We start from the raw sequence: 72089 nt of genomic DNA on the forward strand, positions 1-72089 counted from the left end.
GAGCATTAACTTTGCAAATATTATTCCTAGTTTTAAAGGAATATACTATTGTAGCAACCTGAAATGCCTACTTTTGCAGATTTTACACAGGTACATGTACAGAAAACAGTGATTATACTGTAATATACCCCAAAATAGTCACCTATAATTTATACTCATTACACAGTTTTGTCACATCATACGTGAATATGCACTTATTCCTGAATTGTGATTATTTCATTCAAACGTGAACATGAATAAATCTTTTTTTCTATGGAAATACAGTTTGTTTTTTCCCCTCACAGCTTAAACAAGTGAAGGACGAGATCTAGGAAGGACTGGGGGCCCTGTGATTCACTTACTTACCCAGTCTTTTTATCTTGATGCCTGCAGAACTTCAAGTAACAATTTAATATAACGCATTTAGCAGATTATCAGCCGAACGAGAGCATGCATCCACCCTTTCAGTTGAGCACCAGTCTTAAACCACAATGATGGGACTTGAAACCATCACTGACAAGTTAAAAGGAACTTGTGTTGGCATAGGGGAAAAATACACAATTTAATACACTAAAACAATGGCTAATCATTTTTAATAGATCAAAGGTAAGCTCTATAGTGTTGTTTATTCTCCTAAATCTGCCCTTACATTGCCAATTAGTGTATTCTGTTGAACTCCTAATTTGGGAATAACTAGGGAGGAACTGAGTAATTAGTTTATATAAACAAGGGGTTTTTCTCAAACACCAGGGAAAGACAAGTGAAAGTAAAATGTTGACCTGAGGGGGAAATTATTAAACACTCCAATTATAATGAGATGCACACTCAAACTGCCAACACTGCAGATGTTTGACCAATTTAAAACATTAGAGTGGTTAAGGTAAATTATGGGGTTAGAAATGGGTATTACTTATTTGGTTAATGTTATGTAATATGGTAGGGTTAGACTTTGGGGTTTTATGAGTTAGGGATTAAGGTTATGTTTAATGTTTGCAAGTTTTAGAGATGTTTAGGTTGCAAACTGTTATATTTACGCATGAAGTTATAAATGTTAAAGGTATGTTAAAGGCTGTACGGTTAGAAATTATAACATTTAGACTAAATATTCATATCTTTAGATCTAAAGCATTTGAAAATTTGGTTTGAAAAATTTAATATTTCTCCATAACATTAAATATTTGTTACTAAATAAGCAACAATTAAAGTTAGCAGGAAAACATGTTGCTACTACTGAAAGTTTAACAAAGAGTTGTCACACTCCACTTATCTGCTTCATCAGGACTGTTTGGGTGCTTTGATTAGATTTGATTGACCCCAACATTATGTAGTGAAAGAAATCAATAATAACAGAAACCCTGAAGATGTGTTCAAATGAAAAAGAACACATCAAATGTTAACAGCCAAATGTACTTTTTGATTTCATTAATGAGTAATACAAATAAGGGGTTTGAATTTGCACGTTTAGATTTCTGAATGTGGTAGCCTATTAAAAGAAACAAATATTTTTTTTTTTACTAGTTATGGATATCTTTCCACTGAGAGTGAACAAGTGAAACAAAAGTAAGAAGTGAAACAAAACCAGAATTGTTCTAACTTGGGTGTGTGATCGCGTTTAACATGGTGTATTGGATTTTCAGTGGAAGTGCTCATACTGTAGCTTACTATTATTTCAAGTAAGTGGGGGAAGTATATTGTCATAAGACCAGAACCATTTCCGTAAACTTTTAAAATTTTCAAAGATTCTAGATCAGGGGTCCGCAACCTTTTTGATATGAAGTGCCCTTTTCAAAATTTCTTGTTTATTAGTGTGCCATGTTAACATTACGTTTTATTATGACATCACATCAAAATGTAATATCCAGGGAATCTGCAATTTTATTCCATAGTAACATTTGATAACATTTATTTCTCATAATCAGGACCTTGTAATTATTATTATTATTGTATATTATTATTATGATTATGGAAACATGGTTTTAGTATGCAGTCCTGATTGGTGGAAAATGGGCTGACAAAAATATCACTGTCAATGAGCCTGAAGCGAAAAGTTGTGGAAAAGCCCAGCTTTAATAATGAATGGACTAATAATGAAACGATGCTGTGGCAAAATAATTATAACACAACCAGCATCATTATCGAGAATGAAGAACACGAACATAATGATTGCGTCATTCACGTGCATATTAAGTAGCCACATGTATTTGTTTTGGTCTTAAAATGCATCCATATTTACCGCTCCAGCGGAGAGGATGGTTTCTTCAGACAGCTTAAGTTTATAAGAATTTGTCCAAATTTCAAGATTCCCTGCAAACTAAGAAACAGACTACAAACCGACAGCTTTTGTTTTAGCTTGTTTTGTAAAAATGTGCTATTTGCAGAGTATAGAGCTGTGTTTGCGTAAAACAGCGCGGTGGACTGAGCAGACAGAGCAGATTGAAATATCGCTTTCTACATGTTTATGCCGGTCTACACAGGTGAGTGCATTGATAAGTATTGGCTTTTAACTCACGAAGGTTTAATTGTAGCAGCGGCCGTTGGTAATCCTCTTTGTATTGTTCCCGGTCAGAGATATGAGTCAATCAAACTACCGTAAATAACAGGTCGCGCACAGGCGGCGATTGATGTTTTGCTCCGTGGGTGCTCACACGCGCACACCCTTTCAAAAAAAAAAAGTTGTCAAAAATGTTTGCATTTCAGAACCTTAGGAAATGGACAGCGGCCGACACGAACGCACACGCCATACTAAAGCCGTAAACTCAGGACAGCGCCAATTCTCACAGATACAGATAGGATTGGAGATGAGAAGTTTAATCAGCTTCGTGGGAAATTATAAATCAATGCCACCGCCATGACCAATCACACTATGACAGATGCTCCACTTAGCACCACCTGCAATGTTTAATATTAAATTAATGTAAAAATGAACTGGCAGTCTGGCACACCTGGGTGCTCAGTATTTTCCATGGGTGCTCAAGCTCCGGAGCACCCACGGTATCGGCACCTATGAGGTCGCGCAACTGTGAACGTTGTAATTTGGCATGCGGATGAGAGAGTGCTTCAGCATTTCAACCATGATTTCAACACACCAATAACTCTCTTGCACACATATTGCCAGTGTGCCATTGGTTAAGGTCCCGCGTGCCCATGGTGGCACGCGTGCCTAAGGTTGCCGACCCCTGTTCTAGATTCTTGTAATGGTTGGAGTGAAATAAACTGTGTCTGTATACTATGTTGTCATATTAGAATCCTTTAAAAAAAACTGAATCTGATCGAGAAATAGTTTTTCAGGGGCTATGAAGTACAGAGAGACGAATGTAGGCTACTGTAGTTACATGGTGTTTAGGTGTAGTAGGTCCTCAGCATCGTTTGGTGGCAGCACTGAGGCAACAGTTTGTCTCCGCCCCATACAAACAATTCGACGAAGAAGAAACCATTCACAAGATTATGCGAAACTTGTTGTGGACTGTCACTTCGATACTATCGTTTCAGTAAGAGGGATGGGAGTCCTACCAGGGAGAAGCCTTTTATGCATACTTTTTTTAATTATAATCATCTCAGAGGGACATTTTCGATGGGTAAGTGTAACCTAACGCCCGTTTTCTGGTAACTAAAACATGACTCAGCTCGGTGTGCCGTTGCTAGTGTGATGTTTATTTGAGGCGGCGGCTAGATTCAGGGTTGACGTAGCTTAGCTAAAAAAATAAAAATAAATAGCGTCAGCCAGTAATTGGCTTAACAGTGGCTCAAACATAATAGCTAACATTAATGTTCGTTGAAAACTGCACCAGCCTTGTAACGTTAGCGAAACCCAAAAAGGTATGACGTAAGATGTTAGCTTTGACATTCCACAGATGCGTAAAGGTTGTGTACCCATGTCATGTGTATATTATTGTATCCAGCTCAACTCCGAGCCGGTGGCGAAACAAGTTTCATGCTGTCATGTCTTGACAGATCAAAAACACCACCCTATTTCAACAAGTATTAAAATAAAACTTAGGTCAATTTGTTCCAGTTAATGTTGTGATTACAACAAACACTAAATGTGCAACGTTAGCAAGTTATTCAGAACGCAGACGTTAGATGGCTAGCTAGGTAACTTAGCTTGCTAAATTAGTTGGATGATCAGTGTTTGAGTATGTAATGACTCTTTTATGTGTTCAATTCTCTTTTTTATTTCGATTTACCAACTGTACAGATAATGTAGCTAGTTATTGGGACTAAAACAGAAGACTTGACGGTCTATGCTTTTTTTTAATTTATTTTTTTACAACAACTGTGTTAAAGGATAAAATAGTAATAATACATGAACAAGTTAATGTTAGTACATAGACATTTCAGGAGAAAAGACAACTCAATCTTTGGGGTGTACCTTGAAGCTATTGATGTTAACAAAAAAAGATTAATTTTAAACGAATGATGGACATAAAGGTGTAATATACAAGGTCTACCTTTTTCCCATATTACAAATGTGTCCTGTTGTAGTTTTGTGGAGATGTTTTATATTAGAACACCATGCATGTATGTAAATCCAGTCAATTTAGGGTATTTCTTGTGAAGATGACATTTCAAAACCGACCTATATAGATATAAACCTGTGTCCCTGATCTATCAATTTGATTTGATTTAATCGGATGAAGTTAATCACTCACTCGCTTGTCATCAGTAGTTTCTCTACTCCTTTGACTTCATTGTTTGCACTCCTATTCACAAAGTGATTAGGTCAGCCCACTGCAAAGCATAGAACTACTTCAAAACTATGCTAAAACATGAATCTGATCAATCAGTACTATTTCAAGATAATATATCAGCATCCTTGTTAAAACAACAAGGATGTTGCATGAGTAAAAATATTCATTATTTGGAGACTGCAGTGGATAAGCAGAAAGGATTTTGCAGAAACGTGTGTTTGGAAGTTGTTTTTTGTGGAGTTGGAAACATCAGGTTTCTGTTATGTTTATGAACCACTTTAAACAAACCTTGCAGAGTTCTGGTTCTTACTCAATATAAACAAGTACCTTACAACTAGTTTGGAGTCTTGCAAGTTTACTTTGGACAAATACTGTAGTTGGTATAGTTAGAGTACTGGCCTAGTCTGCAGCTGCATAAAACTCCAACTGAGCCAATAACGACATACCAGTGCTGCCCTTGAACTCAGTCAATCCCCACAAGGCACAAGTAGGACAGAGTGTAACACTGTGCTTACTCATAAAACAGTTTGTAGAGTAAGTGAATTAACTTCCCTAACTCCCGATCCCAACAAAGAACACGAGAACTCTGATGCTGAATAGACGGATAACCGAAAACTTTGACTGCAGAAGGCTATACATAGTTTAAAAATGTATTCTACATTTAATTGTGATAGTATTTTTCTGTATTATCTCTAAGATATCAGTTATAGCAACAACAGTTGATTGTTATGTTGCCGTAGAAATCTGACTACAGTTCTCCTTTCTCTGGCCTAATGTCGGGTTAGTCAAACTGACTCTCTGCCTGTAGTACAAGGCTTACCCTTCAAATGCATGCTCGCAACTAAAAAAATTTGCAGAAGTGAAATCTTTTATTTTCAGACATGAAAAGCACGAGATATTAGAAACACAGGAAATTAGGCAAAATGTAAAACCTCAAGGTAAATAGGTACAGCTTAAGGTCAGATCAGAGTTGTCTAGGGCTTCTGAGCAGCCCAAACTTTTGTTGTTGTCGTCACTACATAAAAATAGAAGTAGGCTTTTATCAGTAAAAAGCTACGTAAGATTAAACAGACTGCAAAAAAGAAATGTACTGAACGCATACCAACATACTGAAACAAATGAACAGCACTGCAAAAATGATCACTGTGTTTTTCTTGTCTTTCTGTCAGGTTGAGGCCCAGCACTGTGTGTGGTATGGTGAGTGTGGGGAATCCGTAAAGGTGCCTGGAAAAAAGTACAACTGCAACTACACAGGTCCTCCCCGCCCCCTAGACGCTAAGGGCTATGACCTTCTCACGGTACATGGCGAAATATATAAATATGCAGTATCTTGATGCTATTGTCCTGTTTTCACTGACTTTTGATGCTTAAACTAATCTTTTGTAACATACTTCTGCTTTCCAGCTGTGCTGTGCTTTGTTTTGCTCTGTTGCTGTCTACAAAAGTGTTTCAAAGTGAAGTCATTCTTTTTGTGTTTACATACAGGAGCTTTGTCCTGGATATGACTATGGAAGCAAAAGCCTCTGCTGTGACGTTAACCAGTTGCAAACACTCAAAGGGAGTCTCCAGCTGCCCCTACAGTTCCTGTCTCGGTATGACTGCAATTATAACATTAACTAATGAAGCACATGACGTTCTTAAAAGGGCATTATTATTCCCTTTCTGAATTTCTGAGCACAAAGAGTAGGAGGATCTGGCCTTTTGCATCTGTCCGTATATGTGCTGCTCAAATGTTATGTTGTTGTTTAAACATGCAAGCCTTGGCTTGTTCGTGTTCCAAATAAAGGGTTAGAGACAGACTGGCTCACAGGCTAAATGACATGGCATCTTTTCTTATTTTATTAGGTTTTATTTACTTCATTGTATTTGTTATTGCCTTGTTTTTCCATGCAACTGTTATACACTCTTAAACTTTAACTTATTTTATTATTCTGTAAGTTATGTAATGACCTCTTTCTTTCTTTCTTTCTTTCTTTCTTTCTTTCTTTCTTTCTTTCTTTCTTTCTTTGAATTCTGCCTCTCACACTCACTACGTCTGTCTGCAGGTGTCCTGCCTGTTTCTTCAACTTGATGAACCTGTTCTGTGAGCTTACATGCAGCCCTCACCAGAGTCAGTTCATGAATGCCACGAAGATCGACAAGACCAATGTAGTGGAAGTCCAGTACTATATTGGACAGACATTTGCTAATGGTGAGTTCACAGCCAGATGTTGATTTAAACATGAAAAAATGGCTTCACCCTCGTTATTTGCATGGCATGTCACATCGGCTGAGTAAACGTCATTAGTTCCCTACTTAAACATGAAGTCATGCTCTCGGTTATGTAATTCTGTGATTGAGTAACAGTCATAACTGTTATTTTTGCTCAAATGAAATCGGGGATGGGCAATTTGGCTTCATGAAAATCTTGAGTTTTGCACTAAAGAAATCAAATTTGGCTTTTTCAGCCATGTACAATGCCTGTAAGGACGTCCAGGCACCATCCAGCAACGTAAAGGCCTTATCACTGCTGTGTGGGAAGGATGCAAAGGACTGCAATGCTACCAACTGGATCCAGTATATGTTTGATATTAACAATGGACAGACTCCCTTTCCTATCATCCCAATATTCTCAGGTAAATCATTAGGTCATGATCCTGCTGCAGAAAAATATCCCTACTGCTTCCTTTATGCAAGTTAAATAGACGTTCACCTGTTGCTCTTTTGTATCATTAATTCACCATGTTTTATGCTGTTTCTTTGCTCTAGATGTCCCAGTGTCTGGTTACACTCCCATGAACAACAAAACATATGCCTGTACAGAGGGCCTGGAGGACGGTTCAGGTCCCTGCTCCTGTCAGGACTGCACAAAGGCCTGTGGCCCCAAACCTGTGCCCCCCCCTGTCCCCCCTCCCTGGACAATCCTTGGTATCGATGCCATGACTCTCATCATGTGGATCTCTTACATGGCCTTCCTGCTTATCTTTATTGGAGCTGTACTGGGAGCTTGGTGTTACAGGTAAAACTGATTCCTTGTGAGGTATCCTGCTAGGATTCATGTGTTATACCTGCAATCCCTTAAAAAACATGTTGGTTCTGATTCTTGCTTTAAAATTTAATATAAATTGGTGTGTGTGGTTCTTTGTTCATACAGGAAAAGGACCATCATGTCTGAGTATGGCCCCATATTGGACAGCAATAACCCACTGTCTCTCAACAGTGATAATCCTGACCAAGGTATTGCAATGCATGAAACAAGTGAAATTGTTTGTCTACTTTCTGTAATTTGTTTGTTGGGTCACTAATTGCATTGCTCTTTAGGTGTAATGCATGTAATAACATTATTGTATCATTGCTGCATGAAGTAAGCTAACTCCCAGTCTTTTTCTCCTCTTAGTAAATGCATCATGCTGTGAAACATTGGGTGAGCGATTCGAGAATGCTCTGCGGACCCTCTTCAGCTCCTGGGGTTCCTTCTGTGTGCGGCATCCTTCTGTGGTCATACTGGGCAGCCTGATACTGGTGGTCTCCGCCTCTGGGGGCCTGGTCTATATGCGCATCACCACAGACCCTGTTGAGCTGTGGTCATCTCCCACTAGCCAGGCTCGTCAAGAGAAGGACTACTTTGACAGCCACTTTGGACCCTTCTTTAGAACTGCGCAGCTCATCATAACCACTCCACTCAATGGAAGTTTCACCTACTCCCCATACTTTGGAGGATCAGATGTCCCATTTGGAGCCATCCTGGACAAAGATATCCTGCACCAGGTTGGTTAGTGGGAGAGGTCAATTTGGAAGTCAGAGCCACTATGTGTTTTGTAAAAAGAAGTGTTGTTTCTGTCACCAGATTAGACAGAAAAGTTGCATGTGAAGAGCAGCTGCATCTCTGAAACTGTGGTTTATTGGTTCTCCTTTCCTTTTTCTCCTTTCTTTTTTTTTTAACCTTAACGAACCAGGTGCTGGATCTGCAGCTTGACATTGAAGGCATTGTAGCCACATATGAGGGCCAAACCGTCACCCTTAATGACATCTGCTTGGCTCCGCTGGCCCCGTACAATAACAACTGTACCATCTTGAGTGTCCTCAACTACTTTCAGAACAGCCATGCTGTGCTGGACCACACCATAGGAGACGATTTCTTTGTGTATGCTGACTTTCACAGCCACTTCCTCTACTGTGTCAGGTGACTTTTATTTTATTTTAAATGTAAACCAATAAGATGGCACTAATATGGTCTTATACTTGGCATTTCCTTGTAAACTTAACGTCTTAATTGCCAGCAGAAATCTGTTGTAGGTTTAGAAAATGTTGATATAGAAAATACATCAGTGTCGAAAATAAACACCTGAAGCTCACAAGATTCTATTTTCTCCAGACACTGGTATCTGCATTTTCTAAGAACTGTTGTGGGGGAAAGATATTCTTTCCTAAAATAGCACTATCAGACTTCCTCATTGGGTGTCTCACACTGGTTCTTTATCTGTTTTTCTAAACTGCGCTACAATAAGGTCAGGTAATGGCAAAACCTGTACGGATGATGACTGGGCTAATCTAATCTAATGACTGTGATTTTTCAGGTCATTAACTCTGTTGGTCTTTTCTTCCATAGTGCACCAGCATCCCTAAATGACACCACCCTCCTCCATGACCCCTGTTTAGGCACTTTTGGCGGCCCCGTCTTCCCTTGGCTGGCCCTCGGGGGTTACGATGGTGAGCTGGATGAGCACCTATAGTGGGCAGAGAAAGAGAAAGCAGTGGTAGCTTTTTACCATTTACAGCAGTTAAATAATCTGTTAACAACCTCTCTGTAGATTCTTATATTGCACTAAGAAATAAAACTAATAATTAACAAGCCCGGCCCGCGTCCGACAGAGCAGTAACCGAACCCGACCCAAGCCCGACAGGCATTAAGATATTTATGTCCGACACATGTAATGACACATGTAGGCTACATTTGTTTGTGTGGAAAGTCCGCTTTTATTAAGCAACTGTAGGAAGGCATTCGGAAATGTCAACAGATGAGCGCATCAGCGCACATGGGGCAACAAGCGCACGTTATAGGCTGTTTAATTTAAAATATTCAATGTGTTAACCTTTCCTGATTGCTTCGTTTCCACCGTGGTCAAAAGGGGAGACTCGTTACCTCCAGGGCTGACGTTATAAAATGAATAAGGTTGGGGTTAAAATCCTGTTTCTGGTGAGCAAATGAATGAACTTGGCTTTCAATCTGGGGTTTAATTCGGACACCGCACACACTGTGTACAAAACATAAACTTATTCCACCAACTCTGCTTCTACATGGTCGCATCTACATGTCTGCTTCCTCTTTCTTTATCTCTCTTCTGCCCACTTTCCACACACACACACACACACACACACACACACACACACACACACACACACACACACACACACACGCGCGCACTGAGCTCTCTTAAAGGAGCCGCAGCACCATTTTACAACAAATGCCTTATCGCGCTGATGTGACCGAGCCCGACCCGAACCCGAACATAATTACTAAATATCTTTCCGAAACCGGCCCGGCCCATTGGGTCCCGTCGGCCTCAGGTCGGGTATCACCACTCTAATGTGGAAATGTTAATCCAAAGTTGTATCAGTAACACTTTACATTGTGCTCTTCTTCCTAACGGTGCAGTGTTAGCGACGAGGTGGAGCCAGTTTTCTTTTGGCGTAACCTTAGTATTTGTAATAAGCCCTTCATGGTTTATACAATAGGATCACATTTGTGCAGCAATCAGGTTACAAGTGCACTATTTGAAATGATAATATGGATATAATGAAGAATCTCTGATTATCATGAGAGCTGCCATAGCGACCAACCACAGCCCTTTATCTAAGATGTTTTTCTGGGGGAATTTTTTCTGTGCTGTTAATGTTTCTCCATCAGAAGAAGCGCTTAGTTTTAAATGCCAGTTCAATAATTGTTGTTGATGTGGTTAAAAACTGAGGATTGTTTAAGTGACTTTTACAATGAATGTGTCTTTTTTTTGTCCGCATTACAGAAACCAACTACAACAATGCCACTGCTCTTGTGATCACCTTCCCACTCAACAACTACCTGAATGACTCAGTTAGGCTGGGCAAAGCTCTGGCATGGGAGAAAGAGTGAGACAACTACCTGTTTCTAAAATCCGTTAGAGAGAGCTTTTTTCGGCTTGCAAACCCAACGCCACTGTTAATGGTGTCCTTGCATTTACATATTCTCTTTGTTTGTGTGCATTTCAGATTCATCAAATTCATGAAGAACTTCAAAAACCCTAACCTGACCATAGCCTTTAATGCTGAGAGGAGTATTGAAGATGAAATAAACAGAGAGAGCAACAGTGACATCAGCACCATAGTAGTCAGCTATGCCATCATGTTCATCTACATCTCCCTGGCCCTGGGTCACATCCACAGCTGCAGGAGACTGATGGTAAGAGCCTAAGCACGATCCTCATCATGCATTTTATTTTTTAGCTCTTAACGTGTCTGTTACTATAATCCATATCTGAAATCGTTTTCCAAATTACTCAGTGTAACACCTCTTTCCTGTCTGTGACGTAAGAGTTTAACAAACTCCTTTGACTCACCAGAACTAGTACAACATGTTTGACAACTTCCTTCTACTCGAGCGTAACAGGGAGCAGCAAAAAGGAAGAGCATGACTTGATCCTCTATCTTGTTGCCCATACAGGTGGACTCCAAGATTTCTCTGGGTATAGCGGGTATCCTGATTGTGCTCAGCTCTGTGTCCTCATCACTGGGGATCTTCAGCTATTTTAACATCCCCCTTACCCTCATTGTGATTGAGGTCATTCCTTTCCTGGTGCTGGCCGTTGGAGTGGACAACATCTTTATTATAGTACAGACCTATCAGGTAACTTCCGCAACCCCAATACATCATACTGGTATATAATTGATTTGTCACGTGTTTTAGTGCTTACTCTCATCCTAATTCTTAGTGCTTATCATTTCCTAGTGCCTACTATTCATTTGTAATGTGACATTTTGTTCATGTCAACTCTGCTTGTCTTGCATGCAGGTCTCCCTTTTAAAAAAAAGATCTTACCTTTATTTTCATGCTTTCAATGAAAGCTGTTAATCCTGCTAAAAGTGAATTGTATTTCTGAACAGAGGGATGAGCGGATGCCCCAGGAGGAACTTCACCAGCAGATTGGTCGTATTCTTGGAGACGTAGCCCCCAGCATGTTCCTCTCCTCCTTCTCAGAGACAGTTGCCTTCTTCCTGGGTAAAATACATTACCTATTTAATACGCCATATATGTACACAGACAATGCAAATGTGTGTATTCTAAATGAGAATGTGCCACCTTTTTAAATTAAAACGAAAACCAAGAAAGGAAATTGTTTTGTGGATATAATTTACACAGCTGCTACAAAAAGTGCCATAGTTTCCTGGTGAGTCACATGCTGATAAAAACTGTTGACTTTTTCTTCTGTAGGAGCCCTGTCCAACATGCCCGCAGTGAGGACTTTCTCTCTGTTTGCTGGCTTGGCTGTTTTTATTGATTTCCTGTTGCAGATCAGTTGCTTTGTCAGCTTGCTCGGCATGGACGCCAGGAGACAGGAGGTGAGGCCGACAGGAAATGGTGGTGGCATAAAGGAAGATACTGCAGGGGTTACAGATGGCTGATTGGGAACTTTAAGTGAAATGGATTTCCTAGAGTTTTAACAGCCCCAATTTAATGTTGTTTAAATAAGCGACTGAGTTTTTATGCTACCAATCTCTGCACTGGCTAATTTAACTGATTACTCCCCTTCATTGGTCAACTGTTTACAAATTATTGAAATTAGCCAGCGCAGTGAATGTTGCTCTTAGGCCTCAGTGACACATTCAGCCTGTTTCTACACATGATTCAACCTTTACATTAGTCACAGACTTAGTCTCACGTCTCACGTGTCTTTTGTGTTTAAAAGGGGAATCGACTCGACATCTTTTGCTGTGCGAAGCTGCCGGAAGCTCAGGAAACTAAGACGGACAGCTTCCTCTTCCGTTTTTTCAAGAAAGTCTTTGCTCCATTCATCCTCAAAGAGTGGGTGCGACCGATCATAGTAAGTACCTCAGTGACAATTTGCACATCTGTCTTTTCACTGGACAACTCCTCATTCATTTGATCGATTTAGTTGGACTCATATTGTTATTGACTATATGACGATTATATTTTCCTTTTTTTTATACGTTTTTTTTTTCATCTCACTTTGTTTAGGTGGCAGTGTTTGTGGGAATACTCTCCTTTAGTATTGCTGTGGTGAATAAAGTAGAGATTGGACTGGACCAGAAACTCTCCATGCCGGATGTAAGTTTTTGCATTTTCTATCTTAACTGTGTGTTGAATTGAATGAATTGAAATGAATTGCTAGTGCTTGAATCTTTTTAATTGATGTGGGCAAAGTAGAGCAGTTATACTTTGATTATTTGAGTAGCACTTACCAGTGATGTAGTTTGTTTTCCAGCAGATTACTGCTCCTGTCATTCAAACAGGAAGCTAAATCAAGTATTTCAATTTCCATAACATAACATTTTTGCAACAGCCTTCCACATACATCATGTATAATAGTGTTTACATTCCCGTACTGCTGGAGGTCTATTCTGACGATCTGTCTCTCCATCTAGGACTCGTACGTCCTGGACTATTTTAAGAACATGAGCATGTATCTCCACACTGGAGCTCCAGTGTACTTTGTGGTAGAAGACGGTCTTAACTACAGTAGCCCAGAAGGCCAGAATGTTGTGTGTGGAGGAGTGGGCTGCAACAACGACTCTCTGGTCCAGCAGGTCTACAGCGCCTCACTCATCAGCAACTAGTAAGTCTGAGCTTTGAACCAATTACATCACAGGCAGTTTAATTGCACAAGACACAGTTGATATTGAAGATAAAACAAAAAAGAGTTGCAGGAAGTGTTTGAGAAACTTGTTTAAAAATGATTTATTCAATCAGATAAAACCTACATTCGAATGTATATGGCAGTCCGGCACCTCAACCTGAAAACTTTGGAGTTCAGATTAGGTCATGAAAGGACTAAAGTCCGTCTGATCTAACCTACCGATTATATGATCTATTCAGTTTCACTTTTCTTCTTTTACTCCTAGCACAACCATCGCCTTCACACCGTCCTCTTGGCTCGATGACTACTTTGACTGGGTGAAGCCGCAGTCCTCCTGCTGTCGATACTACAACACCAGTGGGGCTTTCTGCAATGCCTCTGGTAAATTCTTAACTAATGTCAACATGCTTTGAACCCTTGTCTCATGATCCTGGTGTCACAAGCTGCTGTTTGACATAGGTTCAACATTTTTGGCAATTTCTTTTTTTTTTTTTACACAAAATGCAGTGAAACAAATAGTGTTTAACGCTTGTGTTGTCTTCCCGTCCACCATGAATGTGTTGTCCGTCAGGGTCAAAATTGAAAATTGACTTTGTTTGGCACTTTTTTTAAATTCATGGTCATTAAACCTAATTTAAATGACATTATACCCAAATTTTCAAAATTTGAAATTATGCATTTTTTGACTAATAGTTAAGATCAGAGGATGTTGAGTGAATAACAGACTGTTTTATGTCAAACTTTAGTCTTGACACTGTTTTGTAACAAAATTAGTATTCCGTTATTAATAGATCCCTGGTTAATAAAATGACTTGTGTGCAGTTAAAAGTCACCTGAGTGTCAGCAGAGGCAGTTTATTTGAGTATGTGGGAAGTAAACTAAAAGAGAAAGGAGAAAACAATCGAATGGTAAAATTCCTGGCTCACATGATAAATTGCACAATTCTGGTGGTTGCAGTTTAGGAAGGATATGCTAATCAGCCACATGTTAATGCAGCCATGGTGCTTCAGCATTCAATAAAGACCTCCTATAAAAACACACCTTGTTTCACAACTGTACTGTTGATTGTTAGGCTCACAGTGCTCAAATTCTTTATTCTAGTATTTAATTTAGAGGGGTTTTTTTCTTCTTTTTTGACCAAACCTTGTGCAACTTTGAGATCATTTTTATTTTATTTGTTTTCAGTTCATGGTTTTGTCTCAGAACAAATCTGTATATTTCTCCAATCCTGTTGGTTAGATGGATGAATAAATTCCTGATTTTGCTTTCCAGTGGTAAATCCCTCCTGCGTACACTGTCGGCCCATGACTCCCAGTGGTAAGCAGCGGCCAGAAGGAGAGGACTTCATGCATTTTCTACCCATGTTTCTGTCAGACAATCCAAACATCAAGTGTGGAAAAGGGTAATTTCAGAGCTCTGCTGAAAATTGTCTGGGTATTTGTTATTAAAAACACATGACATGCCATTGAATACTTTCACTTTAACTTCCGTTTCTTATGTTTTTAAGAGAATCTCATCACAGTATACCAGTTTCGTTGTGGTTGGTAATTTTACCCCTCTTTTATCTGTCTCACAATACATTAATGTTCCTCCAGCGGCCACGCGGCGTACGCCACAGCAGTTGACCTGTATCCCAACAACACGGGGGTCGGAGCCACTTACTTCATGACTTACCACACCATCCTGAAAGAATCCCCAGACTTCATAGATGCTTTAAAAATGGCCCGAATCCTGGCTGACAATATCAGTCAGTCCATGGATCACAAAGTTTTTGCCTACAGGTGAGTCTGTGCGTTGTGCCATTGTATAACCATTGCTGTTTTTGTGATGATAATTATGTGTTTTCAGTTTCACCCACTACCGCTTTCAGGTTTTCTGTGGTGAAATACTGGTAATACTGTTTGCTTGTTTTGAACTTAAAGTTCAGGGGTATTAGAGGGGGGGTTGTTAAGTAGGTCATAGATAAGCACACCGCAAAGAAAATATAATAAATGGCAATCTAGGTGATGTTTGATTTTGGGTCTTAAGATTTATCTTCCCGTCATGCAACCACTAATGTACATCCCAACTTCAAATACTGTGGTTGAGCAAAGATTTGAAGAAAAAGGCCTTTTGTGGATACAAAATTAAAATGTCAATGTCTATTTAATGTTAGAATAAGTTGACTTACAAGTCTCTATAGCAATGGACGACAGCAAAATAGATACAAAGAAGGATCGGTCCATTTTAAAATAGACAACAGTTGTCGGTGTTCTCTTAAGTAGTGTTCTCTAAAATCTTATTTTCTTCCTTTACAGCGTCTTCTATGTGTTTTACGAGCAGTACCTCACCATTGCATATGACACAGCTCTGAACTTGAGCGTGTCACTGGCATCCATATTTGTTGTGACGACGGTGTTGCTGGGCTTCGAGCTGTGGTCGGCTGTGATCGTCAGCATTACCATCGGCATGATCCTGGTCAACATGTTCGGCGTCATGTGGCTGTGGAACATCAGCCTCAACGCAGTTTCCCTTGTGAACCTGGTCATGGTGAGGAGCATCATGAAACACACTGAACATTTACACTTACACTGGGTGGAATACCTGAATAATACCCCAAACGCAATAATAAACTGTAACGAAAAATAAATTGAAAATGACAATATAAACTTTTTACAGTATCATGTTTTGTAGCTCAGGTATGAGCACATTTTACTTGCCAATTGAATTGCTCCTGTCTGGGAACATGGCGGCGTCATTAAAACATGTTAGCATGGCACCAAGACTAATTATTTGAAAGTGAAAACAAAGGTGAATGTTACCATTACTGACCACATTGTCTGTTGTAATTCTAATTGTTACATTAGATTTTACAGAGCTGCTTTGTGGTTCAACGTTTAATTTCAATACATTAATTGTTGTGCAACCATGTGTTGCAGAATGACAATAAACAAAGCTTGTATCTGTTTTAAAAGACTAAGAGTGATAGCTGGTACATTCCTGTGATTTGAATATTGATGTTGTGTATCACAGACTGTGCCTTTTAAACTTTGGACTTGTTTACAATCTGTCTGGCCTTCTGACCCCTCGTGTGGCTCAACCTAAAGGAACATTGTTGTAGCAGTGTCACGTGTCCCTAGATATCACCACTTGTGTTGGTGAACAAAATGTTGTCCTAACCATCAGGAGACTTTCTTTCTCTTACTGTTAACCACTTGACCCTTCATCTCACCTGTAGAATATTCATTGCAAGGCAGCAAAAACAACATTTCTGCCTTGTGGTGCTGAGTTGTTTTCCTGTCCTCTGTTGCAGTGCTGCGGTATCTCGGTGGAGTTCTGCAGTCACATTGTGCGAGCGTTTTCCATCAGTGTGAAGAAGAACAGAGTGGAGCGGGCTGAGGAGGCCCTGGCTCACATGGGCAGCTCTGTAAGTCTCTTACCAAATTCACAAGTGGAAGCTTTTTTATTTTTATTTAAGTAAATAAGGATTTTTTGCATGATTTTTGCATGCTGGTAATGTGGATATCCGTGTGAGCAAGCTTGTAGGGCAGGACAAAGCAGTGATTTCTGAGGAAAACCTAATTTACATACAATATCTGCTGAAGATAAAAAAAAGGACAACCTTTTTTGACTTACATAAATCATTTTGGTTTTCTGTACATTAATACTTATTTTGGTCATCAACACATGACATGACATTTAATGACACTGTTTCCTTTTTGCAGGTATTCAGTGGGATCACATTAACAAAGTTTGGAGGTATACTAATCCTGGCGCTTTCCAAGTCGCAGATCTTCCAGGTCTTCTACTTCAGGATGTACTTGGCCATAGTGTTGCTGGGGGCCACGCACGGCCTCATCTTCCTCCCTGTACTGCTCAGTTATATCGGTCAGTAATGTAACACGATTAAGGGACAAGACATGAAGCATGCAATATTTAAGCTCAGATTTAATGTGAAATCAAATCTAATATGTTCTGACTTTTTTTTTTTCTCAGGTCCTTCGGTGAACAAAGCAAAGGTGTTTGCTGCTAACAAGCGCTATGCTGGTACAGAACGGGAGCGCCTCCTCAACTACTAGCAGGCTGTTTGGGAACAACAATGAACAATGAACTATGAACTATTTGTCTGAAAGGGACTGTGTGGGTGTGCGCGCAAGCCGTTTCTGTGATTACTGACACACTCATCACTGTTGACACTACTATGCACGGATTTAACTCAGGAATATACTTGGGAGTAGAAGTGCCAGAGGCCGTGTCCAACTGTAAAATTATTGATTTTCCTCAGAAGACTTTGGACCCCCACCATTCGTCCTCCTCACACTACGGGACAAGCCTGACTTCTGCATTTGAAGCACGGGTGACATACCACTGAACAAAAAAATGCACTGTCTGCTTTGACAGTGTGGAAGTAGGAGAGACACCACCCCCAACATCAGTTACAGACCAACTCTGTCAGTTCCATATGCTATGAGCTATTTTGATTTGGGAAAAAACTCAAAAGGGTAAAACTGGACCGTTTTTTTTCCCCATGATTTTAAATATATTTACCAGGATAAAAATCAAATGAGTAATGGTAAATTATTTTGAAATTTTTACTTAACTTACGTGGGACTTTTGTAGAACTGTTTGATATTATGAATAATTTGTTTACTGGAATAGAACATACAGTGGAGCTGAGAGATAACTATTTTGATATGAGAAGGGCCTCATAATACCTGGTATTAACATGTATCGTATCCCGGGGCTGTGTCTACATACTGTATTATAAATCAGGTCAGCTAGTTGTAGCATTTTCACCTAGCAATAATGGGTTTCCTGTGTATTTGCACAGTAATGTTTTCACTGCAGCACACTGGATTTGAATGTTGAAGGTTTTTGGGCGTGTTCACATCCATGTTGGGAGAGCAGTGTAGGAATTGTAGCCCCTTTTTACCTTTCGTAGTATACATTTAAAAAAAAAAAAGGCTACAATTTCTAAATGGACATGGATGTAAACTCCATCAAAGCTGAAACTTCACAGTAATTGTTTTATTTAAAAATCAGAGAATGGGAATGCAGAGCCAAAAACAGTGCAAGTACTAGCCCTTAGGTGTTGTGTGTTGCTCTCCAAACTGCATCCTGCTGTTTCTTTTATTTTCACATTGGTTTTTACATGATCTGGTGCAACATTTCATTTTAGAGCTAGTTAGTGTATCTTAAGTGTCCTTTTAAGGTGTTTGCATGCTTTTACAAAAAACTCTGTGTGACATCAGTCAAGACACATGTTAATGCCAGGTGAACAGGATGCTATCAGGCCAATAATGGGTTTTACATTGAAGTGTAAGTGAGACATTTTGCAGTTACTGAACAGAACATTTGTTGCATTAAGAGGTAAAGAGACGAAGCTTTACATTTCACTATAATGGGACTAATTTAGATGTATTTCTACGGTATGTCATTTACTGTGTGTGTTGAGACAGAATACTGTAGCTTGGCTGAATGGTACAGGTCTGAGTTTTTCATTCAAACACATTTAAGTTATTCTTTTTTTATTTAGTTAACTATTAACATTTTGTTACCATGCAAAAACACTTCCAGTGACCTTGAAAGTAAAGGATCCTCCCAGCAACATGTTCAGCTGCAGCTCAACGTGTCTGAGATTGGAGCTAGTCGAGATGATGACACATCCAGGTGGTGTGATCCCACCAGATTAATGTGAATAGGGTTGTACCATCATTGGAACAGGATGTTATGTTTAGGTTTTTTGTTTCCCACGATTCAGTTATTTTTATTTTTATTTTTTATTTTTTTATTTTTTTTCTTTGGAATGTAAGAAAGAATTGTGTTAATTAACAGTTTAATGTAAAAACAAATGTTTATGAGCAACCGACTGAAGAAGTTGTAACGAATAACGAAGAATTGTGCTTGCTAACAGTGCTGTGCATTGACATGGACAAATCATCTCTGCATTGAAGAATATGATTGTGGGGGAAAAAACCTAAACCAAGTATAGGAATACTTTAGTTTTTAACAATTTTAACACAATATTAAATAGTTCTCAGAAAAATATGTGGTGGAGCCTGCTTCTTGTTATTTCCCCAAATTATTTGTTTTTGCAGATGTACAATTGATTTGATATAATACCCTAGAATAAGGTACCAGTTAAACATAAAAAGCCGCTATAAAAATTGTTTTTGATGTTTTTCAGCTCCTGCCTGAAGAAGACTTCTTGTAACAAAATCTATAGGAGTAACTGCAGCAAATGCTTCAATAGCGTAAACAACACAGTTCAAATTGTTCAGGCTGACCACTGTGTGGCGCCTGAATCTGCTCGTGCAGCTCTCTCTGCATCACGCTCTCAGTAATTTAGTGGGAGTGACCTCATTTTTATGTCTTGCAGAGAAGCAGTCTTGCCTTCTTTTACTTTGCCAATGAATTACATTTCTGCAGGGTGCAAGTATTACAAATGCCATGAATGCCAAACGCATCTAAATGCAGCTGGTTGTCCAGGCTCTCTAAATCTGCAGCTTTCCAATATTTACATCAAAACTTCACAAACACATCAGTCACTCACATCCCATTTTAAAGTGGCTGCCAAACCCCTGAGCTGTGGACTTCCTCCCAGTGTGAGTTGTTGTGTCTGTCTGTCCTGCCCAGTTGTCGCACACAAACCTCCAGCTCATGACTTATTTATCCGCTGCCCTGTGAGAGCGGGGAATGTTCTTTGAATCTGGCTGAGAGATTAAAATATTAATTACCTGCAGGTCTGTTTTGCTGTTTGCAGGGGAGAATATACCGGTTATGAGGGCGCTATTATGTAAGATGTGCGAGGCTCACCTCTTACCAGACGCTGACCCGTCCCCATCTTTCATTATGACAGACACACAGATACCGCACAGCAAGGGTGTTCTAGTTTAAAAAGGTGTGGAAAACATTTTAGAAACAAAACAAGTAGAAAAAGAAACTGCATTCAAATTGCTGTCTTTGCTGATAAATGTAACTGAATAAAATGAATACCAAAAAATTTTAGGCTAAAAAAAAGACACCTAATAAAGGAGTGCAAGGCCCGTTTACATAATACTTGAAAGGAATGACATGGCTTTTTAATAAAAATAAAAAAAAAAAAAAAAAAAAAATAAAAAAAAAAAAAAAAAAAAAAAAAAAAAAAAAAAAAAATATAAAAAAAAAAAATACTTTTTTCTTTTATATTATATTTTATATTAATCTTTACAAATTTTTATAATTTAAAAATTTATTTTAACAAACAAAAAAAAAATAAAAAAAAAAAAAAAAACATCAAACCAAAGTGAAAGCATCAAAATCCTGGTTGAGAAGTGAAACTCTCCTGCATACAAAGTCATTTAGGATGATGAATTATGAAAGAACACCCACTGAATGACGGTGACCCTGGATTATCAATCCCTGGAATTATTTTTTTCTTTTTCTTAGATAACATGACTGGTTAGAAACTAATCTGTCAGTAATCTGGTAACTCATACAGCTCATGAGCTCTAATTATAACAATAATTTGGTTGAATTGAAGGGATCAAAAAGAGCGTAGTTATCTAAATAATTAAGTAATTCCACCCCAACTAGCTATTCTGTGACAAAACATTTTGTATCCAATTTCAGAAAATGCAGCTTGATTGAAAAAAAGAGTTGTATTTTCCCCTGATGTTTAGACAAAAAAAGATTCCCCTCAAAAAGGAAAGTTTTGTACACTTATGTATATCAACAACCCCTCAAGGTAATTTCAGCGACACACTCCTTTATAAATAGTGTCTAGTAAGGGAACTTGTAATTACCAATTACTTAACCAAACTGCTCAGAAAAGAGGCTCAGGGGAATTGTTGGGTCTTTGTAAATTATAGATATGCATCTGTAAACTGATAACTCCTGTTATGATTTGACGCTGTTAATAAAATTGAATTGAAGTAAAGCTGTTAATTACAATATTATAATGATGCAAGATGCTTCCCGATACTGGTATGTTATCAAATATTGTGTACATCAAATCTGAAAATCATTTGTTAAAAGTACATAGAGTGTACTTTGTTCAAATCTAGTCCTACTGTCTCTATGTCCACTAGCCCACTAGCCCTCCCCTGTGTTCCCTCTCACAGTTGTCCTTGAACTCACACTGGGGCCTCCCCCACACCTACTTAGATCCATCAATAAATAAGTGTAAGAAGCGTTTAATGTCCTGCTTTGCGTCACTGGTTTTCAGTTACAGTGGGTTCAGTTGGACTCTTGGGGTGGAACAAAAGGGATTAGGTAGCCTTGTCAAACATGAAGAGAGGATCAGATTTTCAGGTCCACCCGCAGTGCTTTCCCCTCCTGACCATGGACCACTTGAAACACAACATTGCAGTTACTGAAGAAAGAAGTTTGGATTTTAACAGATACACTCGCCTGTTCATCAGAAACATGCCTGTACTTTAGGTAAATGTAATAAAGACTTATACAATCTCAAACGTGTAATATTGCTACAGGACAGAATTCTAGATTAAGGATATCAAGCAGGTTCCCATCCAATTATATTAGCATTTAATGTAACACAATCCGCAGTGTTGACTACTTCCTTGTTTACAAACTACTGTAATTGATGAGTCACAGTATCATGACAGGAAAGGGGCAAAATGCCGTTTCAGCCAAATGTTGTTATTTTAAAGGGAAGGGCAATAGACTGCAATAGACTTGCCCCAAACGGTGGTACACATATTTTCACAATGAGGGTCACTTGTGTGTGAGCAGGGCTCAGGAAGGGCTGTCAATAGACCCCTTTATGAGGCAGTGCGGGGGGAATTAGGCCGTCAATGGAGGGGACTAAGCCACGTATGCCATGTGTCCACACTCGGCCCTGGCCTGTTTGTTTTGATGGCAGCACGAGACTGGCGTGACTGCGGGCCTTGTTTATGTTGGATGTGTGTCAGGAGAGTTCCCACTGGATGAGAAACTCGCCTCTCAGATTGCATCAGAGCCACAGGTGCAATCCATTTACACTCAAAACTTGACTGTGTTGAAATAATGAGTCCTGACAATTTGAAAATCTGAGTTATGCATTTGCGAGACAGAAGGGTGTTTCATAAATATGGGTCAGAAGAGCAGGGCTTATTGTGCAAAGTCTGTCTTGACAGTCACTTTAAGAACTGCTGATTCAGTTTGCCCCTCTTGTGTCTTAGTAGATTCGATATTTCAAGAGAGAACAAATGTTGAAAATGCAACTCACAGGGCTACAGCCATGGGTTAAAGTTAATTATTGGCTTCATTAAATGCAGTGAATTAGAAAAGCATGTGGAATATTATGCATTTATGTCAGACGGAAAAAAGCTATGAGCTCATATTTTAAGTATGCAATAAGTGCAGCCCATGTCAAAATGTGATAAATGTTGACTTGCAAGTTGCACTGTAAAATGAAATCTCAGGGAGGGACTTTAGAGAAAATACTGTTACAGTCTGGCAGATTGATTGGAACTGTGGTTCAGCCACAAGTAAAGCTACAGTTAGCGTGAAAACTAGCCTGACCAGGACCAGGCTAGTCTGGGGGGGGGATACGTTTCACAGAATCTTTCCTAAGTTTTCTCTGTCTAATCATAGTATACTATGTCAAAAAAGTCATAGTATAGTATGTCATAAAAAGTCATAGTATAGTATGTTGAAAATAGTCATAGTATAAAATCAAAAAAGTGATAAGTCTTAGTATAGTATATCAAAAAAGTGATAACAAAGTCACAGTAAAGTATATTGAAAAAAGTCATAATATAGTACATTGAAAAAAATAATAAAAGTCATAGTATAGTATGTCAAAAAAGTGATAAAAAAGACAGTATAGTATTTCGAAAAACGTCATAGTATAGTATGTCATAAAAAGTGATAAAAAAGTAACAGTATAGTATGTCAAAAAAAAGTGATAAAAAGTATAGTATTTCAAATTTTCTTTTTTAAGTCATTGTATAGCATATTGAAAAAAGTGATAAAAAAGTGATAGTAAATGTCCAAAAAAAACATAGTATAGTATGTCAAAAAAGTGATAAAAAAGACATAGTATAGTATTTCGAAATACGTCATAGTATAGTATGTCATAAAAAGTGATAAAAAAGTAACAGTATAGTATGTCAAAAAAAGTGATAAAAAGTATAGTATTTCAAATTTTCTTTTTTAAGTCATTGTATAGCATATTGAAAAAAGTGATTAAAAAGTCATAGTACATTATGTAGTAAAAAGTGATAAAAAAAAAAGTAATTGTATAGTATGTCGAAAATAGTCATAGTATATTAAGTTTAGTGCTTCTTTAGGCTTTTTCTGTGTTTTTAAGGGCTGCTCAGTGTGGGTGGTGTCACAGCTACAGTGCAGAGGAGAGAACATTGTCTTAAAACTTCTGTTTAACTTGCTCTCACAGCCACAATTCTCAAATTCTCAGACGAGCCACAAGCGTTGCTTTATTCTTTATTTATTCCTTCTGAAACGTCCTCAACATTTCTGGACAAAAGCACAGAGTACCAGTTTTTCAAGGGGAAGTTTACTTTTATAGTATACTATGGCTTTTTAATAACTGTTTTCGAAATACTATACTTTGACTTTTTTCGACATGCCATACTATGACTTTTTAATGGCTTTTGTTTTTTATATATACTATGCTATCACTGTTTCCAACATAAGTGCTCTCGTGGAGCAGTGGCTCAGTGGCACTGCTCTAACATGCCATGAGCCTGTTGTCACTGCAGACTCTGACACAGGTTCAATTCCCCGTATGTTTTTTCAACATACAATACTATGACTTTTTTTTTTTTTTTACTTTTTTTCTGACACACTATACTATGACCTTTTTATGACTTTTTTTTCAACATACTGTACTATGACTTTTCAACATACTATACTGATTTTTTTAGACATACTATGACTTTTTAATGACTTTTTTGGACATACTATTCGAATACTGATTCAATGTTCTTTGGTGGCACAGTGGCTCAGCGGTCCAACAGGCAACCAGTAAGTAGTCACTGCAGATCTTGACCCAGTTTTGACTCCCAGTCAAGGTGGGCACTTTTTATAACTTTTTTTTTTTACATACTATACAATGACTTTTTTATAAAAAAAAATTTGATATACTATGCTATCACTGTTTTCAATATAAGCTTTCTTGAGGAATAGTGGTTCGTTGGGTTGCACTATACCAATGAACAATCAGCATGTAGTTGCTGTACATTGTGACCCAGGTTCAATACCCAGTCTAGCTTAGCTCTTTTCGTGACATATTTTCAACATGCAATGCTATGACTTTTTTTTCGAAACATTGTACTTTGACTTGTTTTTGACATTCTATTACTTTTTTATGACTTTTTTCAACATACTATACTATGACTATTTTTTAAATACTATCCTAAGACTTTTTATGACTTTTTTTGACATACTACATTATGACTTTTTTTATCACTTTTTTCGACATACTATATGCTATGACCTTTTAATCACTTGTTATCGACAGACTATACTATGATTCTTTTCGACATGCCTTTGACTTTTTCACTTTTTTCAACATGCTATACAATGACTTTTTTGATGTACGTTACTATGACTTTTTTACAACAGAAAATTTGTCAGGTCAGATATCTTAGAGTGATAAGGCCATGATTGGAGGACAGAAGGTTTGGTGTTCAAACCTTGCTTACTTCAGTAAGTTTTGAGGTCCAATATACTATGTTAAAGAAAAAAATATGCCCAAAACACAAACTCTTACGGCCGGTCAGATATCTTTGGGTGACTGATTGGAAGACAGAAGGTTGAGAACCTTCTGTCTTCCAATCAGTCTCTATCTATGGCTCATTAAGTTTAGAGGTCCAAAATACTACGTGAAAGAGACAAATATGCTGAGCACAGTTGTCAATCAGTTAGCTTAGGGTGATAAGACTATGATTGAAAGACACAAGGTTGAGAGTTTGAACCTTATATGTTTCAATCATTTTTTTTAGGTCCAATATACTAAGTGAAAGATACAAATATGCCAAAAACTAAACTTTCATGTCAGGTCAGATAGCTTAGAGTGATAAGAGAATGACTGGAAGACAGAACGTTGTGTGTTTGAATGTTATGGGTTGCAATTAGTATCAAGACCTACTTTACAGAAATAGATGAAGAGAATATTTGTAAGAGACTGGTAGTCTAAAGGTTGTGTTCCACCGGTCTCTTTCCCAACTGGTTGTTTTGGAGAGATGAATGCACTTTTCAACATACTACACCATTACTCTTTTCCTACATTGTTTCGACATACTATACAATGACTTTTTATCACTTTTTTTGACATACTATACTATGACTTTTAATAACTTTTTTCGACATACTATACTATGACTTCTTTCACTTTTTCGATTTACTATACTATGACTATTTCGACATACTATACTATGACTTTTTCATCACTTTTTTCGACATGCTATACTATTACTTTTTTATCACTTTTTTGACATACTATACTATGACTTTTATCACTTTCTTTTCAACATACAATACTATGACTTTTTTGACTTACTATACTATTACTTTTTTCAACGTACTTTACTATGACTTTTTTATCACTTTTTTCGACGTACTATACGATGACCTTTTATCACTTTTTTCGACATACTATACTATGATTTTTTTTGGACATTTTCTATGACTTTTTAATCACTTTTTTTGACATACTATACTATGACTTTTAATAACTTTTTCGACCTTATACAAATAACAAGACTTCTTTCACTTTTTTCGATTTACTATACTATGACTATTTCGACATACTATACTATGACTTTTTCATCACTTTTTCGACATGCTATATATGACTTTTTATCACTTTATTCAACATACTATACTATTACTTTTTTTTATCACTTTTTTGACATACTATACTATGACTTTCATCACTTTCTTTTCAATATAAAATACTATGACTTTTTTGACATACTATACTATTACTTTTTTCAACGTACTTTACTATGACTTTTTTATCACTTTTTTCGACGTACTATACGATGACCTTTTATCACTTTTTTCGACATACTATACTATGACTTTTTTTGGACATTTTCTATGACTTTTTAATCACTTTTTTTGACATACTATACTATGACTTTTAATAACTTTTTTCGACATACTATACTATGACTTCTTTCACTTTTTCGATTTACTATACTATGACTATTTCGACATACTATACTATGACTTTTTCATCACTTTTTTCGACATGCTATATATGACTTTTTATCACTTTATTCAACATACTATACTATTACTTTTTTTATCACTTTTTTGACATACTATACTATGACTTTTATCACTTTCTTTTCAACATACAATACTATGACTTTTTTGACATACTATACTATTACTTTTTTCAACGTACTTTACTATGACTTTTTTATCACTTTTTTCGACGTACTATACGATGACTTTTTATCACTTTTTTCGACATACTATACTATGACTTTTTTTGGACATTTTCTATGACTTTTTAATCACTTTTTTTGACATACTATACTATGACTTTTAATAACTTTTTTCGACATACTATACTATGACTTCTTTCACTTTTTCGATTTACTATACTATGACTATTTCGACATACTATACTATGACTTTTTCATCACTTTTTTCGACATGCTATATATGACTTTTTATCACTTTATTCAACATACTATACTATTACTTTTTTTATCACTTTTTTGACATACTATACTATGACTTTTATCACTTTCTTTTCAACATAAAATACTATGACTTTTTTGACATACTATACTATTACTTTTTTCAACGTACTTTACTATGACTTTTTTATCACTTTTTTCGACGTACTATACGATGACCTTTTATCACTTTTTTCGACATACTATACTATGACTTTTTTTGGACATTTTCTATGACTTTTTAATCACTTTTTTTGACATACTATACTATGACTTTTAATAACTTTTTTCGACATACTATACTATGACTTCTTTCACTTTTTCGATTTACTATACTATGACTATTTCGACATACTATACTATGACTTTTTCATCACTTTTTTCGACATGCTATATATGACTTTTTATCACTTTATTCAACATACTATACTATTACTTTTTTTATCACTTTTTTGACATACTATACTATGACTTTTATCACTTTCTTTTCAACATACAATACTATGACTTTTTTGACATACTATACTATTACTTTTTTCAACGTACTTTACTATGACTTTTTTATCACTTTTTTCGACGTACTATACGATGACTTTTTATCACTTTTTTCGACATACTATACTATGACTTTTTTTGGACATTTTCTATGACTTTTTAATCACTTTTTTTGACATACTATACTATGACTTTTAATAACTTTTTTCGACATACTATACTATGACTTCTTTCACTTTTCGGTTACTATACTATGACTATTGGTCGCCTACCTACATACTATGACTTTTTCATCACTTTTTTCGACATGCTATATATGACTTTTTATCACTTTATTCAACATACTATACTATTACTTTTTTTATCACTTTTTTGACATACTATACTATGACTTTTATCACTTTCTTTTCAACATAAAATACTATGACTTTTTTGACATACTATACTATTACTTTTTTCAACGTACTTTACTATGACTTTTTTATCACTTTTTTCGACGTACTATACGATGACTTTTTTTGGACATTTTCTATGACTTTTTAATCACTTTTTCCGATATACAATACAATGACTTTCTTTTTTTAATCTTTCGAAATACTATACAATCACTTTTTATCACTTTTTTTTTAACGACATACTATAGTATGACTTTTTTGGATATTTACTATGAATTTTTTATCACTTTTTTTTACATATTATACTACTTATTTCAACCTACTATACTATGACTTTTTTCAAAATACTATACTATACTGTACTCTGACTTTTTTCACTTTTTCGACAAACTATATTACTGTTTTTGACATACTATACTATGACTTTTATAATTTTTTTCGACATACTATACTGTTTTTTTTTTTACATTTACTGGGACTTTATCACTTTTTTCGATATGCTGTACAATGACTTAAAAAACCCCGAAATACTATAACTTATCACTTTTTTTTTCCGACATACCACACTAAGACTTTTTTATCACTTTTTTTATATAAACCGTGATAACAGAAAAGCTGTAAAAGATATCAAAAGCTGAATGATTTTCTAATAGCTGAAGGTATTGTGAACAGCTTAAAGTTTGAACGTCTGTAGGTGAAAGCATGTGGGAGGAGTAGCATTTACAAGTGGAAGAAGCCTGAAGAGGCATTCACACGATTGACACCCCTTGAAAATCTTGTTTTAGCACCAGTGGATTAACTTCCTGAACACCGAGCTACAGTGATGCACAGGAGTACTTCGGGACCCTGTGACATCACTCTCAGGTGCAACAAATCACATTTCTAACCACACCCAGTTCAGTTCAGAGGAGTGAAGCACTTCAGATTTTGATTTGAATTTTTTAGGGGCTTTAACTGTGTTCACACAGAATGCAAGGTGAATTTTAGAGGCTGTATACAAAGTTAATGGGGCGGGGCAGGGGGAATTAAAGCAAAAAGTACAGTTTCTGTTCACTCAATACACACTAGATTCAAAAACATTCAGTCTTGTTTTGATTGAACAAGCAAAGCAATTTATTTACAAACATACACAGGTAATAAGTGTCGCCCATGAGTCTTTAGTGTGCATCTCATAGCCAAATCTTTAGACTTGCAAACAGAAATAAGCTCAGTACGGTTTCACCTTGAATCAGCATAATCCATGCTTTTTATTACAATTTGGTTTAATGTTGTGATCATTTCAGTTCAATTACCATCAACACTTGGAGCAGCATTAAATACCTTTTTTCCTCAATACTCTGTGGTATTGTGTGACAATTTTCAAGGTAATAAAAAAAGAAAATCAAGTTGAGGTACATGCCAAATGAATGTAACAATACATTTTTTTTTTTTTTTTTTTTTTTAAATTGGTCACATTCATCTTTTTTTTTAACAACTTAGATTTCAAATCAACAAATGCTGATTCAGTTAGTTATATGCAAATGTTCGATCCGTCATTTATCTCGGTTTGGATCTTGTTTAGAGTTTTTCTCCTCCTCAGAGAGGTCAGAGGTCAGGTCAGCTAAAGTGTCCCTGAAGCCTGAAGGAACTCGGTGCCTTGCTCAAGGACACTTAAAGCAGGAAGGATATTTACGGTCACAGGGTCTTAGCCAATGACATTTTGTCTCAACACTAGAGCACCCTGCTGCCACTCTGCTGCTAATCCTGACCCAGTTTAATGGCATTTTTGCACTCATGAACACCTTTTCAAAACTACCTTCCTGATAGCACCGTAAATGTGCTAGCAATACACTCTAACATAGAGCACAGGAAATTCGACACTGATAAAAGTGGGTCTAGTCTCTGTAAGTTCATAGCAAGCATATGACTGGTAAAAAAAATTAAATGGAATACTTCAGTGAAAATAGGAAGTCCCATCTTGTCTGCACGTACCTGTATGCAAACAATCATTACATTTCATGCGGATAGTTGTGGCTAGAAAATGACTAAACCATAAGAGAGAAAAACAATTCAAAAGGTCTATTCAAATGATTTACTGTATGTGTGGTGTTTATGAACACAGCTTATTTTTCAAGGTAGATTCCAAATCTTATTAAAACTCTAAAAAGAATGCCTGCCTTCCCCCTATGTCTCCCAATATTCAAAAGTGCACTTTTAAGATGATAACTTGCGAACGAATGAGTCACTCTGAGGAAGTCCAGCCAAAAACAGCCACTTAAAAGGCTTTTGTTTAAAAATTGTATGCAGATCAGGAGGCAACCAATCATACCAAAGTTTACAAGTGGGGGATTAATGAAAAGAGATGTTAAACAATGTTACAATCATTTGTTGCGTTAACTGAGAAAACAAGTTCACCATCAGATTCAAAAAGAAAAAGCTCTCTTAATCAACAAGAGAGCTTTAAAATACACAAAGTGAAGATGAAGACTTGAAAACATGCAAACTAGAAAAACAGCTTGTTTGACGGTTGAACCCTTTTTTTTCCCAGTCAAACAATGGAGGAAAGGTTTAGAAATGTGTGCCCCTTTGGCTGATTTCAGGTCTCTGAGAGGAAAAGGAGAGTGTTGTCGGCTGTAGTTGAGTGACAGCCAGCGGCTCCTTAGGGCTGCCAGATGCGGACGCGGATGGATACGGTGGGAAGCAGAGGATCAGAAGGAGAACCTGGTGGTCGTCCTCCTGATGGGTCACTAATGCTAGGAGGTCTGCAGCAGGCGTCTGTAGTGGGGCATGATCTCGTGTTCTGGCAGGTGCAGGTTGAACTCTAACGCCACCAGCACCGGGAACTCGAATGCTATCAGCTCTCTGCGGTTCACTCTGAACCGCTCTTCCAGTTTCTGCCAGAAAAAAAAAAAAAAAGAAGAGAGTTAAGATTAAATAATAGATACGTGCGATGCTGTATTCCTAAATGCCTCTCACTACACCCCCTTATTTTTAACCAGCATTTCATGAGGACTGGCGCAGACGATTTGGACAAGAGGAGATGCCTGCCTTGTTTGGATGGTTGACAAACCTACTGTTGATGCAGTCACCATACTCTACAAGCCAACTAGAAAATGGGAGCAGAGTTGAAATTATAGGATTAGATAGGCTGGATAAACGATATAATACTAAATGTGTTGGGTTTGCCAGTTCTGCAGAAATCATTAGGTCAAAGGTCGGGTGGTGGGCAGGGGGGAAAAAAAAACAAGTACTACTCCACTTGTGAAAAAAAAAAGAAAAAAAAAAGATTTAGAATATCTTTCGTGCTCTAGAAGGAGCATTCTAAAGTCAAAATAACCCTCATGATGTCATCAGAGTTAGCTCTTCAAACTGTGATACAAACTGGAGAAGGCATTATGGGAATTTTAGGAGCCTGCATTTTTGGAGCTTGACCCCTATTAGAAACTAAAAATTAGGATATTTCAACATCTGGTGCATCAATTTTGACCAATTTATTTTCAAGGAGGAACTTAACACTCACTGACAATCTGATTTTTATCTGGCCTCCAGGGGTTCTCCCTTTGCTACGGACTCTGTGACATCACTGATGGGTGTGGCTACATTTCTGACTACACGGCAGTGACGCTGGGGCTTGAAGCTTAACCTCTCACAAGACCCCACATTTATGAGTGCAACACAAATTCACTAGATTCCCCTTTAAAAGGTAAAGATCTATCAGCGATGATGATGGTGGAGCATATCAGAGAGTAGAGCTCCAGAGCCGGTGAGTCTCTAGACAAAAAAAATGCAGTCTGTCGAGCAACATCAGATCTAGTACTTACCTAAAACCAAGAGCTTTCATGAGATTTACAGGTTATGTCAACACTTATTCCTCAGACAGCTTTATTTATTTGAGAATACTTGCTGCCCTCCTTTCTATTTTCTTAATATTGTTTTTTGTGCAAAGCAATTTCAGCAAAATCTTATATTTGAGCGTTGAGACCTGACATTTAAATGCTGACGTCTCTTAGCCCTAGTGTTATCTAATCATGCAAATAGTTTTGGCTGTATCTTGAGTCATCTGCTGTTGAGACGTCTGCTGCCAAACCCAGGGAAATTTTGTCTGTGGTGCTCACAGCACAGAAAATTTACTTTTGGGAAAAAAAAAAAAAAAGATCTTTCTGGGCAGCCTAATATACGGACTTCACTGCAAACAGTTTTCACTATGTCTGATTTGTTGACTTTAATTTGAGAGAACTGACCCTTTAATCTGGTGCAACACAAATCATCATCGAAGTAGGATCAAGGCATAAAGTTTGAATTTTTGGAAGTGTCAGGACACTTACGTCTATCAGGAGCTTGACCTCGTGTTTCTTGAGATCGCCACCAATCTTGGCTGCCAGCAGGACACAAGCTCCAGCGCAGAGTTTACGATTCTGCTTGTTTAGTTTGCCTTGAAGCACAAGTTTTTCAAAGTAGACGAATGCCATGGCGACTGTCGGTTCCTCGTAACCACATTCATCCAGGGCCAACTTTTTTATCTCCCTTTTCAAGCTGCAGGGAGGCGAAACAGCAGGGAGTTAACAAAAGAAAGGGAGAAATAAATAAGTTGATCTTAATTAAACATGGTAACATTGTAACACTTAAACTTGCTTAATATGACACATTCTACACACTTCGGTCTGTCTTACCTCCTAATCTTGCTGAGTGTAAGCCTTATGTGGGGGAATTTCTCCTTGAAAGTTTCGTTCATGTCCTTCTTGAGGTCAGATGGTTTGACGTATTCAATGACCGTAGTCTGAAAAGGAAAACCAAAAGGTGGTGTCAAAATGACTACGCTTTCAGCACTGGGCAGAGTGACTGGAACATCACACACTAGTGTTGGATTCCACCGTCTCACAATGAGGCTTTACAGAGACCTGGTGTTACTCATGTCACTTAAAGTCTGGTGATATTCTTTATCTTTCTTATTGTCAAAAAAATCCCATAAAAAGACCAGAACCAACAATGAATTGATCCCACGGACACACACCTACTGTGTGTATCCATAGCCTGATCCAAACACTATTAAAAACACCAATGAGCCACACTGTTTCCTTTGGGTGACACGTTCCTTCTTTACAATGAAAATGGGCACTGTGGTTTACTTTGAGTCAATACCACATAACCATCCTGCTGCTGTAAATACTCATTAGCACACCAAATGTGTATCAAGCCTTTGCTGAAAATAGTCCTCAGCAAAATAATTATTTACTTCTGTTTGAGTAACGTTTGCTAAGAACTACAGTGCCTAGCAAATAACTGAGCTTTATGGGCTTGTAACACAAAGCGTATATGGATGTTGAAAAATATTGAGAGATGGACTAACACATTGTTGCTTTTGGTCTTTACATAGGATTTGTTGAGGATAAGAAAAAGATAGATTGTTGCCATCCTTTTTCTCAAAAAACCTAGAGAACGCAGAACATACTTGATTGCTGACCGAGCTTTCCGTACTTTAATCAGGCTTCTTCTATTAAACAGCCCTTAGTGCTTGTTGTAACATGCTTTGAGTGCCAGGTGGGTGAGTCACATTAATACAGTATAATGACCCCTGTAAGGCAAAGTACATTTCTAGCACTTTGCTGAATCCACAGCTCGAACTTAAGATGTTTTAGAGGCAAAACAAATCTTAACTGCTAGATGTGCAGGATAATTATAATTTATTCTAACATGTCAACTTGGCGGTTATTCCTCTTAGTAATAACATTTGCCAGCATTCAGCAATATAATTCCTAAGATCCAGGAACAGGGCAACAGTGCTACAAGAAGTCAGGCAGGGCAAGAAACAAGCAGTATTACCTTAACTAAACAGGGGGAAGCAGCGTTCAGTTTTTATGCTCCACATATCTGGAACAAACTCCCAGAAAACTGCAGGTCCGCTGCAACTCTCAGTTCTTTTAAATCAAGGCTGAAGACCTATCTTTTTGATGTTGCCTTTCTTTAAATAACCTATTTTATCTGCTTTTATATGTTTAACTGTTTAAACTGCTCTTTCTTTAAATTCTTATCTCTCAGTTCTTTAAATTCTTATACTGCACTGTAAAATGTATTAATGTCTTTTAAATTGTTTTTAATTGTTTTCTAACTGCTCTTTCATGTTTTATGTAAAGCACTTTGAATTGCCCTGTTGCTGAAATGTGCTATGTAAATAAAGCTGCCTTGCCTTGCCTTGCCTTGCCTTAACTTTAACAATAATTAAAATAATTACCCAAAATGTCCTTTGGAAACACCAATTACCAACGTCTTGGTTAAACTTTGATCTACAGTACCATGCTTGCCGTAGCTGTGCATGCAGGATTATTATCCCGATTTGGCTGCATTCCCTTTCAGTTAGGGCTGAAGCTATCAATTCTTTTTGTAATCGATTAATCTAGCACTTTATCGATCGATTAATCGGATAATGTTCTTTTTGCGTTTTTAAACAACCAAAACTAGGGGGAAAAAAGCAACATTTTCGGAAGAAAGCAACATTTGTACTGCCTACATTGCTTACAATATCATCTCTCAAAAAACTAAACATAATAAGTGCATTTAAGTGCCATATTACATTGTTTTTAAAGAATTTTTTTTTCAAATGATATCAGCCTCAAACTAAGGCATACATTAAAATACACAAACATTACATTAAGTTGTGCAACTTAACTTTCAGAACTACAAGTTTCAACCTGAGACTGATCTGTATATACAGTAGGCCTATATGTAAATATTAGTTATACTCAACCTATTTTCATTTATATATTTAATTATGATGTCACATAGCTCTGTTACACTTATGCTATTAGATCGTTGATCAGCTGTTTCTCCATAGAGAGAGAGAGAGAGAGAGAGAGGGGCGCAACAATCAGCTGTTTTTCCGAAGGGATAGTCAACGCGTCGGCTCATCAGATCGTGTTCACCACTACGTATTTTCTTGTCTTTGATTTTGGTAGTTGTTGTGTTTGGTGTAGTTTCATCGTCCATACGACCCATGTGATTTACTTTTGTCGGGTCCGCTTCGTGGAATGGATGATTAAGTTAGACTCCATGTTTTCTGTTGAGATGCTAAAGCACTGACGTTGTGCTATTATCGTGGTAAGGTAGTTTGATTTTGCAGTAGACATACTGTACAGAGTTTTAGTTTTAATTACGTTTGAACTGATTCCAAACTTTGGACACTCTGTCGTTTTCTCCAGCCTGTCTCTTCTCTTAGCCCCTCGCTATTTACGCTCTGGCACATAGACAGTGTCGCCAGCAGCAGACTGAAGCGTGTTATATACTGGACGAAGCGTCTGTGCGACAGTAATAATGCTCCGTGCGGAAACACCGTCCGTCAGCGATGGTAACATTGATTTAACGAAGCTTCGAGGCAAGTCATTTTGCATCGAGGATTTTTTGTAATCGAATTATTCGAGTTATTCAAGCAATTGTTTCAGCCCTACTTTCAGTTTGACCTCCAACACTTTAGCCAGATCACCTAAAACACGTTATTTGGCTTGTTCTATTCATTAATTCACCCTGCCACATACGTACACACACTGGCATATTGAGACACACACACACACACACACACACACACACACACACACACACACACACACACACACACACACACACACACACACACACACACACACACACACACACACACACACACACACACACACACACACACACACACACACACACACACACACACACACACACACACACACACACACACCTTACCCAACTGATTGAGTGTTACTGTGATTAGATTCAACTATGTAATGAATTGCATTTTTATTTTGTTGGTTTTATGACCAAATTTCACTGAAAAAGCACCACACAAAATGATAATATCATTTAAAAATAATAATATAACTAAGTGTCGTTGTTTACAAACTACAAACTCATCCGTCCCTTGGTGTTTCTTTCCCAGTCAGACTTTGCTGTAGCATTGTCGCTGTGTTCTCAGATCTGAGCAATTCAGCGTAGAGCTGAAAGGATTTCAAGAAAAATAACCAGCAACTCAATTTATCATTTCAGTCATTTTTCAAGCAAAGGTGCCAAACATTCTCTGGTTCTAGCTTTAAAAATATGAGAATTTGCTGCTTTGCTTTGTCACATTTGGCAGTAAATAAAATACCTTTGGGTTGTGGACTGTTGTTCAAAGCAAAGCTATTTGAAGACATCACCCTGGGCTCTAGAAAATTCTATTAGGCATTTTTTCATTATTTTTTTGACATTTCATAGAAGAAACGATTAATTAAGATAACCTGCAGATTAATCGACAATTAAATTGTTGCTCCTCTACTATGGTGAATACAGGGTTTTTCTAGCTAATAGATTATGCGAAACATAACACTAAAATAACACTAAAGTTGTAAAAAAATAAAATAAATCCTATAATGAAAGGGTCCAATGACTACAAGTGACACACTCTGCAGTGGTGCTAAAAATATCTCAATATGCATGTATGGCATTACAGACAACGCATGGAGTGTGAATAATGGCATCCACCCTGAACACCACGCTACTGATTATGAACCATGAAGGAGAACGAATGCTTATCGATGGTCGTAGCCCCGAGAAATGAACATAAAGCAGAACAGCGCTGACTTTGCATGACAGAAAATACACTGTACTGTGACCATGTCTCACGCTAACTTATGTCACTACATTATTATGTTTTTTAACGTGAGGATACTATTACACAAATCAAAAGCCACTACATAGTTTTTTTTTTTTTTTACCACATTTAAAAAGACTTTAGTGAGGTTTTCCATGCTTCATATTCTAGGTCATACAAGTTTTCTCAATTGCATGCAGAGTATAAAAACTATAATTATACCAAGCTTGAAAGTTCAATCAGAGAGCCATGTCTTCTATCAGCCTGTGTTTAACCTGCGAAATGCTGAGAATTTACTCGCTCTATTCCTGTAGTAAACACAATAGCCATTGTTGTGAGACTCTGGGTTTTGTAATTGGAGGAAGAGAAGAAAAAACAAAACACATAGCCTGGCCTTGACTTAACATTTCAACTTTGGCAGTCCTTGTTGTGTATTCTGCCAGTCTCCGTAACAAAAACAGAGCCCAGGAAAGAATGAGGTTGGAGTCTAGTCAGGTTTTTTTTTCCCTCTTCCCACCACAATAAAACATCTGTTCGTTTCCGGAAAAAAGTACAAGAGTGATTAGTGCTGAGGTACAAACACTACACAAACTGTTGCTCTGGTGAAGTGGCTGCTTAATAGCTACTGCCCACTATACTGGGATAAAGTATGTATGTTCATTCAGGTCCCAGAAGGTGGGAGAGAGTCTGGGCCAGCGACCTTGCTGATTAAAATCATCTGAAACATCCTTCTAGCTCCTTTTAAAAAAACTTTTCAGGGGGACTTCTAAGAAAGAAACTGTCGAGGCAGACAAATCTTTCCGGTGTGTTATTGTTCTTAGTTGTGGTGGGAGGACTGAGAACAAAAAGGTGACACAAATAACCATTGAGGAAAAAAAAAAGGCTTTAACAGTGAGATATTGTAGGACATTTCAGAAAAACATGTCAAAACAGAGGTGGGTCTGTTTCAGCGAATTATGCCAACAACCTCCATTCTGCTCTCAAGAAGACAAGGTTGCAGTTGCTGTCGCTATGTTGTTGGTGATGATGTGTTAGACGCAGCTAGAGTACTTTCTCACCATGTAGGAGGGGAAAATGAGGACTCTCTTGTGTTTTCCGCAAGGCCACTGCGGGTCATCCAGCAGATTGGGGTCATACTCGCGGAAGTCCCCCAAATCATTCCCTGCCACGAGCACAAACACAACAGAGGTTGAGCCAGAAGTTAACATTTGCACTTGCACTTTTCCAATAAAAATACACTGGATAATGGAAGGGGGAAAAAAAACTGAGAGTGAGGAATACACAACATTCATAATGATTAAGGTAAGTACTTGTTGGCGGTCGACTGACCTGTGTCTATGCTGCTCTGGTTGCTGTTAGCTCGGCCCAAACTGAGGCTTCTATGGCTGGCGTAACGAGACTGAGAGAAGGATGAGGTGGAGTCGATGGTGTTCCTTCGACCACCAAGCGCGTTAGTGGGAAACAGGAACTGGGTGTAAGACACCGTCTGCAGACACAGGTGTAGTTATGTTTCACAAAAGCCTAAATAAATTTGCACTCCTATAATCTAACAGGGTGAACAGGTATAATATCTATTTTTCACAGAAGCATTTTGTCAACAGGAAAATCCCCAGGTGGTACCAATAGAATTTAGGGTGGTCTGTTTCATTAAGTGTCCCAGTATATTATACTAGTAAGCCAGCATGCTCAATAACAGGAGCCTGGAACTGACTTGTCTAAATGGAATGCATAATGTGATGTGATGTAATGTAATTACACCTGGGGTTTCGTGCTAGGTATCAAAATGCTGCTTTGAAAAAATATGCTAAAACTGTGGTGATTTACTACATTTTTTTGTTTTTCCATTATGTCTGAACTGGTCTTTTTTTGAATAGTTACAGTAACTAGTAAGTATGGTCTTATATTTATCTTGTTGTCAATAATGACAAGATGATTAAACTCCTCCACACAGCCTAATTCTGCTGGCATCTTACCTTTCCATCAGCTCCTAACTCCACACCCTCTAGCCCGATCACCATCTCCTTGGCACTGACGCCTCCTGATGGGTGCCGCTGACGCCCTCCTCCTTCCAGCTTGACATCCCTAATAAGCACAACACATTTAGAGCTTTCAACATACATACAAACCTTCCTACAGCTTCTTTTAACTCCAATCCCTTTCCTTAACCTTCTCACTGAGGCCTGTTCTAGCTCACCTCTACATCTCTACGACTGCACACATTTTGGATTGGCCGAATATTTTTGTATTTAATGTCTGCTGCTGAGATCAAACAGTAGACTGGGGCAATCACATGGGAACTTTAATTAAAATGACATTTCAGTGTTGAGAAATATGTAAGAATAGTGTTGAGAAAAGTATGATTAAAACCACAATATCAATCATAGCAGCAAACTAAACACTAAAATACACCAATTGCGTTGGTGTGAAAGAATGAGTGAGTGAGTGAGTGAGTGAGTGAGTATGCCCAGCTGTTTGGCAGTGTGGCTACTAACATGGATGGGTGAAAGCTACACTAAAAAAATAGGCGACGCGCCAAATCTCTTGATGAGCCGTAGCCGATCCGCGCCTAATTGTCAGGTGTCACCAGTTATGTTTTATTAATAAATAAATAAATAAATAAATCACACTGCTCAATTTCGGTGGGGCCCCACAATCGCCTACCTATCCATATGGTAAAATCACCTTAGACTGCACAGTACAATTCCTGCATTTAAATATTTAGCTTACTTAAAGTGATAAGAGAGGCATTATCAGCACAATGTAGGCTACTTAAATTTAATGAGCGTCTGTTCAAGGTGGAGCTTTCAACTTTAATATAATGCTGGATAGTAATGAATAAATAATAATTCATCGTAGTTTAATTGTGATATTATGTGAGTAAAATCTGAATCTGCAACATAACCGGTAACATTTCTGTCAGGTACATGTAGTAGTACGTTTTCCTCTAAAGTAGAAGTACAAAGGTCAGTAGTATATGGCTGAGTTGCATATTAAGTGCTATGAGAGCCTTCTGTAAGTTATTTGGGGGTAATGGTTCTGGAGAAAGCTGCAAGCAGCAATACAGGAGGCCAAGCAATCGGCCTGTTCCAACAGGCACATTTTGAACTGGCACGTTTTAAACGGCACATTTTAAACAGGCACTGCAATAATATTGCCAAACTACAGACGGAGATGTTTTTAAGTGCTGAAATGTCTCTTGGACTTGCTTTCATGTCAAAACAAGACAAGACAAAGATAGCCAAATATCAACCTGTGTTTGTGTATATTCTATAATATTGACTTCAGCCTTATTTTAGCTTAATATTTTTACATTGAGTCAGCAGAAAGCAGACATTAAATCCTAACACTGTCTTGTTTTTCTACTCCTCCCTTCTCTTCCCTAGCTCGGTCATGCTTTCTCTTTAAAATGTGCCCAGATAAATAGAAGAAATTACACCGTGGGCCTATGCATGACTCTCCCAGTGTTTTGGGGACATGTGTGGCCAATCTGTTATAATGAAAACAGTGTTATTTGGCAGACTGGCATGTCAAGAGACAATGTTGACAGATGCATCACGGAGCATTGAGATCCCCAGGCAGCAGACGTCTCACAGAAAAGTGAAGATAAAAAAAAAAAGGGGGAAACAAAGGAGACTGAAAGCTTTCTTGGGAAAGAGCTTTTCTAATAAGCAATCCAGAAAATAAATAGTTGCGCTTCAGTCTGCTGAGAGTAAGGAGAAATGAAAGGAAATTATTTAAAAAAAGCTGACATTGCTTAGCAACATGCATGGATAGGAATCACGGGATCCAAACATCTGTATGTTAGTAGGGTTATAATCTATGCAAAGTGCTCATCATCCCCTGCCAAATGTTTCTAAAGCTAGCATTAAGTGAAAAAAGCATATATATGAACATGACTAAAAGATTCTTGACTTGCCAGTTACTTTACTACCAAATACTTAACAGCTCACAAACAGCTTAAAGTTGGCTTGACTGGCTTGTAATAATATTCTTCCGCATTCTTGTCCAAGCTTCACCCATTGCACTAAACTTATGAGCATCAGTAAATTATACTTTATTATCCCGGTGAGAAATGTTAGCCTCTGCATTTGAACCATTTAACTTTTTATCCCAGAGGACAACTTCCACTAAACTCCAATGCCAGGAGCATTACCTAATATGCATGTCTTTTAGGGTCAGCGGAACTGTAGTAAATGAGGAAAACCATGCCAACACAGGGAGAGCATGCAAAGTCCACACAGAAAAGTCGTCCCTAGTGGGGTTTGAATCAGAACCATCTAGATGTTACGAGACATTGACACCCCATAAACAGATGCCCATTTAGTCAGCATAGTTTAATGTTTTCATTCCTTTAGAGAAATAGTTTGACATTTTGGAGAAACATGGCTATTTGCTTTCTTGCCAAAAAGATTGATACTACTCTTATGTTAGAAAGAAAAATATGAAGCTGGAGCCTGCAGCCTGTTAGCTTAGTTTAGCATGAAGACTCGAAGAAGAATGTGTAAAGTGGTTTTGTGGAGTGGAATGTGCAGGACTATTTTGTTTAGTTGGTAGGAGTAACCTTGTCGTCATAGTGAGAGAAGTCACTACGTACGTCCAAGAAATAGTCCCTCACGTAGAGCGGTATAAGACAGTCCTTCCAGAAAAATGCTGAGTTTTTTTGTGATTGTTGCGGGCAGAAATCCTTGATTATGCGGCATGTTTTCTTAAAAAATGCGATGGAATATGCAGGATATTTATGCAATTTTATGCGATGAAATTGTGGGAACTTGCAAAAACTGCGTTTTGATGAAAAAGAGAAGAAAAAGTGATTCCCCCAACACCCTGCTTTTTTTAAACTTAATTTCCAAAAATAGTTTACAGATATTCAGTCATTGCAATAAGTAAACAAATAAGATACAAAAATATATACAAATAATATAATATTAAAGTAAAAATAAAAGTAATAGTCTAAATAGAGGGAAATAAAAGCTACAAAAGAGACTGACTTTCAAAAATCGTTAATAATATAGACAGCAGGAGCACTTAAACAAAGAAATCTGAGTAGACATCAGATATTAAGATAGGTTTCTTATTGGATACCAACTTAAGAGACTCAAAGTATCAACCTCCAACACCTGCTTTTTGCATAGATGCATAATTACGTCACTTCATAACGTTCCCATGGCAACAGGGGAAAATGGCTGCTATTGTGTGAAGTAAACGCATACTGTCTATGAGTAAACGCAACATTTTTTCAACTTTCTGCTACGATATGTGACTTTTTTGCAACGAAAATGGGGGGTTATGAAATCATGCAAGCACAGCATATTTTGCGCAGAAATCGGCAATTTATGCTGCGAAAGTGAGGCATATTTGAAAAAATGCGCCCCCTGCATGAATATGCGGACTTTGGCTGATTATGCATTGAATTATGCGATCGCATAATCGCGTTTTTCTGGAGGGACTGATAAGAGTGGTGTCAATGTTTTCATGCATTTCCCAAAATGTCAAACCATTTGTCCTTTGACTTTAATTAGTTACTGTTGTAACTGTAGGAAAATTCTTCCCATATTATGTCCCCTTTAGTTTGAAGGATCATACCGGGCTGTTGTGCAAAATCTTTGTTTATGGGGAGGTAATTATAGTGAGAATAAAGACAGAGAGACAGAAGAAAGAAACTACATGCAATCAGCCGTTTGGGCCCAGTCGTCTAATTAAATGTTGTTTTGCAGTTACAACACTTGACTGAGCCAGCAAAAGTCAGTAAACTGTCAATTAGCAGCAATGAGCAGTCAAATGTGTATATTGGATAGCCCTGGGGGTTTATTAACCCTTGACCTTGCACTGATTGGCTGGCTTTGGAAATTCCACAAACGGATTGAGCTTTCTATGCTCTTCACTAAGCCCCAGTGTGAAGCTTTTCTTTCTGTGCATTGTATTCTCTGGCGTTTATCTGTCCCCTTTCTCTCTCACTTCCTCCAAAACACACCGTTGTCATGTGACTGGTGGGAGTCAGAACCAAGGCCGTTCCAGAGCTATCCCCATGCAAGCCAGGTGGGTTCCCATTACATAGAGCCTTGCATTACTTTAAAAAAAGGAAACAAGCATCGTCTACAGATAAGCCAGAAAGGTCTTCTGTTCTAGGACCAAGAAAAACCCTAAAACAAGGCAAAGATGAAACAAAAGTGGTTAATTATAAACTGTCATGACTGTCTGCAGGGCAGGCAGCAGAAACTCCAGTCTGCCAGCATTGCGGATAATTAGACCAGTGGACAACACATGAAAATAATTTAAGAGTTAAAGTTCCAAATCTGAAAAGAACAGGAACCCCGGGAAAGGTAAGTATTAAATGCTAAACAGCAAAGCCAGAGACAGTTGCAACAGACAAAAATGGGTTGACTTAAACAACATGTAAGAGTGGCTAAAAGCCGCCAGAGCCATTATGGGAAAAGCAATACAAGCAACAAGCACTGGGCAACAACATAGTCTAGGTATATACAAAAAAAACAACCTTTGAAGCCCATTTCAGCCCGCTGTTTATTTATTTATCAAACCTTAATGGTAAAAAAGGAACCACCAAAACCAACCCATAGAAATGTATGCACCAGTCAGAGGAGAGTACATCCACAGAAAAAGAGGGATGAGAAAACAAAGGGAAAGAGGGAGCACAGGCTGGAGGAGGTTACAAAGTTCGGCATGCTGTAGGATACATACCCTGCTTGGCTACAATCTCGATAGGGCAGGACAGAAAATACACTATAGAAGGATCTTCTGCCACTGATAAGGACTATCCTATAAAAACAAAAAATGGTAAACAAGCTAATCAATATCTATCTGACAAGATCCACACGTTAAAGTTGGAGAGAGTGTGCAGTAAAAATAAGAATGAAGGGAATGAGCTGAAACTTCAACATGAGTTTGTTGTTTTTGTTGTTGTGGTAGCACATGTAGCATGTATACAGTGGTTTGGGGGCAACAATGATGCATTTTTGTTATAAGTTAACTTCAATTAACATAATAATAAAATGTTTATACTAAATTGCCCTGTACTTGTGTAAACATACATATCCAAATCAGATGTGTTGTGACCAGATGTCAGCAGCACACAGGGCAGAATGGCTCTGACGTTAGGTAATACTACAACAACCTCAAAGCCATAGCTGCAACTCACAGATACATTATGAATCTTACTACTAGGTCAAAATCTACATCAGGAGACAACACGGTGAGTCATGACATGTTTCAGCATCAGTTAATCAACAGGCAGTTCTCAATAGTGTGGAAAATCCAGCTAACAGTTGTTCCAACATCAGCTGAGGAAAAACAACTCTACCTATCAGGAGACCTAATTTAACAGGAGGAACTTATCAAGATGGTACACTGGTTTACTAAACAAGAGATACTGTACTAACAGTCTACACTTTCAAAAAAAAAACAATTCAGCAGAAAAAATATTTTTTCAGAAAGCACCAGAACTAGACTAACAGCAGTTAACTGAATTAAGATTTAACATCCAAAGAATGTGATATTGATAATAATGGAAATCACCAGAGCAGTAAACACTCTCGGGTCTCCTGGCCTAGATTAAACAACCATCTTTTCTCTGGTTACAATCTGCACACCCAGTCAAACATCAACATTAACATCACTGTGCCAAATGTTCTTTTTATATATATTTAGGGATTTGTGTTCTGCATACATGCGTATGTAGACTGTGACACAATTATATGTGATTTAGCTTTATTAGTGATTTCACAGTTTGCTTCAAAAAATGTAAACAGTGATCAAATAAGGTCAAAATTAAATTATATCAGATTATACTATTTGTGAATGGACAGGATTCTCAATTGATTACATTTCATTTATAATTCAAAATGACATGCAGTGAACGGGCCAGGCCTGCTTGCCTACGGTGTGGCTTGTAATGTGAGAAACAGCCACACTGCAGTTCATTGACTGGGGCAGCCTGCCATTATCCACTGAGGAGTTGTATTGACTAATGGATGGCAATGTTTGCCTTCATACCTTCCATTGCGCATATCATGTTGCCTCAAGTTCTTTATGAAGTGGATCTTCTTGAAGCTCTTTGGTCGGGGTGAACCCGATAGGGTTCGGCATCTAAAATGTAAAACAAACACTAAACATCAATACCTCAAAAAACAGAAAAACTGTCCCAGTCCAAGATACATACAGCGAGTGGAATATCTCAGTTTAGACACAAAATACTTTAGCAAACAATGTGAAAGGTTATTTCTGTGCAGTTTACTACCTGCGCAGAGGAGCATTCTCCTCAATGTCCTCTAGTGTTTCAAGCGAAGAGCGCTGAGAGATGAGTCTACGTCTGGAAAGACAAACAGAAAGTTTGAAGTTAGATATGAAAAGACATCAACACACCAAACACAGGACCAACTGTCCTTATGCAAAACCCCTATTAAAAGAATGACCTCCAGCAAAATAATGATAACAATCCTCATTGTGATCTTTCCATTTACCGAACACATGGACACACAGCCCTGCATTGCAATTTGATTAAAAGGCAGAACAATAAATCAAAGTCAATACCCCCAGCGCAGTAATACCTAAAATTTGCAAGAGGACACTGAAAATCAATCAATTTTCCTGGCAAATTGAAGTCAGTCTAGCTTTTACAATAAAACTAAGGTATCAGCATTCACAGACGGTGCAGGGAATTTCAACCCAAATCTCCATTAATCTACTTTTGTGTAGCACAACAGGTCAATAAGTGGGTAAAGCCGCTATCCAACTCACTGTTCTGTACTGTACACAACTACTGAGAAACTGAATAGCGTCGGAGATACCTATCAATCATTTTCCAGTGAAGTTTCACTACAATACCTTTTTGAGAACTTAATAGTTTTAGGACTGAGGCATATTTAACCAATTTATTTTAAATTTACCAAAATATGTAAAACTGCTCTATGGATAAGTGTTAAATAAATACTTTTGTCTAAAGAAAAGGTTTTCCAAAGTTTATTTAGACAAAGATCTGATCAAAGAAACTAAACAACCTAAGAATTTGACCATGCATTCAATGCCAACTACTTGATACTCGATGCTTCGGGCGCAATTCGGTAAGTACTCAAAAAGCATTAAGGTTCCATTCAAAGCCCTGGAACAAAGTATGTGTGTGGTCACTGAAGGCCTTGGAACAAAAGGTCAAATAATGATGTAAAATTAACACCCGTCTCTGTCTGTTCTCTGGTTAATTTACAGAGAGAGTCTTGGACGGTCGAGTTATGACCACCATCCATCAACACCACCGTGTGCCTGTGTGAACAAGGATCACTCCTCAATCTTAGATCACAGAGAATTTTCCAGGATTAGAGCCGTTACGAGGATAACAAGCTGGCTCGGCAAGCACTTTGTGTAACACATTTTGTCCCAGATGGCTTTTATTTCACACTTTAGTTGCACTACTAAAGAGGTTAATTCTGCTGGATGCCTTTCATATGATCAGCTGCCAGTTTAAGAAACAAACCCACATGTGATAGCTAAATATGCCTGAGCTGTTCCAAAATTAGGTTGTAATTGGATGTTTAGAACATAACAACATAATCCAACTCATTAGTCAACCTCACAAAAGTGGCTCACATTTAAGAGTAGTGGAAATTAACACATTAGTGGTAAAATAACACATTCTCCCAAAGGGGTCTATCTGTCATCAAATAAGAATATAAATATAATAAATTTGCAGCCGAGTCGACAAAGCCAAGTAAGAGTGCAAATAGAACCATGCATCCTGTATATATTATTGGACTAGCCAATTCTTTTTTACAATGTTCTGTAATGTAGAGCTGCAACGATTAATTGATTAGTTGTCTTTTAAATTACTCGGCAACTATTTTGATACATTTTTTAAGACAAAAGTAAAAATTCGTTGATTCCAGCTTGTTAAATGTGAATATTTTCTAGTGTCTTCTCTGATCCACATTTTTCACCATTTTCTGACATTTTATATGCCAAACAACTAATCGATTAATCGAGAAAATAATCAACAGATTAATCGACTATGAAAATAATCGTTAGTTGCAGCCCTACTGTAATGCTGTATGTATGTTCCAAGCTGATGACACGCCTCTTCACTGAACATTTCAGCCAAAGGGGGAGACAGCGGAGCGTAAAGCAGAATCGCTGGTTAATTAATGACCCAGCATGAGGACAGATTAACAAAAAATGACTCTGTCCTTGAGGATCTCCCAGGGTTTAAACCAACACAAGCTGAGTGAACAGTGTATTGCGGTGGAGACGGGGCCGAGATAAGTGATTACATGAGGAGCCAGACTGTTGGAGCTGACAAGAAACCTAGAGCCATTATACTGGCTAACCTTCTGCACTGTGTATTATGACCCTAATGATCATAAACTGGAAGGAAGAACATTAAGCTCTGATAAAGAGCATGAACAGTACATGTTTTAGTCCAAATGAGCAGAACAATGGGCAGCTGACATGGTTGTAATGAAAGGGCCTGACCTCTGCACGACAGAGGACAAGGCTTCTGGCTCTCGTGACAGAGCATCCCTTCATTCCTAAAACTATTTGATGTTAAACGATGCTTTTAGAACAATTTAGGTCATAAGAAAACATTTCCATGGTGTCATGCTTCCATATTTTGATGTATTTAGAGCTGAAATGGGACCTTGGCGTGGAACATATCAGTCTTTAGCTAATAAGAAAGTGAAAATCACATCATCTTTGTCTTTAATCCAAAAATGGAATAAAAGTAAGAGTTTCTAGCTAAAGGCTCAATGTAAAGCTGTACGAATCAATATTTTTTATATGGATCAAATGAATGATGTGTAATGTGAGAGGTGTCACTCATACAGTAGTATGGAACCCACTGAGAATTATCCTCCGATACTGCAATTCTCCTTAGCTCTACAGAGTGCTTTAGATTTTTTGTTTTGTTTTATTCTCATTGGATGCAGCAGGGAGCTGTTTTGAAAAACTAAAAAGAAACTAAAATCCCTGATAGACCCACTGTGAGCTACTAGCACAGCCCGAAACAACAGAAACAAAGTTAGCATCTAGTGGTGAACATTGTGCAGCATTTAGCACCCAAAGAGCCAGATATTTATCTCAGGAATTGGTGGAAACCAAAACCGAGCTAAATGAATGCTAATGTTTCTCTGTGTCTGCTATATGTGTAAATAGGCAACGGCTTGCCTTCATAAGGTGATAATACAGTATGTCAGTGTTGTGATGCTCACACCAAGTGGTCAAAAAAAGTTAATTAATGCAGGTTTATAGGTTTGGATTTTTTCTATCCTAATATATTACCCATACACTAATATGTATATTGAAAGAGTTATTGTTTGCCGTCATCATTCCTGAGGTCAATACAATTCGTGAAGCGATCACTTCTCTGAGTGAATAGAGAGGGTACCAAATCCACAGAGCTTGTTCGGAGCATAAATGCATCGTAAACGCAGTCGATGCTAATGTGAGGCTTTAGCAGTCTGACATAGACAAATCAAGTGGGTATCTTCCAAAGTTACTGTCTTTTTAGAACAATTCCCTCTTTGGGTAATCCCGGACAGCGTTTTCTGCAGAGCTGCAGTGGAGGGATGCTAACACCAAGATGGGATTTTGCACTAAAAAGCTTGCAACTTTGGAAGCTTGATTTCACTAACTTCCGATTGCTGAAGCGTCACATAAGTTGTGGCTGGATTTCCGAAGGATAGGAGGAATGTACAGAAGTAGATTTGGTCCCAACACTCGCAGTGAAGGCATGATCACAGGATAAATGATTACAGCGACCAATAGCTCTGAACATACATACAGATGCACAGCAGCAACACACCGTTTTTTTGAAGGCAAAATATGATTTCCAGGCTGCTACAAATCCTGGAAACAATAACACTGGCCAAGCCACTCATTTACTTCAGACACAACTCCTACCAACTAGGGTTAGATCAGTTTCTACCCAGTTTGACATTAACAAGGCCTGGTCAGAAGCTTCAAAGAAGCCTCAGTATAAATCAGTGGCAAAGGAGCAACAACAAGTGCATCCCTTAGTATCTCTCAATCTCTACAAACACAATGCCATCCTCTTGCAATGAAAAGGTTTCAAAAAGCTATTCAAAATCCTCTCCAGCAGTGCCATGCAATGACGCCATAAAACTCAAGTGGACTATTTAGATGTGGGGATTAAACTGTTTCACACGTACACCCTGTTGGCAGCTTGCCACGGAACATAGTTTTTCATTTTGTCAGAGAGAACGGAAAACGGGGTTATTCTGATTAAAATAAAAAATGTGATTCCAAAACACACGGGGAGTACAAATGGCATGGATCAGTAGATTTTAAAAATCAAAAAAGGATGTTAAAGAAAGAGAAACACACAATAGTTATATTATCTTTGCAGGGTGGGATACAGAACAAGTCATAATGTGGAAATTCAACTCTGGGGTTCAACTTGAAACTGCATGAAGACAAACATGCTGACCCTTGTTACTTTGTCTTGCATTTAAATTGGGTTTCTCCGTCAAATCCTATGGGCTTTTTATGAGTTTGTTAACAGCTCAGACACTGAGAAGGAAAATGAAGCATTCTTATATAATCCTGTCATTACGCCAACCATGACCTCAGCGAACAACAATCAATCTCATAACCAGTATTTGACCCAATCACACAAAATTCCACAGGGCCATTATAATGGCTTGTGCTGCTTGTTTTCCACCCACAGCCTGTGCTGTCTCATGCTAAAAAATAATAATACTGTTAAGTACATGATTCTGTACCTAATGGTGATCGGAACATAACTGAAATAGGATGTGAGAAGACCTGTATATGTTTTAGGGATGGAATTAAATTAAAGGATGAAATGAAAATAGCTTTACACCTTAGGCAGACAAGGCCAGATGGTAAGAATAGGAATGCTATATTTAAAGCTGCAGCACTTGGAGTGCTGATTCATGATAATATGAAGGCTGAGGAGTGGCAGGAAAGCTGAATATGAAATCATCCATCATTTTCATGCATTAGATTCTGATTAAGATATAGTCTAAAGCAGCCTTAACTTCAGAAAGTCTACTTTGGCAGCACATCAGAGGCTCTGTGACTTCCTGAATGGGAGCAAGACTGAAGGCCAAAAGTCTAAGGGGTGAGTGTGTCTCTCTGATGCCCATGGGAGAGGAAGTGGAGGACAAAAAATACAGAGTGGTGAGCCAGGCTGCTTCTCAGAAGCCTGGGCATCCTGCCTCTCCCAGCCAGGGACCTCTGGACACGTTTCCACCAGCTGCCCTTAGAAAACAAACCAGGCACTGTGCAGAGCGCTGGTCTGTCTGTGGAACATGACCACACTCCATCAACAGGTTGCTTATTTCTCAACATTAGAATTCATTTTGTGTGGACATCATCCAAACACATTTCAAAAAGGAGGGTACAGTCAGGGTTTAACGACTGTGGTGAAATACATTGTAATGCAATTCAAAACCACATACATCAAAAGTTGAAGCTCAAGAACAGCAAATAAGAGGACCTTGTGGTCAGACTGTTCCTTCAATGGCTGTTTCCAAGGTCCAGAATGAACTTTCAATCTCAACTTTTACGCAAACATGAACAGGTGGTCCTTAAAGTGCTCAGGAAAATGGAAATTTAAACATTTGTAATTCCATGACAACTGTGCAAACAACCATCTTCTGAGCAAGATTCGGTGATATTATCGTTAACTCACGAAAATACTAAATAGACTTGAGACGGGAGATTGTTTTGTCAACTAATATTAACTTTGTTTTGAACTTTTGCTTCAACTCTGTTAAATTTTGAAGGTGCAGTTAATGGTGTTGTAATGGATAAGTGTTATCGCAGAAAATACAGAGCACATTTTGAAATAGTCAATGGTGTTATTTGTTATAAGGGTTATATAACTTCTTTAATGACTATCAAAAAAGGTACAGATCCAGACTTCCGGAAGCTTTTTTGCAGTACAATTTCCATGAGGTCAGGAAGGGGAACTAAACGCTTACTGAGTGCTTCGCCATAAAGCAGGGCTCCCTGTGAAGTCTGGCAGAGACACCAGAGGGAGGAGAGGATCTGAGTAAGAGAGGGGCTCTGAATGAAAAGCAGAGCAGAGAGGACTTGACGGCAGGTTATGACAGTGAGAGAACCATGAGACGACTGTTACTGACAGCTGTCCTGCAGCAAGGTTAGACTGTCCAAACTCTCTTTGTGCTTCCACGGTGAAAGCAAAGTAGACAGAGAGGGCACATAAAAGATTGTGTAATACAATTATTATTACAGCAAATGAATCGCCTGTTTGAGAGGCTTAATATACTCAAAAACTCACCAAAATTGGCGGTTGCATCAAGCCTGGTGAAAATGTATGTATTTTAAGGGTTTCGGGAATAGATGCACAAAAATGGCTTGCTAGCGTCCCCTACAAAATTCAAAGAATTGAGCCCCTGTAGTACGTTTAACGTAGATTAACGAAAATTGGTACAGATATGTAGCATGTCAAGAAGTACAAAAAACGTAATTGGAACGATACCCTTAACCCAACAGGAAGTCTGCTATTTTGAATTGAAATTTCATCCGATCGACTTCAAATTTGGTCTGTACCATCTAAAGACCTTAAAGACTTAAAAAAACTTTTCAGGCGCCCATATAGCTCAGTTGGTAGAGCGGGCGCCCATATATAGAGGTTTGCTCCTCGTTGCAGCAACCGCCCTGTGGCCCTTTGCTGCACGTCATTCCCCCCTCTCTCTCCCCTTCCATGTCTTCAGCTGTCCTGTCAAAGGCCTAAAATGGCCCAAAAATATTTTTTTGAAAAAAAGAAAGAAAAACTTTTCGTCATGAGGCCTGGCTGTGGCAGGGCGGCTATTTTGTGCATTTCGACATCGAAACAGGAAGTGGGTGTAACTCGAGTGTACATTGTTCAATCTGGCTGATTCATAAGACTCTAACACTGAGGACATTTACCGGCCAAAACTGACTCAACATCATAGCGCCCCCTATTGGCAACAGGAATTAGGCCCAAAACTATAGGTACTATACTTTAATAAAGTACACAGAGATTTTATCTGATCAACTTCAAATTCGGTCTGTGTAATCTAAAGACATTAACGATGAAAAGTTATTAAAAGCAAAACTTTTCGTCCAACGGTGAGGGCGTAGCGTGGTGGCCATTTTGAGCATTTATCGATGAACGAAGAAGTTGTTGTAACTTGAGTGTACATTGTCATATTTGTCCGAAATTTCTCACGTTTGACAAGGGTCCAGGCCTGAGGTCATCTATAGGCCAAAACTGACTTTTGCTCACAGGCTGGCAACAGGAAATAAGCCTTATATGACAAACACCATCCGATTTACATGAAACTTAAAATGTGTGGTCTACGCATGTAATACTGAGCCGCCCCCTATACTTTAACCACACCCACTTAGTCAGGCCATGCCACCCTTCATAACATTTGAAACGTTTAAGGTAGACTCTTGTGTGAGGTATCATTGAACTGACACGATGTGCCCTGCTACGACATGAACTTCCACGACTACCTTCAAAGTCACTGTTCCACTATCTTTAGTGTGACTATTATTTGCCAGTGTTCATCACACCCCCAACCGGCCCCGTCAGACACCGCCTACCAAGAGTCTGAGTCTGCTGAGGTTTCTTCCTAAAAGGGAGTTTTTCCTCGCCACTGTCGCAACAGCCACTGCTAATGCTTGCTCTTGAGGGAATTACTGTAATTGTTGGGGTTTTGGAATTTAAAGAGTGTGGTCTAGACCTACTCCATCTGTAAAGTGTCTCGAGATAACTCTGTTATGATTTGATACTATAAATAAAACTGAATTGAACTCAGCAAAGAGTTCCTTTTTGCCCCCTGTGTTTTACCCACGCCCCCTTTCACAGCTAATGAACTGCATGAAGTAGAGTCTTGTTTGAGGTATTATTGAACTCAGCAGGCAGTTCCCTTTTCATTGGTGACGATTTGCAGTGTCCGAGTGCTGCGCATATGCAAGGTCGCAAGGAGCGGCGTCCGCCAGTAACCCCGACGTGCAAGGAGTTGCGAGTGTCCAATGCTGCTTGCAGCTTTAATTTTATGTAGTTGAACAGGGGTATAGAGTTACTGGATGTTTACATCACGCTGAGGAGAAGGAGACAGCAGGTGACTCTTGACAATGACACTTGACAACGAGCATGAGCACAAGAAAGAAAAAAGAACTGCGGAGTTCCCTCTCTGGGGAAACTAGGTTACAGCTCCTGGACCTATGATCATACTGCACATGTGTCCCCACTGTCCCTATGCAGATTGCAGACCAGCGAGTCCTAAGGCTACAACCACCTGCATGCAGTAAATTTAAGCTGAATTTTATCTTCCTGTGGTGCATTTTTATGTCCAGGCAGACTGTTGCTGAGAACAAAAAGCACCTTTCCAAAATAGCCAACTGTAAATAATAATAATAAAAAAACTGCAGGGAAAGGTTCAAGAATTCAGGGCCCTGGTTTATGTGGTTGTAAGGAAAACAAAACAATGCCTTGGATGTTCAAACAACTCCTTTACTTAATAACTGATTATTAAGTAGTTATCATTATTATTAACTAAATGATTGTGACATGCACAAAGAACGCTGATAATCTACTAAAATTTAACAAATGAAACAATGACCTGGCTGCTTAGGCATGGTGGTGAAGGTAAACCAACAAAAAGTAACTGCAATAGAGGGTTTGTCAGTGGCCTCTTATTGTAGCTAATAATGGAGGCAACGTGATTTGGAAAACTAATTAAATCTTGACAGCTGTCTGCAGGATTGATAAGTGAGTGTACCAAACACGCATGGGGGCTTACTGCTCCTATGTATTTCTCCTATGATTTGTTTTTGGAAGGGGACATGGTTAAGTTTTTGTTTGCTTGCTATGATGCCATCAATGTACAGTCTAACGGCCTGACTTTGCAGATCCTGCAGACAAGCTTGCACCTTTAACATCAGCGTTACACCACTCACACGGTGTACTGCATGTTCCCAAACACCAGACACCGTTGTTCACACAATTACCTTGATCTCTGCAGCTCTATCGCAGAGTTGGCTATCTGTACGCCCTCCAGGCTGTAGTTCTGAGAGGTTTGCCTGGAGTAAGGGGCAGGTAGGATTCCCTGAGTGTACGTCTGCAGCCTCCCTCTAGTCGATGCTGGGACCGCGGAGAACGGCGAGCTGAACGTCGAGGGCACAAAAGCGTCACCCTCCGTGTCTGTACCCGCCGGGGCAGCTGCGGGACCCGTCCCGAAACTGGCCCGACTGCTGGAGAGAAGAGCCTGGTTTGCAAAAGCGAGCGCCTTGGCGGCGGTGGTCGCTGCCGCAGCAGCAGCCCCGTACACCGAGCGCTCCGGAGAAACCAGGCTCTGTCTAGTCCTAGCTTCAAGCGAGTCATCCTCTTCGTTTTGGTCGTCTTGCACTGGTCGCCCATCCAGAGAAATGTTGCTGAGAAAAGACAACGCCGCTTGCCTCCTCCTCGGGTCTATGCGTTTCCGCGTTTGCTCGATACTGGAGTGGTTGGTCTGTAGCGTGGCTGTGGATGTGTTGCTGCTCGTGGCAGCCGCCATGGTCCGCTTCCAGTGATCCTAATCCCCACAGCAGCGATCTTACCTTGCTAACATTAATATTGTGTTAACGTGCTTGTGTTGGTGAATTGCAGTGGCCTGTCTTTTAAGTACATGCGTTTAACTGGGTGAAAACAGGGGGTCACGTGTGTGCAGTATTGTGGCAGCACAGGGAAAATTTGGACCAATGGGCTGTCAGGAATACATGTGCGTTTTTTTTCCTGACTCCACTAGCTTCTCTGACAGGGTATGCCAAAATTACATAAACTATAAGCACGGTATCTTTAAAACAGTTTGATCTGCACAGTAGGAGTCTGTAGGCCTAAGCAACATTTACATTTTGTCCATCAATTTGGAAAACACATTCCTACAAGAAATGTTTAACATCATGGCAAGAAAACTTTTGCAGCTTTCTGCATTACAAATATCATTCAAGCATAAAGAGCTGCTCACTGCTTTCTCAGTCCGCACCATGGACGGTCAGCACAAGGAGCAGTTGTGTGCACAATGATCAATGGACGCGGCCATAATGCGGTCTAGCTCTGTTTGTTTTGAGAAAATATATCATTGTCTGAACTGTACAAGTCAGCATCTCTGCAGCAATTGCGCCATCTGTCTGCCTGACATGCATTGCGTGTGCATGTTTTTTGTTGTTGCTTTTTGCCATAACCCCATTAAATATGCCATCTTGTGGATTTTCGGTGACAGCCACTGTAGCTTAAATGCAGGGGGATATTTACCTGGGTTACACGTTTGCTAGGTAGCCAGCGCGTTTTAAATGAAGAGCTCAAGAGAGGCAGTGTTGAGGAATAATCAGGCTTTTCCCTTTTAATTGAGGATGTATTAAGGTATTGTATGCTTATATAGCATTATGTTTCTCAAATTTAACATAACATGAAATAAAACTTTGATCCCATAAGGGACATTTTACAGCCTTGTGGGTAACTGCTAAATGAATTACAACAATGTGTTTGTTATTTGCCCTATTCTGCAAGTGATGTTACTCCCTGCTATGGTTGGATTAAAATGTTCTGGGGCTCTGGGAGAACAAACATTGTTCCTGGGTCCCATTGACTCCTGCTGACCCCTCTTATGTAGTCCTACTGTGTTGCCATGTTCCCACCAAATTCAGTGCAAGCAGCAGAATACACATGGCAGCTTCTTCATTAGACCCAAAACAACCACTGCTCCCATGCTGAAGATTATATTAGTTGTCTGTGTGTCAGTTTGTGTTAATTTGAACAAGTTTATTTAGGATTAGACACCATTTGAGCATAATATAAACTAAATGAATATAGTCTTAAAACTATATTTTATGGGGCCACAAGACTGCATAAGACATGATAAGATCAGTAGGACATCTCGTTGCAATGTTTGTCCAACAATGTGGGATTTAAAATTAATTTCTTCATTTTACAAAGAAGCTCTTCTCCCTGCCTCAAAACCAATTGTCTTGTGATAAACTGACATGTTTATAACCGCACTTCTCACTTTGACCAATGGAAATAACATTGGTAGCTACAGGAAGACATTTAACTCAGTAGTTCACAGCCATATTCCACATGTTAGTCAAGTAACATCAGCACAGGATCTGAATCAAACCACTCAAACAATCAACTCTTTATCTAATGCACACTCTGGTAAATCTACTGTTCTAGTCCCACAAGCAATCTTTGTCAAATGTCCCAATATTATTATTACATGACAATATCAGCAATTATTAGTAAGCTCATCAATACCAAGTATAGTTGCTACAACTAAAGTTTATCATCAATCACTCAAAATCTAATATTGGAAATGTTCACTTAAACCATGTTTGATCATATTTATGTATAAAACAAATTACATGTTAAATTCCTGGATAATGGGACAACTGTAGCCAAACCTAAAGGTTGCAAATGTTATACAGAAATGATAAAGACAGACATAACTTGTAATAGAGGCTATCCTTCAAACCAAAAGACAATGAGCCCTGTCCTCATCTGCAGAATAGGTCTTATAAAACACACAAAGTGTGTTAAAATTGTCTACATTAAATGGAATATTTAGAAAATAGACGTCAAATGGTCGCACTTTGTAGAGACTGCCAACAAAAGCACTTCTTTACCACCAGATGTCTCTATTGGAGCTTACATCTGCACTATGCTGCATGTTTCCTACATTCTGCAGTACACAAAAGAGCACGTAGTGACTGATGTTTATAAAGCCCCAGGGTGGATGCACATCATAATATAACCAACATAAATTCACCATAACACTGGTGATATTGACTCTTTAATGATTGTAGTCACTCATCCTAAGGTTATTGTGATGTATACAGACAAAGCAATACTGATGATTGATCTTTAGGGTCACTTTTTTTCTTAATTTGTGCTCCAAAAACACTCAAAGAAGTTTTGATTCTTGACTACATTTTGTACATTGAATGTGTCACCAACATTAAACAACCAGCATGATACATATAACATTTAGCTTGGGATAACAACACTGTATACCCTGCAGATCTATGCTCTGATGCCTTTCTGTAAACAGCCTGGGCAACAATAATGTGTAGGAACTGCAGGTTCTTTGGCCCAAGTTAATCTGAGCGGCCCATCAGTCCCTGCAGCGTCGCAGCACAGACTCCTGCCCTCGGTGAGAAACTCTGAGCTTCCTGTGTTTGTGTGAAGTTTCCTACTCATGAAGTACTTCAGCACCTCATTGTGAGGCTTCATGCACATTACTCTGCTATTACTTTTAGAATGATTAAAGACAAACATGCCAACGTGCATCATACATTTCCCCTTACTGTCCTAAGACGTAGAAACACAATACTGGAGTCTCTTAATGGGTGCACTAGCATTGTACAGTAGTGAAATAATGTTTGTTCTAATAATGAAAGTAGAAGGTTTGAAAGAAAAATGGAATAAAGGTGAGAGGATAGAATGTGGAAGGAAGAGGGCAAAGATCAGAGACAACAATAGGGAAATAAATACTCATCCAGGTATTAAAATCATGGAATTTAGCTCTCACTGGCAGAAATTCCCTGTCATGATGTATGATTAGTGTTTCTGGTAATCCTATGCCTGGGAAAGGTTTCACCCTTTTGTTTTTTTACACCAATAACATTTTGAGTCATTGCAGGGTAAAGCAATTAAAATGCCTGCCAAGCTATTTCAGGGGTGCTAATGTCGCTGCCTGCCTTAGTTGGTCTTGCTGGGGCACACTCTTTACATGCATGTCTCGCACACACGCACGCACGCACGCACGCACACACACACACACACACACACACACACACACACACACACACACACACACACACACACACACACACACAAATGCAGGGCCAGAAAAGTATGACAGTATAATTGAGTGCCTTAGCTCCTACTGCACCCAAGCAAGAAAACTATACCATACTAATATACTGCAATACAGTCCATAATACCTCATCCTCTCTACAATGGGATACTTAAATGGTTTGTTATTGTTTGCTTTTTGACACTGAATTCTCCCATATTCCCTAGTGGAGAATCAAATCTATCAACATTAGCAGCCGTGGTCAGATTAGGTGTGTGTTGATGAAGGATTTAGATAAGAGCGAGTGTGTGAGGCCAGCGCTGCGCTCTCATACAGGGACAGCTCGTCTTAATGGGACCGGGGTCTTATCAGTGGAATCAAAAGAGCTCCCTGAAGTTCACCTCAGTTTAACTGCAAGCTTTTCGATGACACTTTTATAACCCATTGATGTACTCAGTGAAAAGGATCATTCACTTTCATGAGAGTGAAAGCCGTGGACGATAAGTTCAGTGAGAAACAGATGAAGAAAATAAAAATGCATTTTTATTCTGTCCAGAGAGTGTTGATGAGTCAGCAGTTCATCGAGTGTCTGAGGACTGTGAGGAAATATTCTGCACTGGTTTTTGGGTAATACACTTTGCTTTCTTGACGAGTGTTACATGAGAAAATTGATACCACTTTTATGTGTGTAGAGTCATTATGTAGCTGGACTCAGCAGCAGCTTAGGTTAGCACAGAGACTAGCAACAGGGGAAAACAGCTAGCATGGCTCTGTATATCTACCAGCACCTCTACAGATCACTAATTTACACATGATATTTTGTTTGTTCACTTTGAAAGGGTAAAAACAAAACATTGGGGGTTATGTGCTGGACTACAGTATTTCTTGGGAGCAGTGACTTCCCGGAGTTTTGTCGTCAGTGAGGTTGCCAGGGAACTAATTCTCTGCAAGAAAACAAATCAGCATATTTCCCAAAATGTCTAACTATTCCTTTAAAAGTGGCAGTTATATTGAATGAGGAATGTGTCTGTGTGTCAAACGCTTGCCATCTCAGAGTCTGCCTGTTTGTGCCTGACACACACAGATATGCTTATCCTGGTTGAGTGTTAGTGCTCTGTGGTCAAGAGGGCAGGGCAGGTTGTGGTCGAGTCCACGGTTAGAGGAGGAGGAGGGGAAAGGAGGCATGGAGAGGTGGTGGGGTCTGCGGTTGTAGCCCGGGATTGATAACTCTGTTATAGGTCAGGGAGAAAGAGCCCGTCCGCGTGCCATAGCCCCCCCACAACATCAAACATGCTGTATTATGTTGATCTATGGAGATGGCTGGGCAGCACTTTCAACGGAGTCAGGCCAGGTCCATCAAAGGATTTATCTCTTCACAAGATTAAAGGGGGCCAAGGCGTCTGCCAAACAAAGGCTAACTCTGCAGGTCAGCCCAGGTCTTGAACTGAGAGATTTACACTGAGACAACCTTCAGATCGTAGTAAGACCCAGAAGACATTTCAGGTTCTGTGACATCTGCCTTAAACCTGACAGCTTGTAAATTCAGTTAGCAGTTAGCTAGCTGATACTCATGTCCACTAAGATTGATAAATGATCTAGTAATATCATTTTGTCATAGATGTCTCCGTATGCATGAATTGTAAATGCTCAGCATGTATCATCTGATGCTTTAAACACATTAACACATACTCTCCGTCTGACCGTGAGGCAGGGAGAGTTAAAGCTATTCAAAACCTCCTTTATATTTCTGACATGTTCCTGGCATCTTTCAGGATTCCACAGTAATGATGAAATCACTTTTGGGGAACATTAGGTCAGTTATTTTTTGCACATTTCCTTTTAAATAGTAAGATGGGATCTATAGTTAATCTTGTACGTGGAAATCTGAACTGCTTTTGTACAAATTCATGTCACATCCAGTGACTTGTTCCTGTTGCTTTGACCTTTGCACTTCTGCCTATTAGTCACTTTGTAATGTTTTTAGTCTAGGAATGTAGGCCTGTTTCACTGTTGCACTTATTGTCAGATGTTTTGGATAACTTAACAGCTAAATGCCAAAAACTAACGTAAATTCATAGCATTTCACGTGGAGTACAATGTGAACATTAATTATTAGCCATGTCTCATTTTACTGGTTATGCGCTTCCTCATCTTTCTTTCGTCTCTGCATTTGCACTCCAAATGCAGACATGAAAAACAATTTGGCCGCAACATTTTTTTTTTTGCAAGAATTTCCTACTTTTGTTTTTCTTGTAGACTAGTTTTCTCCCTTTAAGAGTATTAGCCAGTGTTTTTGGTAACATACTTGGCTGTTTTCGTTCTGTCTCACAATGAAAACACATTTATAATAATTTGGAATTGAGTGGGTGAGAGACATAAAGTGGTGGCAAGATACAATCGGACAACATGGGCTCGCACACATGAAAATGGAGGTTTTAAACAAGATTCAAACTTGGGCAAGAAAGCCTTATATCAGGGTAAAATATTTGCAGGAATGTACCTTCACATACCTTGCAATTCATTTCATATGGGAATATTTGTCTCACTTATAAAATCTGTGGTGGAGAGTGTCGGGTGATGTTAATGGAAGGAGTAAGATGAAGGGAAGAAAATGCTTTTATTTGAACTCTTCTGTTCCTCTAAATCAGTCAATCCATAATAACTATGAAGTAGAAGAGACATGTGAGCTATTTCGCACCCTAAAAGCAGCAATATTGGAGAAATAAGATTTTGAACTTTGAATGTAGTCATGCAATGAGCAAATATCACAGTCTTTATTCTTTGAGTGTGTGTGTAGGTGTGTGTGTGTCTGTCTGTTGGCCTATCTGTGTATGCACATATCAGTATTAGCACAGTGTTGCTACGTGCTTCACCACCAAGCCTCGCCCATAGTAGGAGGAGAGTACAGGGCAGGGTCAACACTGTGTGAGCCAGAAGAAACGCTGTGCCTGGCACCACCACACACTCACACAAAAACACACACACACTGGACAGGCAACCTTGGGAATCACAGTCAAAGCAGAACAGAATGTCCATTAAGGAGGTCGTCTCTCCTCCACTCTTTTCCTTATTTCTCTCCCTGCACCCTCCATCCTACTTCCGCAACCAGCTCTAAAATGGCTTTTTACTGCAGCCTGACAGCAGTAATCTCTTCAGAGAGAAACTAACTACATGAGTACACTACATACAACAACAAAAAAATCTCTGAACTTAGGTGCAAATCGGAGGGTAAACTTAACTCTTCCTCATGTGTGTTACTTCCTGTTTGCTTCACAATTGTGTCAATGTAATCAGAGACAATTTGCCAAACAAAAATATGGCTCAAATAGCACTGGCTCCATTTTACTGTGATGTTTGTGTCTTAACAACAAGAGCGTTTAAAGGTTGAAGAGCAGTTCGCCATAATCAGGCCCTCGCCCTGCTGCTCCCTTCCTCCTTCAGTCACTGTCAAACAGTCTTAGCGTTGGAGGTCACATGGCTAAACTTTGCCTTGTAAACACCCATTGCATGGTTTTACCTTTGTGTTAAATGTCCTGCTTTAACAGTGCACCCAATGAGTAGCAGATGAGGGAAGTTGTGTGCGTAAGGTTTATAGGTGTGCATGTGTCAGTGGTGGGTGTGCTGTCATGTAAGACTTGGAGGATCTATTGCAGGCCTTGGGACTTTAGAACTAGTATTAAAGTACTCAAAGGTAACTGACCCACAGACTACAGAAGAATCAAAGCCAAGGACGCTTTGATGGTTTATTTCTATCAGCCATTATAAATGATTTGAACTGTAAAATACACACACACACACACACACACACACACACACACACACACACACACACACACACACACACACACACACACACACACACACTTTAAAGATTTATTTAAGTCCACTTGAAAAGAATAATTTACAGGGACATAAATATTATAGATGCAGTTAAATGCATATACAAAATCATGGGCCATTGGCATACAGCAGTACTATAAAGCATCTTCGCCATATATGGCGGCTGCCTATGATAGCAGACAGAGCACAGGACTTTGCTAGCCGTTTAGCCCTCTTTTTGGGCATCCCAAGCTGACGAAGCCCTTTTACAACCAGCCTAAATGTGTGTCTTAAGCTGCCAAATATGAAAACAAATAGTCGGCACACACACACACACACACACACACACACACACACACACACACACACACACACACACACACACACACACATTTATTTAGGTCATTTATTCAGCTGTTTTGGTTCTTATTTTAGTAGTTTGGCCATTATTCCCATTGCCATCATTGATATTGGTAATAATAACGCTGATAAAAGAAGCCACACTGGGAAAGGAACATCGTCATACTGGTTTTAAGAGTATCAATTACGCCCATATTGGTCTGAACTCACAATACATTCAACATTCAGTGCCAAGTGCAAGTAATTCAATTAAATTAAATTTTATTGTAACTGACACAATGTGCAGGGACATATGTAACGAAATGTAGGTCACTGCTTTCCAACAAACAGTGCACATAAGAGACCCGAGTTTGCATCCCATACCGTAATCATCATCCTTCCCTACCTTTAACAATACATTAGTTTCCATGCACAGATATTGTAGAAGGCAAACATTTTTTGAAACATTATCACTGAACATAATGCTATATTTGGCAGCATTGTCCAATACCTATGTTCTTGTCTGGTGATACAATTGTGTTTTAAACCAAAACCCCAGGTTAGTCAAACTTATTTGTTGGAGAATACAAAAGTTAAATCATTATGCAAACTGTCCATTGTAAACATCCATCCCAGTTTACAGACCAACTCCCTGGTTTAACATTGACCTACTTCAGATCTGTTCTCAGATCTCAGCAATTATTTTGGTAAGTGCAATGTTATCATTACCAATAGATATGAAGGCCAAAATAACACAAAGGTGTAATAAACTGAAATGATGGTGTGTCATGGTGGCCTACTGTTTAAGACGTTTACCATATAACTGCACCGTTACTGGTTTGACTCTGGGACCCTTGTTACATGTCATACCCGTCTCTTTCCCTGTGTTTACTAACTGCATCTACACTCTAAACTATCAAATATAGACATATATGCCATATATTATATGTTACTGACTTTATAAAAGTACACACATTTCAGTGCTGTTTCGTCTGAGAGCTCACCACCTTGTCCCAACAGCTTCCTGTTATGGATCCCTGTTGCTGTTGATGAGAAAGGGTTGAGGGAGAGAAGAGAAAACACAAGCAGCAGATTTCAGGCATTCTACAACGCATTAGGTCATGAGAATTGGATCTTGTGCTGTTTAAATGATGAAATGGCTCACCAATGGGACCTTGATTGAGGTCCCCACAACTGGTCACCAAAAGGTCATCTCCATCCGAGAGAAGAGAAGGAATGATAAATACACTCGGCTCCACACAATTATTAAATTTCTGTGTTCTTTTTTCCCTTCTCAACAGTAAATGAAGTTGTTCTTGAGGACTGTTTAGGTTCGAACATGAGCTTTGTCTTCGTGTGGGAAGTCAAAAGCGATGAGGGCCAGAGAACAGAGAGGTCGTAGCCAGACATCGAAGCTATTTTTGTTTGTAGAAATTCAGAAGTGGTCCTGTTACCCTGGAGGCAGCTTGTGTTTTCCATATAGCTCAGCGACTTGGCAGGCCTCTACAGGGGCAGTTTCACATTGAGCCCCCTCCCGTCCCTCTCTGCCTCAAGCTCCTCTCTCCCCCCTGCATCTCCCCCACCCTTCCTCCCTCTATCCTCCCACCATCCTCCTCTCACCCCCAGCAGGAAAACGCTCGTGGCCCGCAATGGAGACAGCCTGACTGCGCAGGCTGCCCAGCAGATGCACTGGAGATAAGTTTGTGTGCGTAAGCTGGGCCGCGACCCTTGGCGGCAGGACATTGGCCAGATCCTGTCAGTGAGAGGGCAAGAGCCGGCCTAGCACCTCTTCTGCTCATTTGCCTCTATGCTAGCCCCCCCTCCCTATCCTACTGTCTCCATGCCTGGCTTCCCCAGCAGCCCAGCAAGAGCCAGAGGGGAGTACAGGCCCCCTGGAGCCAAGACTTTCCTCTGGGATCCCAGACTCCAGCCCTGGTCTCCCAACACCTCCTGTATGCACAGCAGAGGTGCCACAAACACACAGTCAAAACTCCACCAAGCATACAATAGGTCCCCAAGATAACTTCCCCTGTCCCACGGAAAGATAATGGATAGTGGTGTGTGGCAGGCTTGGCGACAGAGACGCCAAACCACTTATGAAAACACCATCCTTCATGCTATATCAGCACTTTTGGGTTTCTTTTGTTCGTGAAATGGTTTCAGAGGAAACAACTAGGCTGGAAATGTGAATGATTTGTCATGTAAAAGTGAAGCTAGTGGCTCGAAGTGGTGACTATAAGGGAAAGCTGCTTAGGTTTTGTATAGTCAGGGGTTTTCCCTAGCAGGGGTAGTATACAACAGGACTTCTTCTCTTCTTCTCATTAATTCAGAGAGTCAGTGAAGCTGAGAGGTAAAATAAAGTACAGAAACAAGGTCTGGCTGAATAAATGTTCCAACAAGGATGATTGTCTCTATATTGTGCTTTGTCTCCGGCATCACAGTATGCCAAGCAGTACCAATGACTTCCTGACTCCATCTAATTGCCTGGCCCTAAAGGACCATGGGCAAAGATGAAAGAACTGGCACAACTTGAAATGTCATGAGGAAGTATTGACAATCATAAGACTATATTTAAACCAGTTTGCACTGGCAGCGTCATGTAGATCTTGCCAGCAGACTAGTGGCCAGAAAATCAGATCATGTATAGTACATTGCCAGTGGTTCTACTTCTGCATGTTTCAGACCAATACAAATCTATTATACAGTACTTGACACAAACAATCATTTTGCAGAGAATCCTTATCTAAGAAGTTTTAATCTATTTCTTTTCTAAAATTACTGATATCCATTGTTTTGTGCCAGAGAGCCAATTAAAGAAAGAAATAAGAAATCAATGTAGACTTCCCAAAACAATGTGCACTTAAATTGCACATGCAATCATTTTTTAACCCAAAAATAATCCAGACTTGATGTTCACTGTGATGGAATAACCAACATGACCAAGCTTCAATTTATTTGCATATCTTAAAGAATTTAATTGAAACCAATGACTGCCTGGAACTATACAAATTCCCCCAAAAAACTGTATGTACATCATGCATTTGAAAATAGTAATCATAATTGTAAAGATCCTAGTTTTGATTTATGGCCCACAACATTACTGTTTGTTTCAGACAAAGTAAGCAACACTAACTGGTGAACATAGAGCAGTATTTAACAGCTAAAGAGCCAGATATTTCCATCAGTAGTTAGCTAAAAGGACAGTGAATAATGGACTTACATTCATCAGGTGGCCAGAAACCTGACTCAAAATAAATGTTGCTCCGTATGTGCTGGATGTGTACCACATTCAGCAAATCAAATTTATAAGGTGAGATTATGTCAATGTACTGTTTACAGCTTGATGCGCTGCCCCAAATTGGTCAAACAAAACAACTAATGCAGTTTTAACTTTAAAAAACAAAAGGGGATCTAAATGCTTTTCCTTTGATTCTTAAACATCCAATGAGGCTTAATGTTAAAGGTCCCATGGCATGAAAATTTCACTTTATGAGGTTTTTTAACATTAATATGAGTTCCCCCAGCCTGTCTATGGTCCCCCAGTGGCTAGAAATGGCGATAGGTGTAAACCGAACCCTGGGTATCCTGCTCTGCCTTTGAGAAAATCAAAGCTCAGATGAGCCGATCTGGAATCTGCTTGTTATGAGGTCAAAACAAGCAAGGTTACCTCCCCTTTCTCTGCTTTGCCCGCCCAGAGAATTTGGCCCACCCATGAGAGAGAGACATCATGGCTTTCAAATGAGAAAAGTGGCAGTTGGTCAAGGCCACACCCCCACCATCCACCTTGCCACGCCCACTCTCCTCCTCAATAGCTTCAGACACAGAAATGGCACATACTAAGGAAAGCTCATTGTAGGACTGGCTCTAGTGGCTGTAGTTCTGCACCAAAGCTGAATTTCGGGAAAGAGACTTCAGATACAGTATTAGGGGACCACTAAGGTCTATATAAAAGCATCCAAAGCGCACCATGTCATGGGACCTTTAAGGTTTGCAACAGTTGGATTCAACTGGTAATAATGCAGAAAAGAAAAGAAATCCATATTTGTTCCCATTTTAAAATTGAAGCGTCATTCATGTGTTCCTGTCTGTTACAGTGACTAAAGGTGCTTGTGACTCAAATCAAAGTATGCTAGAATGAACCTTTAAATCCATACCTCCTTCTGCCCTGAATCATAACCCACAAGACACCAGACAAGCGACTCCTCCACACAGAGCAATAAGAAGCTGAACCCAGCTACTCATAGCTGGGAGGTTAAACCTAGTTTGTCATCAGATTCCAGTGGGAGGGCGGGAGGGAGGGAGGGATGAAGACGTGCAGCAACCAGGCCCATTAACAGGCAGAATCTGACTCTCACCGACACCTCTTCTAGGAAATCTCATCAGAATTTTTTTTTTGAAACCAGATTATTTATGTCTCTTAGACAATACTCCTCTTGTTGCTAAGTTTTCCAAGGAACATTGATTATGTGGTAACTCTAAAGCTAAAAATTTAAAGCAATATCAAAAGCTCTAAAGTTCTAAATCTGTTTCCATCACACAAATTAAAATTAATTTGATTTTAGTTAAAGGTAGCCTATAGGTCATTGAATCAATATTACATCTTCTCACCAGAATGGTTCTATATCTCTATCTCAGTGATGACAGACAACAAAAGAAAAACAACTGAAATGGTGAAAAGATGGTTTACACAAGCCAGCAGGGATTCATTTAATTTATGTACAACACTTCACCCTGACCAGGAAAAGCTCCCAGCCAGCTGAAGGTATAGACTCAGAGATGCACTTGCCCACCACCAGCTGATAACGACGTCAAACAAGCAAGGCTTTAAAGGAGTAGTTCACCAAAAAATAAAGAAGTTAACTGTCTGGTGTCAGTCAAAACATATAGTGACGTTTGTAAAAAATGATCTCCATGTTATGGCTAGTCAGACTCAGCGGATGTACATTGCTGGGATAAAGCCTGATGTCACTCCCCTCTCGCTATCTCCGCTATTTGGGTTTTGCACCGCCCGGGACAGTTGTGATTGGTTTAAAGTGCTCATATTCAGGTTCATAATTGTATTTAGAGGTAGTACCAGAAAAGGTTTATGCGGTTTAATTTTCAAAAAACACTATATTTTTGTTGTAATGCACATTGCTGCAGCTCCTCTTTTCACCCTGTGTGTTGAGCTCCCTGTTTTAGCTACCGAGAGAAGAATCTCACTTCTGTTCCATCTTTGTTGGGAGTCGCACACGCGCAGTAACTAGGTAAGCACTACTAGCTAGTCAGTTGCAGAGTATGAAGGCGTGCCACGCTAGCAGCTAGGCGAGCATTATAACATGTGTTACAAAGTGGCAAGCGTTTGTCACGGAAGTAAAGGCTGGACTACAATAGAGCTGTTTGGAGCAGTGTGTGAACAGTGTTTTCTCTGGAAGATGGTAAGTCCCTTTGGGGTGGACTGTTTGGGGCTTTTTTACTTTGTAAACCTATAACGTGCACAAAAAGATATATAACACAATAAAGGAAAGGGAAAAAGCCAAAAAGCATAATATGAGCTTAAAGAAATACAAACAAGCCATAACCTTTTTTCCCCTTAGTATTTCTATTGAGTAGAAACAGAATACTTCACAACTACTATTAAACATTTATTGATGGAAAAACAATTATGTATTTATGGTAAGAGTGGTGGAATGTAACTAAGTACATTTACTCAAGTATTGAACTTAAATACAAATTTGAGGTAGGCTACTTGTACTTCCGTATTATAGTACATTATACTTCTACTCCACATGTCAATTTGTTATTATTCTTATATTTGTAGACCAGAGGCAATTCATAAAACATTGACTCAAATTTCCAAAAGTAACATTTTTGGTGAGTCATTTCTTTAAGAAACATCCTCATCACACCCACTGCATGTCAACGAAAAGGACTTATTGTAGGTGGAGGCACATTACTGTAAGAGGACCATGTGGGACTGAAAAAATCAGCTCATCAGGTGTTGTGGTCTAAAAGAATAATGTAATGACACACATAATGTTTTGTGCAGCCACATTCTCTCACACACACACACTCTCACTCTGATGTCCCCCTATGTCCTGATGTCTTGCACAACATGTGAGAGGCTGTGATCCAAGGTAAACATTGTCATAACATGATTCACCCTTAAATTATGAAGCGCACTGGCGGTATTTTGACTAAAAAGAATGGCTTCATCATCAGCATGCTGCTGTCACAGTTACACTTTGGTTTTGTTTTCTTAATGTCATTATGGGAATATAGTCAGTTTTACAGTCTGATGTCAGGGTCATGACATGTATTGTACTTAAAGTATTTCCATTACTTTATAATAATTACTTTATACTTTTGATGTACATATCGGAGGAATGTATTTTTCAATCAACATTTATATTACGTTGTTACTTTACAAATACATTTTTTAGAAAATCCATATCTAATATAATCCCTTCTTCATGTGTTTTTGTCCAACTTTCATTATTTGTGCATAGTAAAACAAAGACATCACGTTGAAGTGCAGCTTGATTTGTGCAATGATAACATAACTAAAGAAAATTAAAGCAGACTTGATGTTCAATGGTAAATGTCAATAGCCTGCTAATAGATGTAATATTATGTACAGAACTTAATATGAACCAGTGGCAGTAACCAGTGGCAGTAACAGTAGCAACATTGCAAAATAATAATAATAATAAAAATATTATATATATATATATATATATATATTTTTTTTTTTTTCAGGTTCATGCTTGTATTTTGGGTTTCTACTAGAACATGTTTACATGCTTTAATGTTCATAAAATACATTATGTTTCTCATACGGTCTGTATTCATCCTCTGTTCCCACTGAAAAGCCCAGTCTGATCTGTTTAGCTTCCGAGAATAAAATTGTGCACCTTTGCAAAGGTAGTACTCAAGCCGTGGGTGGAGAAACTCAGATGGGGGGCGTGAAAAACCAGGTGAAAAAAGCTTCTGGGGGGGTGTTTGGCTCGAGGTCATGGTGCAAAGGACCCTAGGGTGAATTGCTCCGAACCATCACTTTAATCAGTCCCTTTGGCGAATATACATTCACTGTCCACTCATTGAGTGTTGCAGATATCTACCCCTGAGATGATATAAACTGTTTGGTTTGGTTTGTTTTCTGCGGTCACAAAAATTAATGGAGCTTTTTATGAGAAATCGTTACACTATAACTCATGTATTTCAGCTTCAATTAGTGTGTGAATTACCATGTTCTTGAGGGAGTGTCTTGTTACCATTATCATTCAAACAGTACCATTCCTGAGCACGCCGGTCAGCAATCAAGGGAATATGTTTTCTGTTCTTAGGAGCTTGTCTTTCAGCGCGAGCAAGTTTTTGCCACAAAGCTTAAAAATTTAATGAATATTACAAACATGTTGGGTTACTTCCCAGATTAGAAGATCAATGATGTTGAAGTTGTTTTTCCCCCAAAGTCTTCTGAGACTGAGAAAGGAACATTAACGTGACAGATGTGACATACAGTATTTGTGGGGGTATGAGCTATCCTATGTTTATTTGTGGGGGTATGAGCAAGCCTAGGTTTAACTGAAATATATCTGTGTTTAATTTGGATAAAAGCTTATCATAAATGGTAGATAAACTCAAACATGTAAAACCATAAGGCACTACAACTTTTCAGCTTCAACAAAACCACACCTCGAGTGTGTTTTGAAATACTGAATAAAAACATTTCTTTCATTGAGGCTGTGATAACCAACAGTAGATTTGTGAGGTGTGGTCAAGTATTTTCTCTTTTTTGTGTGTGATTTAAACATGTTATTGTATTTTTTATGATTTAATTTAAACTTAATTTGACATAGGAAAACATCAGATCATCAATGCAAAATCAATATTCATCTGCACCCATGTGAAACAGTTATCTTGGGTGAATAAATAAATGTATTATAATTCATGGCACAGGTCTAGAAACAGGAAGGAAGAAAGAAGGAGAAAAGTATGCAAAAACCATAAGAACCCCCAGACCAGAAAGATATACCAATACCATATTAATATTAGTAAATAAATGGTACCCAGCTAACATACATTTATATGAGCTAATTATTGCAGCTGTAATGATGCCAACCATCAATAAAGACAGTTAGTACAGACTACATGTAAAATAGCCTTTGTCTCTTGACTTTGCCACTTACAACGACAGGAAATCCCAGGAGTAAAAACAAGGAGAGTATATACACAGTCCTGGCAGCCACCAGCCTTTCAGTCAAAAATATCAAGTAGAAAGAAAGTCGACTGACATCTACATCCGCTGACTAAACGACAGGTAAAATATTGTTATCTACTGTTTACCTCACACACTAGCTGCCCTTTAATCTCTAATCCCTCTCTTAGCCCTCAGACAACACAGGCCAGCGGACCCATTGTATGGAATTCCACGTTGTTCACTCAAGGTGTGTGATTAACCCCTACTGTACATAAGAGCAAACACCACATCAGAGGCAGCCACAGAGGGTGTCTGCAGGTGACGGGTCAGCAGGAGGTGAGGGGTCAGTTGCAGGCTGGCAGAGCAGCTGAACAGGGATGGAGAAAACACACAAAGAAGAAGGCTGGTTGGCTGAGTGGAAGACCAGGGTGAGACTTTTTACTATTGAAACCCCACTCCTTCAACTCAGCTGAAATCAAACCGTTGCCCTTTAAAGCCAAATAGTCCCAATGTGCCTGATGAAAAATGAGCCAACAAACACTGCCGCTATTCATAATGTGCTAAAGTAGACAAGACATATTCATCAAAGGATCGGCTGAGTTTGTGTATCTTATACTGTATGTCTAACTTTCAGGGAAAAAACATACAGTATAACATACACATTAGATGATATGTAAAGTATGTAAAGCGTATCCAATTCCCATGTTGAAATCACAAGAATGCACTCACTAGCATGGCATATAACGTGTTATAGTTCCTTTACCCTCCCCTGCATGTTTCACACAATTCCAGAAATGGTTATACTTCTTAGTCTTTGCTTAGTTGTGGTGTCTATCCATTTTCTTTTAATTTGTGTTTCTCATTTTAGGCTTACATGTATCTCTGGTGAAAAGTTTAAACTCCAGATAATTACGGTTTATTACAACTTGGCTCTTATTTTTATGGTGGAAAAGAGAGTTCAATGCTCTATAACTTTAAATAACATCCGCAAATAGACAAAACACAAGCAAATGATAGAAACCAATGCGATGGCACACAAGAAATGCCCTGCAGAAATGCAGAGAAACACTGCAAGTTGTACACAGCGACATTGATACAACACAACCTTTCCTGGGGAAATTAAAAACAGACAAACACACTTAACATCATGTAGTTTCACAGTTTTGGTGATCACTCCTATTGATAATGCTAACATTTTAGCTTCCAAAATAAACATTAAGGAAAGCCAAGTTAAAGAGAAGTCACTTAGTGAGTGCTGCATTAACCCTTTAAGATAACTGATGGAGATGATTATAAAAACTAATAATAGTTGTAATAAAACAGAGTTATCCTTGAATCCGTGAAACTCTGAAATGGCTACAATAGCTGATTTGGCTTTGGATGCCCTGTTAGAGCCACGACAGTTACACTCACTGTACTCCATGACAACAGAGCAAACCCCATTTACTGATGAAGATCGTGAGATGCGGTTGAAAGCCCTGGAAAAAGCTAGTAAATGAACCGTAAGGTTTATTTAGTCCAACATACTGTATACTTTAAAGCTTTTTTGTATACTTAGCCAAACATGCGTTATTTGGTGCATCATTATTACAACTAAAGTGTAAATTACATGCAATGATATGTTATACATTTCTTTAGAAAATTACCTTAACGTAATAAATAGCACCTTCAACTGAGGATAGACTAAAGTGCTTATTTTTCTAAATGTATCCATGACAAACACATGCAGATATCTTTGAATTCATAGTAGGGTGATAGTAGGGCTGGGCAATATGGAGAAAATAAAATATCACGATATTTGTGGCCAAATACCTCAATATCGATACCGCAACGATATTGTAGTGTTGACTATTGGTGCTTTCACAAAATATTTACACTACAATGTAAATTACTACAATGAGATTTTTTATAAATAATCATCAGTAATGTGGATATAATGACTAAGTGGGTAAAGGCAAATAACAGAACAGTTACAACAGTCTGGTAAGTTCAGAAAATGACATCACTTTACTGTAATGCAGCCTTTAAAACCAGGAAAAGACAACACTTATGCCATATTACGATATCTGAAATCTAAGACAATATCTAGTCTCATCTCACGATATTACGATATCTGAAATCTAAGACAATATCTAGTCTCATATCACGAAATCGATATAATATTGATATATTGCCCAGCTCTAGGTGATAGATCTATTTTGCAGATCTTGGCACCAATCATAGGGCACCCATGTGGAGTCAGGTTGTGAAGTGATGGTACTCTCTATAGACAGAGTCACCACACACACACACACACACACACACACACACACAAACAAACAAACTTACACCTATTCCTATCAACA

At 38.7% G+C, this 72089-nt stretch overlaps 3 protein-coding genes across 4 annotated transcripts in view; 2 read left to right on the forward strand and 1 right to left on the reverse strand.

The window, feature by feature from the left end:
- The window catches only part of egfra (epidermal growth factor receptor a (erythroblastic leukemia viral (v-erb-b) oncogene homolog, avian)), a 42486-nt gene extending 42227 nt beyond the window's left edge, over positions 1-259 (forward strand). The window contains exon 28 of the mRNA XM_039816205.1: positions 1-259. This exon is cut by the window's left edge and continues 1755 nt beyond it. The gene's annotated coding sequence lies outside the window, so the exon portion shown is untranslated.
- Positions 260-3392: 3133 nt separating this feature from the next.
- Positions 3393-19522, forward strand: npc1 (Niemann-Pick disease, type C1). The gene is made up of 25 exons (XM_039815168.1): positions 3393-3554; positions 5837-5965; positions 6153-6259; positions 6713-6858; positions 7115-7282; positions 7416-7665; positions 7801-7883; positions 8044-8414; positions 8603-8829; positions 9256-9356; positions 10670-10772; positions 10893-11082; positions 11344-11526; positions 11784-11898; positions 12112-12239; positions 12587-12721; positions 12877-12966; positions 13284-13474; positions 13761-13876; positions 14768-14897; positions 15091-15276; positions 15793-16024; positions 16788-16901; positions 17200-17362; positions 17471-19522. The coding sequence occupies exons 1-25, from the start codon at positions 3477-3479 to the stop codon at positions 17551-17553; spliced, it is 3819 nt and encodes a 1272-aa protein (XP_039671102.1). The 5' UTR covers positions 3393-3476; the 3' UTR covers positions 17554-19522.
- Positions 19523-29093: 9571 nt separating this feature from the next.
- On the reverse strand, positions 29094-54280 carry cables1 (Cdk5 and Abl enzyme substrate 1). 2 transcript variants are annotated; one of them, XM_039815169.1, is made up of 10 exons: positions 53587-54280; positions 44843-44914; positions 44599-44691; positions 43288-43365; positions 38565-38673; positions 37921-38077; positions 37650-37753; positions 32654-32760; positions 32309-32516; positions 29094-30877 (listed from the first exon to the last, which is right to left on the reverse strand). In XM_039815169.1, exons 1-10 carry the CDS (start codon positions 54129-54131, stop codon positions 30737-30739), a joined length of 1614 nt encoding a protein of 537 aa, XP_039671103.1. In that variant the 5' UTR covers positions 54132-54280; the 3' UTR covers positions 29094-30736. The 2 variants fall into 2 exon arrangements, with proteins under 2 accessions (XP_039671103.1, XP_039671105.1); XM_039815171.1 differs by lacking the exon at positions 43288-43365 and having other exon boundaries at positions 53587-54279.
- Positions 54281-72089: the final 17809 nt, after the last annotated feature.

Source organism: Perca fluviatilis, chromosome 11, assembly GCF_010015445.1.
Source record: "Perca fluviatilis chromosome 11, GENO_Pfluv_1.0, whole genome shotgun sequence".
NCBI classification, from domain to species: domain Eukaryota; kingdom Metazoa; phylum Chordata; class Actinopteri; order Perciformes; family Percidae; genus Perca; species Perca fluviatilis.

Bases quoted from the DNA above. Each gene is read 5' to 3' on its own strand.
- npc1 (XM_039815168.1), top strand. From the start codon at position 3,477: ATGGGAGTCCTACCAGGGAGAAGCCTTTTATGCATACTTTTTTTAATT. The intron at 6,859-7,114 runs GTGAGTTCACAG...TGGCTTTTTCAG, and splicing joins TGGACAGACATTTGCTAATG to CCATGTACAATGCCTGTAAG. The intron at 12,967-13,283 runs GTAAGTTTTTGC...CTCTCCATCTAG, and splicing joins AGAAACTCTCCATGCCGGAT to GACTCGTACGTCCTGGACTA.
- cables1 (XM_039815169.1), bottom strand. From the start codon at position 54,131: ATGGCGGCTGCCACGAGCAGCAACACATCCACAGCCACGCTACAGACC. The intron at 43,366-44,598 runs GTATGAAGGCAA...TTGTTTTTATAG, and splicing joins CATGATATGCGCAATGGAAG to GATAGTCCTTATCAGTGGCA. The intron at 32,761-37,649 runs GTGAGAAAGTAC...TTTCCTTTTCAG, and splicing joins TCATTTTCCCCTCCTACATG to ACTACGGTCATTGAATACGT.